The 70602-nt window shown below is 45.1% G+C and overlaps 6 protein-coding genes and 1 long non-coding RNA gene across 7 annotated transcripts in view; all 7 read right to left on the reverse strand.

Moving 5' to 3' along the window:
* Positions 1–11161: 11161 nt before the first annotated feature.
* Positions 11162–13854, reverse strand: LOC125541094 (GDSL esterase/lipase At1g28600-like). Its single transcript, XM_048704579.2, has 5 exons — positions 13523–13854; positions 13192–13398; positions 12961–13112; positions 11605–11878; positions 11162–11493 (listed from the first exon to the last, which is right to left on the reverse strand). Exons 1-5 carry the CDS (start codon positions 13779–13781, stop codon positions 11261–11263), a joined length of 1125 nt encoding a protein of 374 aa, XP_048560536.2. The 5' UTR covers positions 13782–13854; the 3' UTR covers positions 11162–11260.
* Positions 13855–16766: 2912 nt separating this feature from the next.
* LOC125541095 (uncharacterized) lies at positions 16767–19322 on the reverse strand. The gene is made up of 3 exons (XR_007297436.2): positions 19041–19322; positions 18582–18862; positions 16767–18475 (listed from the first exon to the last, which is right to left on the reverse strand). It is a non-coding gene; the product is annotated as an uncharacterized LOC125541095 (long non-coding RNA).
* Positions 19323–21166: 1844 nt separating this feature from the next.
* Positions 21167–23057, reverse strand: LOC147983998 (uncharacterized). Its single transcript, XM_087540945.1, has 2 exons — positions 22552–23057; positions 21167–21917 (listed from the first exon to the last, which is right to left on the reverse strand). Exons 1-2 carry the CDS (start codon positions 23055–23057, stop codon positions 21167–21169), a joined length of 1257 nt encoding a protein of 418 aa, XP_087397071.1.
* A 36-nt stretch (positions 23058–23093) lies between these two features.
* Positions 23094–23801, reverse strand: LOC147983999 (uncharacterized). Its single transcript, XM_087540946.1, has one exon. It carries the CDS (start codon positions 23799–23801, stop codon positions 23094–23096), a length of 708 nt encoding a protein of 235 aa, XP_087397072.1.
* Positions 23802–23908: 107 nt separating this feature from the next.
* Positions 23909–24562, reverse strand: LOC147984000 (uncharacterized). Its single transcript, XM_087540947.1, has one exon. The coding sequence runs from the start codon at positions 24560–24562 to the stop codon at positions 23909–23911; it is 654 nt and encodes a 217-aa protein (XP_087397073.1).
* A 3296-nt stretch (positions 24563–27858) lies between these two features.
* On the reverse strand, positions 27859–29887 carry LOC125541096 (GDSL esterase/lipase At1g28600). Its single transcript, XM_048704580.2, has 5 exons — positions 29588–29887; positions 29290–29496; positions 29061–29212; positions 28381–28654; positions 27859–28274 (listed from the first exon to the last, which is right to left on the reverse strand). Exons 1-5 carry the CDS (start codon positions 29841–29843, stop codon positions 28045–28047), a joined length of 1119 nt encoding a protein of 372 aa, XP_048560537.2. The 5' UTR covers positions 29844–29887; the 3' UTR covers positions 27859–28044.
* A 39458-nt stretch (positions 29888–69345) lies between these two features.
* The window catches only part of LOC125530337 (GDSL esterase/lipase At1g28600), a 2162-nt gene continuing 905 nt past the window's right edge, over positions 69346–70602 (reverse strand). Inside the window, exons 4-5 of the mRNA XM_087543264.1 lie at positions 69893–70166; positions 69346–69786 (exon numbers count right to left, since the gene is read on the reverse strand). Of these exons, the coding sequence (XP_087399390.1) occupies positions 69554–69786; positions 69893–70166 (507 nt within the window). The 3' untranslated portion in view covers positions 69346–69553. The remainder of the gene's footprint in view (positions 69787–69892; positions 70167–70602) is intronic.

Below are 70602 nucleotides of genomic sequence, written 5' to 3' on the forward strand. Positions count from 1 at the left end.
CAAGCAATTTGCGATGACTAGGTCATCTATATATGAGTATATTGACTTAGGAGTCAAGTGAGAACACTTGATCATGGGTCATACTCATCGTTTAAGCTCAAGTGGGGTTACCACTTTTACATAAAGCATTGTTGTGTTCACATCTTTAGAGTTGCTTTAGCTCAAGTCTTAGAGTAAAGCTCCCCCTAGATGTGATATCCCCCCTAAGAGGGATGAACTAACCTTGGGTTTTGTCGATGATGACTTCATGTAGATGTTGAAGATGTGGATGCTCAATGTTGATGTAGATCACTTGGAGCTATCCATTTGAGTGAATTGCACTTTCAATACCTACATGGGTTAGTCCCACAAGGAACAAACAAGGATATCCATAGACATAGAGTGATGCACACACAAGATGATGTCCATGAAAACTTTTAGATTACCTTGTCCCTTGTCTTACCAACAAGAGGGTTTGTGACTCCTTGAACTAGTGCAAGATGTGGAAGTTGATTGCACTTGTTCTTGCCAAAATGATAAGAGTGAAGTATGTTGGCGGAGTCACCCTCAAGAACTCTCTAGTTCTTCTTCTTTTGGATCCACACCATCTTGATGGGAATCCTTGGAGTTGTAGTCGTACTTGATGAAGTGGAACTTGAAGTAGTCTTGGGAATCCACTTGACTAAGGTCTTAGGAGCTTCTTCAAATGCATCAATTTCCTCTTGAAGCTTGTCCTTGCCTTTTTGCTTGTAGTCTTGTGGTGGAAGATCATCTTGAGCTTGTGTCCCCTTGAAGGAAGTATCATACTTCTCTTTTTGAGGAACAAACTTTGTCTTGGGGTATTGATCTTCTTCCCACTCAACTCCATTGGCATTGAACTTTCGTTCAAAACCAACACCTTGATTCTTCCGGTGCATTCCTTGCTTGCACACAATTTTCTCGAATTGCTTACTCCCGGCAAGGCTTTTGTACACTCCTTTCTCTATAATTCCCTTCAATAAGCTATTTTCTTGCTCAAGTGTAACTTGGTTAAGAGAATCATTAGTGGAATCAAGAGAACTACTAGAAGCAACAATATTGGATTTAGCATGATCATTGTTACTACTAGAGGAAGAATCTTTCTTGTTCTTGTTGCTAGACTTGACTTGAGGCATGTAAGTGGATAAGAGTAAACGCTTGGCAATGTAAGAAGAACTTTTCTTGCGGAGATCATCATTGATTGCTTTTAAAAACTCATGCTCTTGCTCAAGATTGAGCTTTTCAAAGCGTAACTTCTCATGAGCTCTTAAAAGTTCTCGATGATCTTCGAAGATAGTTTCATGAGCTAACTTAAGAGTGTTTAGTTCTTTAGTTAGAGCCTCAATCTTCTCCTTATCATTGTCATTCGTTTTATCTTGATTAGCATGATTAATTGACGTTTCATCATAGTATTCATCACTAGAGTTGTCAACAAGCAAATCATCATCACCTAACAAGTCATCTTCATCACTATTAAAATCAACATACTCGGGGTGTGTTACCTTAGGACCTTTGGCCATGAAGCATCTTCCAATTCCTTCATTTGGTGAGTCAAATATGTCGTAGGAGTTGGATGACACAAGTGCTAGACCGGCAACACCTTCATCTTGAGTATCTTCGGAGTCGGAGTGATAACTTCTCTCGGAGTGGCTGTCGGAGTCGGAGTCGGATACCCATTCACAAACATGAGCTTGATGTCTTCGTTTTGTGCAGCTCCTTGATGATTTTTCCTTCCTTTCCGAATCCTTACTTCTCCGTGAGTATCTTCGTTCATAACGATCATCTCTACTCCTTCTCTCTCTTGGTGGTGAATCTTTGCTTCTTCTTTTTGGAGAGTCTTCTCTTCTCTTGTAGGGAGCCGTACACTCATTGGAATAGTGTCCGGGTCTTCCACAATTGTAGCAGTTTCGCTCTCGACTAGAAGATCTTTTGTCATTGTAGGACCTTGACTTGAAGCTTCTATCTTTGCTTCTACTCTTGTAGAACTTGTTGAAGTTCTTCACCATTAAGCTTAATTCTTCATTGAAGTTTTGTTTCTCACTTGATGATGTAGAGACTTCACATGAGGCTTTGTAGGCACCACTTGATTTGTTGTGAAGTTCCTCTTTATCCTTAAGTGACATCTCATGAGCAACAATTCTTCCAATCACTTCCGTTGGCTTGAGATCTTTGTAATTGGGCATCATTTGGATCAATGTGCACATGGTATCATATTTTCCATCCAAGGCTCTTAGAATCTTCTTGATGATGAATCTATCGGTCATCTCTTCACTTCCTAAGCCGGCAATCTCATTTGTGATGAGAGCAAGCCTAGAGTACATTTCAGCGACACCTTCACCATCCTTCATTTTGAACTTGTCAAGTTGACTTTGAAGCACATCCAACTTGGATTCCTTGACGGAGTTGGTACCTTCGTGCATATCAATCAAAGTGTCCCAAATTTCCTTTGCATTCTCAAGACGGCTGATTTTGTTGAATTCTTCGGGGCACAATCCGTTGACGAGAATATCACAAGCTTGAGCATTGTATTGCAACATCTTCAATTCATCCGCGGTAGCTTCACGGTTTGGTTCTTTCCCATCAAAGAAGTCACCTTGCAAACCAACACACAGAATAGCCCAAACGGCGGGGTTATGTCCAAGAATATGCATTTTCATTTTATGCTTCCAACTAGCAAAATTAGTACCATCAAAGTAAGGACCTCTACGGTGATAATTTCCCTCGCTAGACGCCATACTCTCCTAGGTTGTGAAACCAAGGCTATGACCACCAAAAGATATGGAGATCAAAGCAAATGGAGACCAAGGCTCTGATACCACTTGTAGGATCGAAAGTATGTCTAGAGGGGGGGTGATTAGACTACTTGACCAAATAAAAACTTAACCTTTTCCCAATTTTAGTTCTTGGCAGATTTTAGCTATTTTAGGACAAGTCAAGCAATCATCACACAATTCAAGCAAGCATGCAAAGAGTATATTGGCAGTGGAAAGTAAAGCATGCAACTTGCAAGAATGTAAAGGGAAGGGTTTGGAGAATTCAAACGCAATCGGAGGCACGGATGTTTTTCCCGTGGTTTGGATAGGTGGTGCTATCCTACATCCACGTTGATGGAGACTTCAACCCACGAAGGGTAACGGTTGCGCGAGTCCACGGAGGGCTCCACCCACGAAGGGTCCACGAAGTAGCAACCTTGTCTATCCCACCATGGCCATCGCCCATGAAGGACTTGCCTCACTAGCGGTAGATCTTCACGAAGTAGGCGATCTCCTTGCCCTTACAAACTCCTTGGTTCAACTCCACAATCTTGTCGGAGGCTCCCAAGTGACACCTAGCCAATCTAGGAGACACCACTCTCCAAGAAGTAACAAATGGTGTGTTGATGATGAACTCCTTGCTCTTGTGCTTCAAATGATAGTCTCCCCAACACTCAACTCTCTCTCATAGGATTTGGATCTGGTGGAAAGAAGATTTGAGTGGAAAGCAACTTGGGGAAGGCTAGAGATCAAGATTCATATGGTAGGAATGGAATATCTTGGTCTCAACACATGAGTAGGTGGTTCTCTCTCAGAACATATGAGTTGGAATTGTGTATGTGTTCTGATGGCTCTCTCCCTGAATGAAAAGGAGGTGGAGGGGTATATATAGCCTCCACACAAAATCCAACCATTACACACAATCTACCAATCTCGGTGGGACCGAATCAACAAACTCGGTCGGACCGAAAAGGTAAACCTAGTGACCGTTAGAGATTTTCGATGGGACTGACATGCAACTCGGTCGGACCGATATGGTTAGGGTTTGGGCACAACGTAATCTCGGTGAGACCGATTACACAAACTCGGTGAGACCGAGTTTGGTAATAAGCTAACCAGAGAGTTGGTCAGGTAAACTCGGTAGGAACGATTTGCTCTTTCGGTGAGACCGAAAAGTTACAAAAGGGAAACACAGAGTTTACATTGCAATCTCGGTGGGACCGATTCGCTCTTTCGGTGAGACCGAAAAGTTACGAAAGGGAAATAGAGGGTTTGCAATCCCATCTCGGTGAGACCGAGATCCCTATGGGTAGGACCGAATTGCTAGGGTTTGGCAGTGGCTTATGACATATGAAACTCGGTGGCGCCGGATAGATAGAATCGGTATGACCGAGTTTGGCTTAGGGTTTAGGTCATTTGTGGATATGGGAAAGTGATTGAGGATTTTGGAGAATATCATTAAGCACATGAAGCAAGAGGTTTATTAAGCAACACCTCATCCCTCCTTGATAGTATTGGCTTTTCCTAAAGACTCAATGTGATCTTGGATCACTAAAATATAAAATGAAGAGTCTTGAGCTTTTGAGCTTGAGCCAATCCTTTGTCCTTAGCATCTTGAGGGTTCCACTTTCACATCCATGCCATGCCAATCATTGAGCTTTCCTGAAATAATCAACTTGGAATAGCACTAGCTCAATGAGCTATATGTTGTTATGAATTACCAAAACCACCTAGGGATAGTTGCACTTTCAAGCACACTGTAGGTGAGTATATCAAATAATTAAGTCACATGTATGCAAAATTAATACAACCAAATGCAACTGTTTATTACTATTAACGATGCCATTTCCATATCAAGTATTGTGGGTATACAAACATTGTCGATTCATACTAAAATAAAATGGATGAAGAATCAACCAACGACAATGTTTTTACCACGTGAGTTTCTACAAATATGCTTACCTAGTCATATGTTTTAGAGATCTCTACCATAGGCACTTCTACATTATAAAATTATTCAAATAAGGTAATTTTGTTACAAAATACATATAGATTAGCGCTATACAAGCGCAAATTTCAATTATATACTAGTCATATAACGAAGAACACTATAGCTAATTTTAGTAAATTTCTATGTGGTTAACTCTGTCAAATATTAAATAAATAATTATAAGGGTTTAACATTGTAGCATGCTAAAGTTCTCAGTAGCTACAAATTTTAGTATAAATTGTATTTATTATAATTCCCTTGGCTCGAATTTTTGTTTGGCTCATGCCTTCCCGCTTCAACGATAGCGCCCACCACTATCATAGCACACTCTTTGGCGGTGTCATGAGGGAGAAAAGATAGAGGGGTTTGGTGGATAAATGAACACGTCCGCCACTTGAAAAAACTCATAGTCGTTTTACACATCCCAGATCGCTCACGCTTGTGTTAGAGGCCACCACCATGAGATGCTATGTTGGAAATTATGATTATGCTATCATTAATATGACTCCAAATGTGTGCCACGACATAGATGAAAGTGATAGATCTACCATGCATAGACTAAGGATCAAATAAATGAGAACTAGCAGTGATAGATCTATACACGTACATGAACTAACGAACAAACAAATGAAAGCTAGCCACAACGTTGAAATGAACACCCCTAGCCCGGCTTCCGTGTCTTCCATGATTGAACTCGAATTAATGCAAAAGACGAGCAAATGTGTGCGATTTACATGAGAGGCCCCTCTATATATCCAGACCTTTGTCCATCGGCAATGTCAGACTAAACTCCCACGTATTTTTAGGCCACAACACTAAGCTAACTAGATGATACCCCGCACGTTGTTGCGGGAACACGTTGTTGCGGGAACATTTTACAACATATTTCAATGTGATTCATTGTATGAAACATGAATATTTAAAGTAATAATATAAAAGGCTAAAACTAAAAATGATATGAATTATTATGTTTGATTACTATATAGTTGTTAAATATATTTTAAATATATATACCATAATAGAATGAAAATTCCCATGTATGTTTGCATATTGAGATGGGTTTTTTTTCCGTGCATGTCATGATGAAGTGGCATGCTTGCATGTTGAGATACTATGGTAGTGGGGGTGGACCTTTTCTCATGCATGTTGTGGGATGATGTGGCATGCTTGCATGTTGAGAGAAATAGTTAGTGGGGACTAGCTATTTAGATATAGAAGATGAATGTTCATAGTGTTACAAATGCCTGCGGGTGGCCCTATCAACCACACATATCGACCGAGAAGCTAGCTCATGGATGGATGCCAGCACTGGGTTATGCGCGTCACCATTGCTTTCTCTATACTCATGGACAAATTTCTTCGCAGCGAGGGTTGACACTTTGCTCTTCACTTCGCAGATGATCTGGCCCACAAACGTCCAAGTCCTTCCATCAAGTTATTGACAACTGCTAAGCGGTCACACGCAATATGCACATGTGATAATAGCAGGTCTTCCGCCAAGGCCAAAACCTTGTGGTAGGCCAGAGATTTTAGCACCTCCGAATCTTCATTACCTTCCACTGTCATGGCCGATGCACTAAGGAAGTTTCTTGCGTGATCCCTCACGTAGCTACGAGTGTGCCTACTTTCTCGTTCTTTTCCACTGCAACATCTACATTGATCTTTTGCCATCCATGAGGAGGCAGTATCCAACTAAACCCCCATATGCCTTCCACCCCCATGACTTATCTCCAATTCTAAAGTTTAATTGGGCCTAGCCCATTTATTCCAACACATACATCATTGCATCCACATTGTGTCGCGGGCATCTATATCCTAGCAAACAAAGCTCGCCTCATATGCGAGGAGTATACTTGGCCATCCCTCGGGCCGAGTCGGGCTTCGGGCCGGGCCTAACCAAGCCCGACGCAGAAAACCTAGGCCTGGCCCCGGTCCGGCCCGGGTGTCGGGCCTAGAAATCAGGCCCAAGAACAACCCATCAGTGTAAAAGCTCATTGGGCCTTGGGCCGGGCCTCTTCTTTAAATCACAAATATGGTGGGCCCCGACTCGCCTGGCCTCCGGGCTCAAAAACTAGGCCCAAGCCCGGCCCGTGAGCACAATCGGGTCGTCCGGGCCGAGCTGCCCATGGCCAGGTATAGTGAGGAGACGTGTTGGGTACGGGCCAGAAGCACGCTTGGTTTTCTCCTAGCCTCGTCACATGTTTTCTTGTTTTTACCCTTTTTGGGTTCCTGTTTTCTATATATTCTTAAAATGTTATAAAAATATATACTTGGGAAAAATATTATTATTTGACTAATTTTACAAAGAAAATCATGCATTAGAAATTTTCATTGCATATTTAAGAAATATTTATCATGTATCAAAATGTTCATCTTGTACTTCAAAAAATATTTGCATTTAAATATGTTCACTGTGTGTTTTAAAAAAACTTCATCACGTATTTAAAATATGTTCATAATGTATTTTAAAAAACATGTTTACCAATTTATTGAAAAATTGTTCATGATGTAATTAGAAATTTGCATATATTTTTAAAAAATATCCATATAAGTTTAAAAAGTGTTCATATGAAATTAAAAATGTTTTCACATATTTCTTTAAAAATGTTTGTGTATTTTTAAAAAAGTGTTCCACATTATAGAAATTGTTTGTGTATTTTTTAAAAGAAAGAAACTGAATAAAACAATAAAAACAAGGAAATTAAAAAAGAAAAGAAATAAATAGGAAAATAAAATAAACAGGTGAAAATAAAAAGCCAAAAAACTGTTAGAAAAAGCAGCCACATTTCATTAGAACAATCCACACCAAAATGTGGCAAAACTAGACCGGCCTTTGCGCGCCGCTCAATCCGATCAATCCTCCTCGCTGCACGACACTCTCCAACTGCTCACAGTAGGCGAGCTATAGTCTTTGCGCGCCTTGGCGGGCATCAATGTGGTGGTGGAAAGCACAACTCCAACAGACACCTGCGTCGATGGCGGTATAGCGTGGCTCCTCCGGCAGAAAACCTATAAGAGGACAGTGATGAAGACGTGGGAGGCTTCTAGTAGAGACTGAGCCGACAAATCTTAAAGGGTCCTAGGGGCCTGGTTGAGTTTTTTTTTTTTTTTGAGAAACTGGGGCCTGGTTGAGATGTGACTGCGTGTACGTACGTATGCAAAGGCCCGGTGATCGTGAGTCGTGGTTAATTGGACCGCTATTGATGTTTGTTGGTGTTTGTAAATTGCACGGGTCGCTAACGAGATTGAGGTTTGCCTAAAAAAACTAAAGAGATTGAGGTCCAACTCTGGCCACGCAGCTCTCTCGTTCTTCTATATAAACAAACCCTCTTCCCGGCCGCTACCTTCCGATCAACCCAAGCCAAACCATCAATCAAAGCCGATCAAGCTAAGAAGAACCAAGAAATCGACCAGCAACGATGAAGAAGGAAAATTGCTTCGTTTTCTGCCTCATTATTTTCGTGCTCGGCGTCCTAGCTTGCGGGTCCGTCTTCTTGGCGCTCGACTAGTACAGGAAGCCGCGGTACTACGCGGCGATCGACTCCCTCTCCGGCCTCGACCCGGCGACGGATCTCGCCCTGCCCTCGCTGGACCCGCTGTTCCACATCACCCTCAGCGTCGCCTTGCGGGGCTTCCGGCACAGCGAGTGCATCCCGCCCGGCACGTACTTGGAGGCCTCGTACCGCGGCTCTCCGCTCGCCACCGGGACCGCCGTGCAGCTCTGCGACAGGCCGCAGAAGGCGCCGAGGGAGCAGTCCCTCGTCGCATGGGGCCGTGGCGTGCGCGTCCCGGGCTTCAGGCTGGATAACCTTGCGGCCGACGCACGGCGAGGCGTCGAGGCGTTTGAGGTCACGCTTCAGATGCCACCGACCCACGACCACGTGGGGAAGATCGTGACGTGCAAGGCTAGGCGGGTAGGGGACGCCGCCGCCTTGCGAGCTCCGTGCGACTCGTCCAACATGGGCCATTATTGGACGCCGTCGCCAAAGGATCTGCACGGCGGCGCCTGAGTTAATTTGTGCGAATGTCATGGCAGCGGTGGCATGCAGATGCAACTAGCTGTTTGCCGGACGTGCAGAGATGACGATGGCAACTTGCTGTTGCCGATAGAGTCATCCAGTTCTAGTATAGGTTTTTTTTTTCTCATCAATAATGTATTGCAGATTTTTTTGAAAGGAGATCAATCATGGTAGATTTATCTTATAGTACTATACATGCTAGATATTTAATGTTGGGTCTCACTACTCACATCTACTCCCTCTCCCAGAATATAATAAAGGTTTTGACACTATACTAGTGTTAAAAAGTTTCTTATATTTTGGGGCGGAGGAAGTAGATATTTAATGGGTAATTGCTTCAAGCCAATACATATAGGGAAACACTTGTATACAAACGTCTGAATGTGTAGTATTCTTTAGACCGATCCTCGGCCGTTGATTCATCTTTGATCTGACGGCCAAGAGAACCAATCAAAATCATGCGTCAATGATCTGACCGCAAAAAATGATTACATCGAATAGATCTCCAAAAACATCGAGAAGAATATTGTATTGAAGATTAAAAAAAGAGAAGAAGCCATCTAACCCCACAAATGCACGCCAGTTTAGATAAATGGATGTCTGCTTCAAGCTAGGTCTCGCAGCTGCAGAAGGTCAGACACTCGATGACAACGAGCTCCGCATGTGGTGGTGAGGGGACAGGGATTGCGCGCCATGGCAAGAGCAGAAAAAGAAGCAAGAGGGAGCAACTAATTGAGGAGTACAAGTTCGGGAGCCTCCCCAAGGTCACTTGGGGTGGGCTAAGAGCACGCCACTTGGCGCACTCTTAGCCGCCGCCACTTGTCATGCTCTAGATGCTTCCGTCGGATTTTTTTCTGTACGCGTTTTCTGCTTTTAGATGTCTTTTTTCCTGGTTTTTGGCTTTCTATTTTCCCTGAGTTTTTCTTACGATTTGGACGCAAAATATTATTAAAAAAATCATGAAAAACATGTTTTTTTCTTCCGCGAGAGGCACGGTTGTGCCTCTAAAAAAATACACGTTTTTCCTTTCGCGAGAGGCACATATTTGCTTCTCGTGGAGGAACGGATTTGCTTCCGCGAGAGGAATGGTCGTGCCTCTCGGAAAGGAAAAAAACACGTTTTTCTCCATCCGCGAGAGGCACGAGTTTGCTTCTCGTGGAGGCATGGATTTGCTTCCGCAATAGGCATGGTCGTGCCTCTCGAAAAAGGAAAACAAATGCGTTTTTTTCTACAAGAAACATGTGTTTGCTTCCGCGAGAGGCACGACCGTGCCTCTCGGAAAGGGAAACATGCTCCAGTTCAGTTTTTTCATGAAAAAAAGTTCCTCAAAACCTATCAACATGGGATCTAGTTTTGAAGATTTGGACGCGGTTTGAGAAATAAAAGATTTTTAATAATTCTTTTTTATCCATTTTGATAGGTTTTGACGAACTTTTATTCATTTTTGCGACAAGTAATTCCGGACGGAGGGACTATATGTTTGGTATTGTAGATATAGATAATTTTATCTATAAAATTCACCAAAATTTGTAAAGTTGGGCTTTCTCGAAACCAACGCGCGCTATATTATTTTATGAAGTGAGTACTGAATATATAATATGAGAAAATATTTTATTATGTATCTAATGATATTAATTCGGTATCATAGTTCTTGATAGTTTTTCTACAAACTTGATCAAACTTCGCACTGTTTAACTGTATACAAAATTATAAGCCATTCAGAGACGTAGGGAGTAGGTGAAACAACATTTGGCTTTATTGAAGCTACGATGTGTGTGTGAGAGAGAGGGAGTCATAAAAAATCAATGTCAATGTAATGAGGTGTTCATCCTTTAGTGTCTAACTGCAAATCAACTAATTCATAAAAGCATAAATTTGGATTGTAAAGAACCTAGGTAGTCAAAAAATTCAAACATTAGCTATTAATATACAAAGGTTATGTTGTTTTCTAAATCCAAAATGAGAAAATATACTTATGCTTGTCACAACTTATTTTCAACATCATTATATTCTATAATTTAATATGACATTCATATTGAAAATAATGTTGTTGAAGTTTCGTACTCCCTCCGTTCCAAAATATAGTGCTTCATCTATCACTGTGCTTTAACTTTGACCATAAATTTAACCAATGAGACCGACTGCGGCGGGAGCAAAAATTATACCAGTGAATTCGTATTCAAAAGAAATTTTCAATTATATAATTTTTTCTCCCGTCGCAGTCGACCTCGTTGGTTAAATTTATGGTCAAAGTTGGACCTCGGGAAGCGTGGGCGGACTATATTTTGGAATGGGAGTATTGGAGAGTGCGGCAAAAATAGGAAATAATTTGTACAACAATATGTATTAAATTTAACCACATGAATGCACGGGTTATCCCCCTAGTTTAGTTAAATGGATAATTGCTTCAAGCCAATACATATAGAGACAGAAATTTACGCATGCCCGTGGATCTGAATTTTTAACTCTAGTACATGTGTTTTAAGCCAGTAGGAAACAAATTATGGACGTGCAACATGCATTATCGGTGGATCCGCGTAGGGGCCATGGAGCCACCCATCAGCAATGGCCCTGTAGGCGGACTCCGTCAGGTGGAAGCCATCCCACTGAAGCGCCTGAGATGGATCTACGCACGCCTTCACACTCGGCAGGCCACACCCTGCGTTGAAGTCGTAGTTATAAGGAGGGCCTCCTGCACCACAACAGGTGAGGAGGGTTGTGCTGCTGTTCAGTCCTGCGAGATGCCACGGGGAGATTACAAGTTCACATCTTTTCTTGTGGCACTACATTAATCTTGAACTACAGAACACCTAGCTAAATTAATCAGAAAGGAGTATCAGCTCACCAAAATGCGCCGGCATATCTAGAAAAGCTAGGACAGGTCGGTAGTACTCAGCGGCGATGATCTTCGTATGTGGGTACTTGTGCCGGAGCAACTTGATCCGTTGGCGGAGGAGAGAGTTCTGGTAGCGCCCCAGCCTGTTCCCACTCTTCAGGCATCCATGCCGATCGTACTCCACCTTGTTTGGGCTAGCGAGCATTGTGAGAATTGGCGGTATGCAGCCAGTCGGGAAGACGTCTGCCAGAACGATGTATTTGGCACCTTGTTGGATCAGTCTCTGCAAGGGTTTGTCAGTTCCTTGGTTTAGCTTGAGCCATGCACTAACATATAAGAATAGAAGTGTTACCAAATTAAATATGCCTATCACCCATTCTTTGTATATTACAGTACCCATAGTAGCTTGCAGTAAGCTAGTGGTCCTTTTTTAGCACTGTAAGCCGGTAGTCCTCTTATTAATAGTTCACATTATTTTCAGTTTCAAATTTTCATGTTGCAATTTGATTTTGCAACCTTGTTGGGCTCTTATTAGTAAAAGAAATTGTATTCTCCAGATAAAGGAAATTTATCCTGGTATCAGTTTGGACACATTGTGGGCAGCGCATCTTAAAATGGGCAGTTGAAATATTACTACAATTTATCTAGAAAAGAATGTTACTATATAAGTACTGTTTTGATAATAAATATTTTTAGAATTGATTTTTTTAACCAATGATTTATGTTAGATAAAAAGAGATTACACTAGAGATGAGAGACAGATTTTTGCGTAGAAAATCCACGAACAGGGGAAGGTGGAATTTCACTATGATAGAGAAGTATTACAACTACAAGATGGCATGACACATGCGACTAAATGTGGTACATATAGAGGGCAATTAATAAGAGTCCTTGAGGATAAGAAAACAAGTTGTACTCATATGCGTGAATCCTTATACCTCTCGTACTATGTTAACACTAGAAGGTACCTTGTCCAATACGGTCATAATTTGGATCACAATTTAACAAATTACATTATTATAGCACCAAAAATACACATTTCACTAATCTCGCTTGACTTGTTTTAATAATTTCTCAACATTTATTAGTTCTAAAATTACTTATTGGAAAATCGTTATCTAATATACTGGACTCTTTTTGTCTCTAATTTATACAGGCCAGAACTCCATTGATTCTAGCCACATAATCAAGAACAAATTTTCCTAATGATGGATATGATCACTGCGTGACGCAACCAGCATATAAAAGATAAACAAGTCTTTCGTTGCAGAATTAAAGTCACAAGAAAACATGTTGAGCGAGTAGCAAATTGTGAGAATTAAAGGAAGAATGGACTTTTCATCCAGTGTGTTCACAGTGTAGTACCTCTACGCCTCTGGAGATGCCGTCAACAATTTGAGGAACATAAACTAAGGTTTGTTCAACAGTCCTGTTCGACATAAGGATATTCCTGTAGTCATTTGATCCAAACTCTCCCATGACAAATAGGGAGCTCGCGAAGCAATCCGTATCTTGTCCTGCACACGCCATCACATGGACATAATTACGGTGCTTTCTAAAAACCATGTGATTGGGGACCAATGTTTAGCCACCTACCCTTGCAGAGCGAAGGCTTGAGTTTCTGGAACCACTCGAGCTGATCGTGGAGGGAGCTGTTGATCGGTGGGTTCACGGTCATATTTTGCCCCTGCAGGTATGTCAGGTTCAGAGCCGGCGCTCCTGCCACAGCGAAGTTGACTCCGGCGGAGAAGTTGCTCCCCTTGGCGAGGTACGGCGGCACGAAAGGCAGGCCCAAAGCCTCGGCTGAAAAATGAAGCAACGATATATGTAAGCTCTCTCTCTCTCCCTCTCTCTCAGTCAGGATCAGCAAAGATTGTCTTTTAGACTGTAGTTGACCAAGATTGGCAGTGCATATATAGGTGTTTACCGATGAAGTCCAGCACAAGGCGGCCGTCGGTGGCACGTCCGGTGGGGTGGCCGAAGAAGGTCTGGCCGTAGGGGAGGTTCTCGAATGGTAGAGGACCGGGAAAGAAGGGCTCAGGCCACATGACCAAGTTACCCGTGTCGGCGTAGGAGTCGCCGAAGCTGATTATGGAGGTGAAGCGGCTTCGGCCGCCACCGGAGTAGGCACCGCGGAGGCAAGCCAGGACGAAGAGGAAGAGGAACGCTGCATGAGGTGTTCTCATACTTGGTTGCTTGCGCTGCTGTGCCAAAGCTTGCTTGATGCTTGTAAGTTGGGGCTTCCATGCATGCTTGGTCTCCAAATGCTATATAGTGTATAAGCAAGCATACCGTGATAAACAAGGCAAAGTGAAGGTTAATTAAAATGCACATATGTTATGATGATTTTCCAGTCAACCAAATGTATGTTTGATGGGCATTTCCTACGAATTTACAGGTATATCTTCTTACTAACGGACTCTTCAACTTGGCACCTATTATTTATTTAAGAAAATATGAGCTGTACATTGTGAGACTTGATCAGTGCTGACTATGCAGGCAAATTCTCTCTTTGACTAGAACAAATGTAACAGTTTAAATGATTCCATTGTAGTTTGACCCTTTTGGAAAAAGGTACTCGTTTTTTTTTCTTTGCATTACTACGTAACCAATGACATCTTGCCGAGCATTAGAATACAAAGTGAAGTATATCATGGAAATTACAACTAGGAAGTGGACTATTTTGCGGGTTGACTTTCTTAGTAGCAAGAGAAAAAAGCAGACTGACTTTGATGCAAAGGGGAATTGTCGTTGGGGGTGCACTTGTATGATAAAACGTGCTCGTTTGCTATACTTTTCCAACCAAAGAACCAAGCATAAAAATCGAAAATCAGGCGAAACTGAACCCCCACACGACCCACGACGCACGTCCCCCGCAAGACGACGCTCACCTACTGCTCACAGCAGGCAAGCTACAGCCTTTGCGCACCGTGGCGGGCATCAACGGCTGCGGCCGTGGTGTGGCAAGCACGGCTCCAACGGCCGTGTTCTTCGGTGGCGGCGGCGAAGCGTGGCTCCTCCGGCGATGAACCCACAAGGAGGCGGTGGTTGAGATGTGCGAGGCCCCTGCTAACGACGACGAGCCGGCAGCGTGCTATTTTATTCCATGTTGACATCTCACACACGATCGGGCATGTCTTAACCGTTTGTAGCTAGCTAGAAACATTGCACAAGTTTTGCTGATTGTGTTCGATTTTCCTGCACCTTGACCTATCGGCAACGAGATCGAGGTGCAACTCCAACACTTCCTGGAGCATACGTGGAGTTTAGGGGTAACCGCCTCGGAAACAAGTTATACGACCAACTTACCTTGCTTGAAACGGATTTTAGCCTTGCGCGGAGCTGGGCCTAACTTGTCGTTGCAGCTCTTTATATGAAATATAAGTGAGTGAATCAAGCATAAAAGAAAAAGAAAAAAAAGAAAGAAAATATTCACACGAATCTTAATGTAAAATCAATGACATATGCCTTAGATGTGCAATACTTATGACACATCTAGATGTGCTTTAGCAAAACTGTTATATGAAGTCAAGTCATATAAACCCCCAGCCCGGCCTCTTCCTCCAGCCAAGCGTGCCAATGGAAGGAAGGGGCATCGCCAAAGATGGCCAACAAGGCAAATTGCTGCGTGTTCACCGTGATCACAATCCTAGTCTGCCTCTTAGCCGCCGCTGTCGGGTTCGTCATGATCAACTGCATGATCAACAAGCCGTGGTACTCCGCTGTCATCGACTCCGTCGCCGGACTCGACCCAGCCACGGATCTCGCCCGCCCCTTGCTGGATCCACTCTTCAACCTCACACTCCGCGTCGCCTCCCCGAGCCACATGCTCACGCAATGCATCGAACCTGGCACGAATGTAGAGGTGACATACCACGATGTTCTGCTTGCGAGCGGACCTGCACATCGGCTTTGTGCTGGGCCACGGAAGGTGCCAAGGGGGCAGGCGGTCATCACCCGTGGGCACGGGATTCGTGTCCCAGGGTTTGTGCTTGATAGACTCGCGGAGGACATGAGGCGTGGGGTTGGCTCATTCGACATCACACTTACAATGCCACCGACCCACAAGAACAACCACGGGGCGCTAGTTTCTTGCAGGGCTAGGCGGATCGGAGACACTGCGGCCCTACAAACTCCGTGCGACGCATCCAATACGGACATTATGTGGGCGTAAGAAGTATTAACCCTACTAGTTTATGTTCGGTTAGTGTACCTAAATAAAAATTCTTAGATGGGTTGTGTCCATGACTTGTTGTAAAACTAGATGCATCGAAGAAGACGGTAAAACCTCAGGAACTTTGATGTATTTTCCAGGGTTTTAAACTGTTTTTCAGGGTTCTTTGTAATGTTGGCTTAGTTAATAAATCTGAGTTTTTTTTCTACTTTTTGTATATGGCTTATATTTTTGTTTGAGGGTTTTGTCTACTACTTATATAACCGGAATAATTTGAGGGACATATCGTCATGAAAATCACTGAAATATTGTTATCGCCCTAGTTGAGACGTGATTGTTTTGGAGCAAAGTTGAGATGTGAATGAGTGCATGTATGTAAGGGCCCAATGGTTGTGACTCGTGATTTGGTTGAAGGCCATGTCTTACAGATTGCATGGACAGCTAACGAGATTGAGGCCCGACCCTTTCCTTCCGTGCCGGGCATGCCGATGCTCATGGATGGATGCCTAAACTAGGTTATGTACGTCACCATTGCTTTCTCTATATTCATGGATGAATTCCTCCGTGACAAGGCTCGACACTTTGCTCTTCACTTCACGGACGATCTGGCCATAACGTCCAAGTGCTTCTTCCATCAAGTTGTTTTCTCCGAGCCTCGTCACATGTTTTTCTTGTGTTTTAAACCCTTTTGGGTTCTTTTTTCTATATATTCTGAAAATGTTATAAAAATATATACTTGGAAAAATCATTATTATTTTGTTAATTTGACAAAAAATAATCATGCATTAGAAATGTTCATTGCATAGTTAAGAAATATTTATCATGTATTAAAAATGGTCATCTTGTACCTAAAATATCGACATCCACAATACTAAATAGAAAGAAGTTGGAAATTCATTTCATGATGAATCTAATAATTTCTAGTCAAACTTAAAAAGGTTTGACTTTTCAAAAAACAAATACACAATATTTTGAAACAGATAGAGTAAAATGATTGCGAAAACCCAACAACACCAACGGCGCAGCAAAATGTGCGCATTCCTTCTAGTATGTATTAAATTCAACGACACAAATGCACGGGTTGTCCCGCTAGTTTAGTTAAATGGATAATTGCTTCAAGCCAATACATAGAGAGACATAAATTTATGCATGCCCGTGAATCTGAATTTTCAACTCTAGTACACATGTGTCCTAGGCCAGTAGGAAAGAAATTATGGGCGTGCAACATGCATTATCGGTGGATCCGCGTAAGGGCCATGGAGCCACCACTAATAGAAAAAGGAGCTTTGGTCCAGCCAGAAAAGAGCATTAATCCCGGTTGCATTACGAACCGGGACTAATGTGAGCATTAGTCCCGGTTCAAGCGGCGAGGGCACCATACAGGCATTACTCTCGGTTCAAATGAGACCTTTAGTCCCGGTTTGTGGCACGAACCGGTACTAAAGGGTGCGATGCCCATTAGTACCGGTTCGTGGCACGAACCGGTAATAATGGAGTTGAGACCTTTAGTACCGGTTTGTGCTACGAACCGGTACTAATGGTGCAATTTTCAAATCCTACCCCCCCCCCCCGGTGCATCGCCTTTTCGGTTTTGTAAAAAGCAAAAGAAAATGATAGAAACTTTAAAATTTAAAATCCTTCAAGAGGTAGTTATGTTACTACATCTACTAGTTAGAAAAATTTAAAAACTTAAATTTGGACATGTTTTTCAAAAAATGTAGGGAAAATGTAAAACGGCTATAACTTTTGCATACGATGTCGGAAAAAAACGTATAATATATCAAAATGTTCAGAACGAAAATCCGCATCCGATGGAGACCGCCTACGGCCTGTTTGCAAATTTTTAGAATCCTCAAATTCTAAAAGGAAAAAAAGTTATGCTCAAATTTCAGTTTTTTTGAATTTTTGTTAAATCTGGTCAAACTATGGTCAAACTACTTATTCAAGAAGTATTAGTGTTACTAAATAATTATTCAAGAATATTAGTGTTACTAAATAATTATTTCAGTTTTTTTAAATTTTGGTAAACTATGGTCAAACTGTGGTCAAACTACTTATTCAAGAAATATTAGTGTTACTAAATAATTATTGATTTTTAGAACAATAGTTTCAAACTCAAACAGTGAAATGTGTGACTTCGTGCTCAAGCTAAATTCCTGAGGGTTAATAGGATTGCCATCTTACTATTGTGAGGAAAAAAACAAGTACAGACTTGGAAATGAGGGAGAATAGAACCCAGAAGTTAAGCGTGCTCAGGCTGGAGTAGTGAGAGGATGGGTGACCGTTCGGGAAGTTAGATGATTTGGAATGATGAGGGGTGATTAGAGATTAAAGGTTAAATTGAGCAGTGATGAGGGGTGATTAGAGATAAGAGATTAAAATAATTTAGAAATTTGAAATTCAAAAAAAAAATTCAAAAAAATCATAAAATATCCTTTAGAACCGGGACTAAAGGGGAAGGCTTTAGTACCGATCCTTTAGTCCCGGTTCCAGAACCGAAACTAAATGCCCTTTTTCTACTAGTGCACCCATCAGCACCGGCCCTGTAGGCAGACTCCGTGAGGTGGAAACCATCCCATTGAAGGGCCTGAGATGGATCTGCACACGCCATCACACCTGGCCACCCGCACTCCGAGTTGAAGTCGTAGTTATAAGGAGGTCCTCCGGCACCACAACAGGTGAGGAGGGTTGTGTTGCTGTTCAGTCCTGCGAGATACCATGGGGAGAATGAAAGGTTACATCTTTGCTCTTGTGATGCTACTTTAATTTTGAACTGCGAAAGAACTAAATTAATCAGGAAGGGCCAACTCACCAAAATGCCCCTGCATATCTAGACATGCAAGGACGGGTCGGTAGTACTCAGCGGCAATGATCTTCGCATGGGGGTACTTGTGCCGGAGCAGTTTGATCCGCTGGCGGAGGAGAGAGTTGTGGTAGCGCCCCAGCCTGTTCGCACTCTTCAGGCATCCGTTCCGATAGTAATCCACCTTGTTTGGGCTAGCAAGCTTTGTGAGTACTGTGGGTACGCAGCCAAGTGGGAAGATGCCCCCCTTTGTGAGCACGGCGGCACGAAAGGCAGACCCAGAGCTTCGGCTGCAAAATGAAGCAGCGATTAATTATATGTAGTCTATCTCCCTCTCTTTCTCCTTTTAGGCAGCAAGATTAACAGTAGTTGAACAAGTTTTTTTGTTGTTGCAAACAGTAGTTTTTTTCTTTGCAGGGTACTTTGCAAACAGTAGTTGAACAAGTTTGGTAGTGCATTTCTGGTTACCGATGAAGTCCAGCACAAGGCGGCCGTCGGTGGCACGTCCGGTGGGGTGGCCGAAGAAGGTCTCGCTGTAGGGGAGGTTCTTGAGTACTAGACCCGGAAGGACGGGATCAGCCCACATGACCAAATTACCGGTGTCGGCGAAGGAGTCACCGAAGCTGATTATGGATGTGAAACGGCTCCGGCTGCCACTGGAGTAGGCACCGCGGAAGTACGCTAGGATGAAGAGCAAGAGGAGCGCTGCGTGAGGTGGACTCATACTTGGTTGCTTGCGCTGCTTCCTACTCCTACTTGTCAGTTGGGGCTTCCATGCTTTGGTCTCCAAATGCTATATATAAGCAAGCATACCGTGCTTGACAAGGCAAGGATAAGGTTAATTATAATGCACATATAATATGATGATTTTCCAGTCAACCAAATGTGTGTTTAGTGGGCATTTTCTACGAATGTACAGGTATATCTTCTTACTAACTGACTCATCAAGTTGGCACTTACTATTTAAGAAAATATGAGTTGTAGATTGTGAGATTTGAGTAGTGACTATGCACCCAAATTCTCTTTACGACTAGAACAAATGTAACAGTTTAAATGATTTCATTGTAGTTTTGGCCCCTTTTCGAGTAGCTTTTTGCATTACTACGTAACCAGTGACATCTTATCAACAGTTAGAACTACAAAGTGAAGTATCATGGAAATTTACAACTAGGAAGTGGACCATTTCGGGGAGTGACTTTCTCAGCAAAAAAAAGCAGGGCGACTTTGACGCAAAGAGGAATTGTGTGGCGTACACTTGTACGATAAAACGTGATCATTTTCTATGCTTTTCTTTAGAATAAATTTTGCTTTGTGAGGAACAACTTATATTCCGGCCCACACTAAAACTATGCAGGCCTTCTCTCTCCCTCCCTCCCTCCCTCTCTCTCTCTCTCTCTCTGACAACAAATTTAACAATTTAAATAATTCCACTGTAGTTTTGGTCTTCCTTGAAAATGGGTAGCATTTTTTGCTTTATTACGTAGCTAATTAATGACACCTTGATGAAAATTAAAACCTAGAAAGTGGAATACCATTGAAAATTACAACTAGGGAGTAGACTAGTTCATAAGTCTGACTTGCTCAGCAAGAAATAGAAGCAGGGTTGAGTTGTGCGAAAAGAGGAAATTGTCGTTATTGTGTACACCTTGAATGCAAAATATGATGAAATGTGTTAATTTGCCACAATTTGTCATTCATGTGACTATTATATACCACCCCACACCAACTTGATAGTAATATCGTTAACACGACTGAATATGCACCCGCATTTGGTTGAACGTCCTATTACCAGATTAGCCATTCACAGATATTGCGTTAAAATAAGCTCTCCACCAATTACTATTCATTTTTACGCCATGACAGTTTTGGGGTTTAAACTACTTACAAAATTTTAAATTTGATTTTTTTATTAAATAAATCCATGGTTGAGAGAGAATGAAAGAGTGCCGAGTAGGATCTGGATATGAAATGTAGGTGAAAAAGATGCACAAACTGGACAAGAAATATTTACCTACTATAGGGTCTACGCGTTGGTAACAATCCCGTTCGATCTCACTGTTGATCAAATAGGCCATATGAGAATGAATCCAAATGCATAATGCTACCGCGTCCATCACATTTTTTTCTTACGAAGGGGGAAAATATGTGCTTATGAAAAAAATTAATAGGCCAGCCGGTTTACTTAATTTGTTCAATCAGTTAGTGTGTTCTTCTTTTTATTTTATTTTCTGGAGTAATACATGTTGTTTTCCTGCTTATTTTGGAAAATAACAGATGAAATCAGTCACGGGCGCGGCGTGCGCCACGCTTCTTCGCCGCTAGTACTAAAACAAGAGGCCAAGAGGCTACAACATTCAGACACATTAGGCTAAATAATCTCATGCACTAATTATCTAGTGGATCCTAGTTCTAACGTACGACCAGACGTGAAAACAATCCTTACATGTTTGCCATCAGGTTTGTTGTAGTATTAGAATAAGAATGCACAGCTCACAGAAGTTTTTTGACCCGAAAGGGCAGGAGCTCTGCCATTGCATTATAGAGGAGAGAAACAAATGTACATGGGAGTGATCAGCCCCAAGGATTACATGGGATTATTCCCGAAAGGCCTCCTCCAAGAGGCCGACATCATCTTTAACCATTTGCAACAAAACTGGAGGTTGTGTACTAGTGGCCTGGAAGACACGGCGATTTCGTTCCTTCCATAAGTTCCAGGCCATATACATCGCAAACCTAACCTGGGTTCTCTTGATTTTCTTGGGCCCAACTGAATTCAGCTTGCGCCACCACATATTGATGGAGGTTGCAGTAAGAGCAATATCAGCCATGCGCTGGTGAATACTTCTAGCAGAGAACCAGAGTTCCTTGGCATACGGACAACGGAGAAGGAGGTGTAGCGCAGTTTCCGGCGCTTGGTCGCAGAGGGGGCAGATAGGATTATGAGGCCACTCTCGGCGTGCAAGCCTGTCTGTTGTCCAATTTCTGTTTTGAAGCAGGAGCCAAATGTAGAATTTAACTTTCCCTTCGGTCTTTGCCTTCCAAACCACTTCTAGCTGCTGTTGTGGGATTCGGCCAATGAATTGAGCTTCATAAGCAGATTTAGCGGTGTAGTTTCCATTGTTGGAGCGCTTCCAGACTATTGAGTCATGGGAGGTTGAAAGTTGTATTGTCTGCATCAATTCCCAAAGCTTTATGGACTGTAAGATTTGGGTCTCTGTTGACATTCTTTGGATTCCGCGCATCCATCTTTCCCCAGCAAGAGCCTCAGCCACCTTCAAATTTTTTCTCCAGGCCAATGAGAAGAGCTCTGGTGCAATATCTTTAGGGGCATTACCCAGCAGCCATCTATCATGCCAAAAAAGTGCAGCTTGTCCATTACCAATGGTAATCTCTGTGCAAGCCGCAAAGAGTTTTCTATCTATTTGGTCACATGGTACTGGAGTTCCTTTCCATGGACGTTGCAGTGAGTCCCACTCATACCAAAGCCACCGAAGACGTAGCGATCTGCTAAAGAGGGCAATGTCTTTGATCCCTAGGCCTCCAAATTTTTTTTGGCGAACAACATTGTTTCCAGTTGACCATACATTTTCCTCCATGTGCCTCCTCTTCTCCAGCCCAGAGAAAATTTCTTCTACTCTTGTCCAGTTTTTTAACTGCCCACTTGTCCGCAGCAAAGCAAGTCAGGTAATAGGTTGCGATGGCCGTCAAAACAGAGTTTACCAAATCCAACCTCCCTGCTCTATTCATGAGTTTGCCCTTCCATGGTTTAATTCTTGCACTGGCTTTGTCCAGAATCGGCTGAATTTCAGCCCTTCTTGGCTTCCTAGTGTTTAGGGGCAAACCCAGGTATCGACAGGGTAGGTTTCCTTCAGCACCTCCAAACTCCATTAGAATCTCTGCGTGCTCAGGGTCTGTGCATCTTATTTTGTATGCAACACACTTGCCAAGATTGATCATTAAACCTGAGATCTCCCCAAACCTTATCAGGATCTTCTGCGCGGCTTCAACTTCTCTTCTAATGGGGTTTATGAACAGGGCAGCGTCGTCGGCATATAGGCTGGTCCTAATCCCCACTGATTTTTGCCTTATGGGTGATAAAATTCCAATATCTGTGGCTTTCGAGAACATACGCTGCAGCGGCTCCATAGCAAGTATGAACAACATGGGGGAGAGTGGATCGCCTTGCCTCAACCCCTGGTGATGGTAGAATGGATCTCCGGGGCTGCCGTTGAGCATGACACGAGAGGAGGAGGAGGACAGCATGATCGCCATCAGATCCATCCAGCGTTGGCTAAACCCAAATCCTCTCATGACATCAAACAAATATCCCCAATGCACCGAGTCGAACGCTTTGGCAATATCCAATTTTAGGAAGACTAGTGGAAGCCTTTTGGAGTGAGCTTCCTTTATTGCATTCTGCACATATAGGAAGTTGTCCTGGATACTACGGCCCTTGATGAAGGCACTCTGGCTGGCAGAAATCATTTTGGGAGCTCCGGGGCGAGACGATTTGCCAGAATTTTACAAGTGATCTTCCCAATGCTGTGCATCAGACTGATTGGCCTGAACTCGGACGCGAGTGCAGCGCCGTCCTTCTTCGGCAAGCACGATGTGTGCCGTGTTCAGAAGGTGCCAATTATCTCCTCGAAGGCTATGGAGCTGGTTTATGGCCATCAACAGATCATCTTTAGTTATGCTCCAACATTTTTTGAAGAAGCCACCAATAAAACCATCAGGACCTGGAGCTTTTTCGGCGTGCATCTCAAAAACTGCAGTTTTAAGCTCATCCATAGTGAAGCTGCCCTCAAGGTGCTGGAGGTTGAGTGTGGGCATTTCCAAAAAGTTCCAGTTTATTGCATGGCTGCGATGTTGTGCCTTCCCCATTAGCGACTTGAAGTGATCAAGCAGAATTTTGGCCTTCTCAGTGTGCTCGTGGACCATGCCGGAAGGCCCCTGAAGGGTAGGTATGTGATTCTTCCTCCTCCTCCTCCCATTTGCCCATAGATGAAAGAGCTTAGTATTGGCGTTTCCAACACGGATCCTTGTTAACCGTGAGCGCTGGCGCCACCGCATTCTTTCCACAGCAGCAAACCCCAGAAGCTTTAGCTTGAGCATCTTTCTAAGAGTGTTTTCTTCATCAGTTAACTGCCTCTCCTCTTGTGCCAGGTCTAAAAGGAAAATCAGCTCAGTGGCCACATTGTAGAGAGCCCTTGCTCTCTTGGTCTCCATTCTATCCCACTTCTTCAGAGCCCTTGCAGTTCTTGACAGTCTTGTATGAAGGACCCTAATTGCGTCAGATGAAACAACTGGCTTCGCCCAAGCCTTATTAACAGTATTCACAAAATTGTCTTTTTCAGCCAATAGGATTCAAATCGGAACCCTTTGAAGTGGCGCTGATGCATTGGCTTTAGTAGCAGGGGGCAATGATCAGAGATTGAAGAGGATGCAGGGGTGAGCTGGTAATTTGGGAATTTAAGGTCCCAATCTTTGGAGACCAAGATCCTGTCGATCTTAGTCAGGGTGACAATGTCACGCTCATTGGACCAAGTGAATTTTCTGCCCAGGAGAGGGTAATCAATTAGCTCCAGCTCATCAACAACACTCTTGAACCTTCCCATCATCTGCAGGTTTATGTTCCCATTATTTTCGTCCTCCGCTTTCTTGATCAGGTTAAAATCTCCAAGGACCATCCAGCATGGTAGAGCAAACTTCTTGAGTCCCTTGAGTTCATCAATGAAAAGGACCTTGGCTGCATCATCTTGGGGTCCGTACACAGCTGAGATGGTCCATCTGTCATTGTTGCTCCTGTCCATAATCTGCCCAGTAATGGAGTTAGGCCCATCAGCAAGGGGGTCATGAGTGATTGCAATGTCAGCCGAGCAGGCAATCAGGATTCCCCCTCTAGAGCCATTAGCTGGTTTGTAAATAAAGTTGTCACAGAAACGGACCCCCAGTGTTTCGACAATGAAAGCTGCTGAGATGGTCTGCATTTTTACTTCCTGAAGACAGATGATGTTGCATTGGTGCTCAGCGAGGAACATGAGGATAGCTCTTCGCTTAGCAGGGTTGTGGAGACCGCGCACATTCCAATTTAGTATGTTGTACTCCATAAAGAAAACTGAGGGCAACAGTCGACAATTGAGAGGAATTCCCCAGTACAGGGGCACAAACTAAAAAACACAGCCATGTCCAACTCTAGAACAGATTGGACCCAGTCCCGGCCAGCAGGTAAACTGGTAACAGCTACAAGCAGCAAGTAGAACAACTGAATAGAGCTGAAGAAGCAGACTAACATTGGAAACTAGTATAGAACAGCAGTACAACATCAAGGAACGACTGTCAGGCCGACTCAATCCCCGGCAGGCTAGGCACCCTCGGAGCGCCGCCCTGAGGCGGACCGGAGGCGGAAATCAGGGAGGAGACAGCCGTAATGAAGCCCGAGGGGAGGGGTTTCTTGCAGATGTTCTTGAGCTTGTCCATCACATCCTCTTCGGTGTCAGTGGCCGCAGCGATCCCCTCCTTCTTCTTCAGGACGTGCAACGCTTTATCCATGGAGGAAAGCTGCCTGGTTGGCTTAGCAGCTAGCCTTCCACTGGATCTTGTGCTCCCTGTTGCTGGGGGGCGGTCGGAGACATGTGGCTTGTGCAGCAGTGGAACGGGGGATGGGAGGAGCGGAGCCGGGATTGGGGCAGAGCAGTTGTTGAGGAAGGTCTCGATCTGGATGTTGCTACTGCTGTCTTGGTCACCAACCGAGCTGGAAGGCAGGCTAGAGAGAGGCCCAAGCGGGGTGGCGTCCTGGGCCTGGTGTCTTGGAGAGGGGCCCCTCAAGGGCGTGGCCAGATCTAGCATTGGGCCGGTTAACAGCCCCATCCTGGGGCCGTCGTCGCTCGGGCCGAGCAAGAGAGTAGGCGGGTCGCCCTCTCGCTCGGCCATACCGAGGGTGGCCCCAACGCTGAGAGCGTGCCCGTGGGGGGCCACATCCACAACGTCCTTGCCATGCAGCGGCGCATGCAAGGGAGGCGACAGGGGGTCCGCATCCTGCATGCACAGCTTGTCCTCAGACCGCATCTCGCCCATAATCTGCACGCCTTGCCCACCTTCAGCCTGCAGCTCGCCAGGAGACATGAGGAAGGAAGCTGGCCGCTGGTGCACTTCCGAAAGCACTAGGTCGAGTGCTAAGGTTTCCTCTGTCGGGTTGTCAGCAAGGACCTTGGTCAGCGGTGCTTTTATTGGTGGATTGGGGCCAACCAAAGCCAGCTGATCCTCAGCATCTTTATCACAGATTCGAATCTCCACCGGCTTCGCAGCAGTAGCGGGTTCAGAGCCACTACTTGTGCCTCCGTTAGCTTCAAAGACGGTAGCTTGACGGCGTCGGAAAATCTGTGGATCTCCGTTGCGGCCATGCATGGCAGAGCTGCTGCTTCCTCCATCGACGCCACCCCTCTTCCTATGGCCACCGTCTCATCCGATGTGTCTCCGGTGGTTTGGATCAGCGGCGGCGCCACCAGAGGGATCATCGAAGCCTCCACCACCACCAAAGCTGAGGCGTGAGTGGATGGGGCCTCGGCGAGGAGGGAAGGTGCCATCTTCATAGTACAGGTTCCAGCGGTAGTGCCACTTGATGCAGCGATCTTGCGTCGACGAAGACTCCGAGGGTAGCCCGCTGATGTTGCTGTTGTAGCTGCGAAGATTCTCGTCACTTGAGGCCGGCTGCACGGTGTAGTCGTAGACGCGGTCGAGGTGAATCAGCACCGGGTACGCGAGCATCTTGACAGGATCAGAGCTGGAGGTGGCTTGCCGGCCGGGGGAGCCGTCGAGGAATTGCCGGTGGAACTCCGGCGAAGATTGGTTGGCTGGTTCCTCGACCGTCAGGGTTCCTCTTGTGGCGATCTTGGTGGCATCCTGGACCCGCCTTGATTGCGTTAAGATTGTGTTGTGGATATCATCAACTAATCAACAAAAGCCATCGTATTCATGTCATACGGAAATATAAGGCAAATTATCAAAAGAAATATATGTAATTTGTATCAACCGAATAAATGAAAAATATATTTTTAAAAACTAAGTCACTTGATCTGGAAATATAAGGCACATATGGTTAAGCATGTAGTCAGGGTTTTAAAGTTTTGACTAGAAATGTATCAAAAAAATACAGGGATTTTCCTCCGATACTATTATATTTGCATTGCAATTATATACATAAATATAATATTGTATAGGTGTATTACAAGCAAAATTATTGCTAGTTAGAACCGACAACTGAATAATAATTTTACTTAATCAAATGGTATAAGTATGACAATTTGATAATCACCTTTTCTTTCTATTATTTTTTTGAGGGAACATTCTCTTTCTAGTCAATACAAAGGAGATTCCCTGGCGATCTACTAGTTTAAATTCAAATGGGCCTGAAGTCCTGAACCCAGATGATGACTGACTATATATCTACTCCTCAATCATGTGACTTGGTCTCATTTATTATTATAACTATGTTGTGATAGAAGGGCAAGTGAGATTCTCCGTCCATCTTGAAATTAAAGAAGGCCTGTTATTTTTTAAAGTCAGCCGGTGGATAGTTTGACCATGTTTGTAGGAAAAACCTTCAACAACTAAAATACTCTCTCCGTCCCAATACATAGTGTGTATTAGATTTTATTTTTCTTAAAATCAAACCTTGTAAACTTTGGTCAAGGTTAGATAAATATTTATTAACATCTAGAATACCAAATTACTACCGTTAGATTCATCATGAAATATACTTAAATTGTATATGTTTGGTATTTTATATATAGAAAATCTTGTCTTTAAACTTGGTCAAGGTTTGTAAAGTTTGGCTTTCATGAAAAGCAATGCGAACTATTAACTTGGTATCATATTTATTGATAGAAAATCTTGTCTTTAAATTACGGGACAAAGGGAGTACTAAATATATATTATATATGTTTCTCATTATATTAACCTGGTATCATATCTATTGATAGTTTTTCTATAAACTTGTTCAAACTTGGCACCATTTGACTTTAAACAAAATTTATAGGTTTTGTTTTCAAAAACGGAGAGAGAGAGAGAGAGAGAGAGAGAGAGAGAGAGAGAGAGAGAGAGAGAGGGAGAGATTTTCTTAATATATAAAGTTTATGTTGTTTTAAGTGAAAATAATATACTTATATTTGTCACTACTTTTTTCAACATTATTCTATTCTATATAATTTTATATGAGCATATTCGCATGGAAAATAATGTTGTTGAAATTTTGTATCAGTGAGTGCGGGAAAAATAGAAAACGACATGTAGAAAAATATGTATTAAGTTTAACCACACAAACACACAGATTTCCCTGCTAGTTTAGTTAAATGGATGATTGCTTCAAGCCAGATACATACATAGACAGAAATTTACCCATGCCCGCGGATCTGAATTTTTAACTCTAGTACACATGCCGTTTTAGGCGAATAAGAGACACACTATGGGTGTACTAGCGTGCAATGTGCAATATCGGTGGATCCGCGTATGGGCCATGGAGCCATCCATCAGCAATGGCTCTGTAGGCGGATTCCGTGAGGTGGAAACCATCCCACTGAAGCGCCTGAGATGTATCTGCACACGCCTTCACATCCGGCAGGCCGCATCCTGCGTTGAAGTCGTAGTTATAAGGAGGGCCTCCTGCACCACAACAGGTGAGGAGGGTTGTGCTGCTATTCAGTCCTGCAATATGCCATGAGGAGATTAAAAGGTTACATATTTGTTCTTATGGTGCTACTTTAGTTTTGAACTGTAGAAGACTAAAATTTATCATAAATGACTAGCTCACCAAAATCTCCCGGCATATCTAAAAATGCAAGGAAGGGTTTGTAGTATTCGGCGGCAATGATCTTAGTATGTGGGTACTTGTACCGGAGCATCTTGATCTGTTGACGAAGGAGAGAGTTGTGGTAGCGGCCCAACCTGTTAACACTCTTCAGGCATCCGTGCCGATCATACTCCACCTTGTTTGGGCTAGCGAGCTTTGTGAGCGCTGCTGGTAGGCAGCCAATCGGGAAGATGTCTGCCACAACGATGTACTTGGCGCCATGTTGAACTAGTCTCTACAGAGGATTGTCAAAGTCTCGGTTTATATATATTGACGAATGCAGTGCTTGGATCCAAATGATTCAGAATACACATCGTAGCAAATATTCCCTCCGTTTCAAAATAGTACTTGAAGTTTTAGATCCGTGCTAAATTAAACATCTTTAAGTCCGACCAAGTCCATACAAAAATACACCAATATCTACAACATCATGTTAGTTTTTCATTAGATTCATCACTAGATATACTTTAATATTGTAAGAAGAAGTCAATAGTCCATCGATCTTAGCCACATAATCAAGAACAAAATTTCAAAATGATTTGGATATGTTAACGGTCGGCGTGATGCAATCATGCAACCAGTATATATATGTCTATAAGATAAAGTTGGAGAATACAAAAAGTCAAAAGGGAACATAGTACCTCTAGGCCTCTGGAAATGCTGTCGACAATTTGAGGAACATAAGGTCTGGCTTGTTCAACTGTTCTGTTGGACAGAAGGAAGCTTATGTAGTCATTTCCTCCAAACTCTCCCATGACAAACAGGGAGCTCCCAAAGCAGTCAGTACCTTGTCCTGCACACGGCATCCATGTATGCATGAGGAGGTAAATTACTTAGGCGTAATCACTTTCCTTTGTGAAGATCACCTACCATTGCAGAGCGAAGGCTTGAGTTTCTGGAACCACACGAGCTGGTCGTGGAGGGAGCTGTTAATAGGAGGATTCACTGTCAAGTTCAGTCCCTGCAGGTACGTCAAGTTCAGAGCCGGCGCTCCTACCACGGCGAAGTTCACTCCGGCGGAGAAGTTGCTTCCCCTGGCGAGGTACGGCGGCATAGAAGGCAGACCCAAAGCCTCGGCTGAACAATGAAGTTTATTGGTCAGAATCAGCAAAAGATTGACTTGTAGACAGGAGTAGTTGACAAAGTCTGGCAGTGCATTTGTAGTTACCGATGAAGTCCAGCACCAGGCGGCCGTCGGTGGCACGCCCGGTGGGGTGGCCGAAGAAGGTCTCGCCGTAGGGGAGGTTCTTGAGTAGTAGACCCGGAAGGACGGGATCAGCCCACATGATCAAGTTACCCGTGTCGGCGTAGGAGTCCCCAAAGCTGATTATGGAGGTGAAGCGGCTCCAGCCGCCGCCGGAGTAAGCACCGCGGAGGCACGCCACAATGAAGAGCAAGAGGAGCGCTCCATGAGGTGTTCTCATACTTGGTTGCTTGCTGCTTGTCAGTTGGGGCTTCCATGCTTGGTCTCCAGACGCTATATAAAGCAGGCATACCGAGCTAAGCAACGCAAAGGGAAGGTTATTAATTAAAAAGGCATATATTATGATGATTTTCCAGTCAACCAAATGTTTGTTTAGTGGGCGTTTCTTTGACGAATTTAAATGTACATCTTCTTACTAACTAACTCATCAACTTGGCACTCTTATTTACTTAAGAAAATTAGCCTTGCAGACTGTGATACATGACTATTGACTAAGCAGGAAAATTCTCTCTTTGACTAACACAAATGTCACCCCTTTTGGAAAAAAAGTAGCTTTTCGCATTATTACGTAACTAGTGACATCTTATCAAAAAATTAGAAGTATACTAAAGTGAGGTGTCATGGAAATTTACACAAGTGGACTATTTCAAAAGTCAACTTGCTCAGCAAGAGAAAAAAAAGGCTACCTTTTTTTTGGAATAAAGACACCCAAAGGGCATGTTAAATTTGAGTAATATCAAGGGAAATAAGAGCCAGTACATGGGTAGACAACTCAACGCAGAACGGCCAAATAAGAAATAAAATTATATTGAGAATCATACTAGGCTTTTTGTTTGTCCGATTGTATGCGGCTCGTCAGAGATAAAAAAAATTACACTGAACTAATAGTAAAGGAAAGTGACACTTGCAAACATCCATGACATGCCAGGCTTTGGCTGACTTTGATGAGAAGTGGAACTGTCATTGGCGTCTGCCTGTATGTCTTATAATAGATGCGGGATACAATAAAACGTGCTAATTTGCTATAGGTGGGCCCACACCAACTTGATAGTGATTAACATGACTGATTCAACAACCTCTTTTGTTTTTTGTTTGGTCTTTGAACTTGAGTTGTTTCAAACATCTACTTATTGTTTATATCTAGTGGGGCTGGTTATGTTACTACCACTCACTATATCCGCCAGCTCTCTCTCTCTCTCTCTCTCTCTCTCTCTCTCTCTGAGAACAAATTTAACAATCTAACTAATTTCATTGTAGTTTTAGTCTTTCTTGGAAACTGGTACTTAGCTTGTTTGCATTATTACGAAACTAATGACACCTTACTGAATTTCAAAATATAAAGTGGATTATCATTGAAAATTACAACTAGGAGTGGACTAGTTCATAAGTCTTAACTTGCTCAGCAAAAAATAGAACCAGGGTTCGCTTCTATGAGAAGGGGAAACTGTTGTTATTGTGTACATCTCAAATGTAAAATACGATAAAATGTGTTAACTTGCCACAATTTAAAGTTCATGTGACAGTTATATTCCAACCCCGCACCAACTATTTTTTTTAGTTGCCACACCAACTTGATAGTTATATTATTAACACGACTGATGCATGCATCCTATTTTGTTTAGTCCTTGAAAGTGAGTTGTTTTTCCCAATTGCTTATTGTAAATGTCAAGTTGCCTTGTTGGTAACGATTGTTTCTTATTTATGCCATGTTTGATTGGATATTTTGGCGGCCACTATGTGTATTGTTTTAATTTGTAAACCATTAGTTTTTTCTTAGTGTGGGTTCGAACGTAAAGGTAGAATTTCTTTATGCTCCACTGGTTGGTCTATGTGTGTGTTCATTTGTATGTGATTCCTCTTTTGTTGTTATCTACTATCAACAAAGAAAAATAAGCTAATGTCGCACTCTTGTCGGAATGTCCCATGAAATTCCACCCGCTAAGTTTATAGATCGAGGATGCTCTCGATCTTCTATCCCCTGGTGTACGGGATAAGAAAACTAGGGCGAATATGGAAGACTATAGGAATGAGTCCAGGTTCGAATCGGTCATGGAGAGTTCATTTTACTAATCCTAGAGTGAGAGTCCGAACAAGATTGTGTCCGACATATAGACTCGAAGGTTGGGTCCATATATAAAAGGCAAGGTCTTGAGTTTTAATCGTTTCGCGAGCAAGAAAAGTTTCACCATCTGTTTGACACGCTCTACATCACCGTCGAGAACCACATATCGATTAAGGAACTTTCTTGTCCAGGGTTTATGTCTGTAGAAATCAAACACTCTGGTAATCTATTATCAAGATAAAAAAGACACTGATAAAGGAAGTAAGTAGGGTAGTTACACACCTTGGGAAATGAACCTAGGCAATTTTGTGTCTCGGCACAATCCTTGTGTCGCTTCCACCCGCACGTCCTGGAGTACAAATAAGCCACATATATTATTCATGAATTTCATGCATCGACGATTGGTGCCCAATGTTGTGCGATATGTTGATCTCGTATCAACAATCTCATGGAATGGTTCTATGATAATACTCAAGAAGGATACATTGATTTCTAACAAAGCAAACTTGGTAGTCAAGCATTCAAAGGTGAAAAACATCGTAGTAACCAGTGAACCTATGAACAATGGTCAAATTTCCCAAGTACTCCCTCCATCCCATAATGTAAGACGTTTTTTGACACTACGCTAGTGTCAAAAATGTCCTATATTATGGGACGGATGGAGTAACAAATAATTTCGTTGCAATTCTTTTAGTTATTATTTATTCTAAAATACAAAGAAAAAAACTTTATCTATCGTTATATACTCGCATCTTGTGGCAACTAAGAAGAGTAGTGTGATTGACACCCAAACTAGAATTGTTGGGGACACACGACAATTTATTGATTTGTTTTTGTGGTGCCGAGTAGGACATTCCTTGCCATACCTCTCACACATAGATAACCTTCACTTAAGGAAAAATTGTCACTTGCTATAAACTTTTGCGATTGGGTGCTCAACATCCTCCTCTCCGATACAGATAAAAGTAAATAGGCTTTCTTTTATCAGTAGACTTTCCCATGAAGGTAAACATGACGAATTGCTTCAAGCATTATTTATGTGTTGGGATGACAATTTTTGTGCAATTAATATCTATAGGGAGATTAATGGCAAGTGAACTTTTAATAAGGCGGCGGAGGATACCCGATCTTACATGCACAAATTTCATCAAGATGAGGGACCTTAGCCAATGTAGGTTGTAATAATTTTAGCTATTCGAGAGAATTTTCTGTGATCATAGCGATGTTATTTGTGATGGTGTGGAGCATAGGATGCATAGAATTTTGACTTTTGAGGACAGAAAGGATGTCAATATCATTGGTATATTGGGTCTGAGGCACTGCGGTGACAAAACTACCTTTTACCTTTATATCACCTTGACGCAGGAGCCACGAAGACCCATTCAATTTACGGGACATCTAAGGGGAGGCTCCAGTTATCATCGTATGCCAAAAAACTATTTATCGAGATGGCAGTGGTTGTGAGTGATATATTTCTAATACATTAGAGCATATATTGATATGGCTCCATTCTCATGTATAAATATGTATAATGTAGAATAAATCTCATTTACTATCACATTTTATTATAGGGGATACTATTCACCCCAGAAACACTTGCCTTATTAATGTCCTCCTAAAAGCAATATTGTGCACTTTGTTTAGCTATTTACTATTTTATTGTTATTTACATGTTGGTTACATCATCGGTCGCGTCATTACTCCACCATGTTGTTTGGGTTCAAGATACATTTCCACGCACAATCGACAAACCTCTACAAGAAGCAAACGACCAATTCATTAGCTCCTCCTTGATTTGATACTCTTACTCATATACTAAATACAACTAATCATGTGCACTTGTAGGACATCAGGCAGCCTACATGTATGCCGCTATGCGGTTATGCAAGATGCTCCATCACATGTGCATTATCCACGTGGTCCCCTCCATCTTCACTTGGTTGTTGGAGCCGAATGGGTGGAAAAGAAGGGCACTAGCAACACTAGGGTGGAAGGGATCAAGAGTTTCTCCCTTGATGGTTCAAAGCTTTATTACTATTGAACAGAGTCAGGGATAAACAAAATTATGGTTTCGACATAAGCCACACACGGCATCCGTAATCTAAAGTGTAACATCTTTTGCAAGATTTTGTGCCTCAAAATTGTGGCCTCTACTCTCGTGATGAATCTGAGCTCCTGAAACTCTTTTTTGCTTCATATTTATATCATCAATGATCACGCTTGTCTATGATCAGGGATCAGGAGTAGCTGGGAGGGATAGATGAGGAGTGAAAGATTGGGAGAAAAGAGAGGCCCTACCAGGAGGAGAGGGAGGGTGGGGGTGTTAGTTAGATTTCCTGAAAAGCTAGGTTTTTTTATACAAAGGGAGATAGAGGCAAGGGTTCCTCACAGAGTTTGGTGGGCCAAACTATCGATGAACCTTACTACCTGAATGCCACTACTCACTAGTGATATAGAAAGTACTGATGGGACACATTTTCGGCCTGTGAGTGGTACTCAAGCATGAGTGGAACAATATCACCACTCGATGGTCCCAAATTCTAGTGTGTCATTGGTTCCTTTTTTTAGTTAAACTAGCAAAGTTGCCCTTCTCAACCTTAGTGTGTTGTAAGTGTTAACTAATTTTTAAATCGCATGTAAGTAGTTTTTAGTCCTATTTACCCCATTCATTGCACAATACACACCATTTAAAACGTAGATACATTTATAATAGTGTATTTCTAGTATATAAATATTGAAGGAAATATGCCCTAAAGGTAATAATAAAGTTGTTATTTATATTTCCTTATATCATGATAAATGTTTATTATTCATGCTAGAATTGTATTAACCAGAAACTTAGTACATGTGTGAATACATAGACACACAAAGTGTCACTAGTATGCCTCTACTTGACTAGCTCGTTAATCAGAGATGGTTAAGTTTCCTAGCCATGGACATGTGTTGTCATTTGATGAACGAGATCACATAATTAGAGAATGATGTGATGGACTAGACCCATCCTTTAGCATAGCACTATGATCGTTTAGTTTATTGCTATTGCTTTCTTCATGACTTATACATGTTCCTGTGACTATGAGATTATGCAACTCCCGAATACCGGAGGAACACCTTGTGTGCTATCAAACGTCACAACGTAACTGGGTGATTATAAAGATGCTCTACAGGTGTCTCCGCTGATGTTTGTTGAGTTGGAATAGATCGAGATTAGGATTTGTCACTCCGTGTATCGGAGAGGTATCTCTGGGCCCTCTCGGTAATGCACATCACTATAAGCCTTGCAAGCAATATGACTAATGAATTAGTTGAGGGATGATGCATTACGAAATGAGTAAAGAGACTTGCCGGTAACGAGATTGAACTAGGTATGATGATACCGATGAACGAATGTCAGGCAAGTAACATACCGATGACAAAGGAAACAACGTATGCTGTTATGCGGCTTGACTGATAAAGATCTTCATAGAATATGTAGAAACCAATATGAGCATCCAGGTTCTGCTATTGGTTATTGACCGGAGATGAGTCTCGGTCATGTCTACATAGTTCTTGAACCCGTAGGGTCCGCACGCTTAACGCTCGATGACGATCGGTATTATGAGTTTATGTGTTTTGATGTACCGAAGGTAGTTCGGAGTCCTGGATATGATCACCTACATGACAAGGAGTCTCGAAATGGTCGAGACACAAATATTGATATATTAGATGGCTATATTCGGACACCGGAAGTGTTCCGGGTGGTTTCGGATAAAACCGGAGTGCCGGAGGGTTATTAGAACCCCTCGGGGAACTAATGGGCCTAGATGGGCCATAGTGGAGAGAGAGAGGGGCGGCCAGGGCAGGCCGCGCGCCCCCTCCCCCTTGCATTGAGTCCGAATTGGACTAGGGGGGCGCCCCCCTTTTCCTTCCCCTCTCCCATTCCTTCCTTCCCCCTCCTAGTAGGACTAGGAAAGGATGAATCCTACTCCTACTACGAGGACGATTCCTCCCCTCCTTGGGTGCCCCAAGGGCCGGCCGGCCTCCCCCTTGCTCCTTTATATACGGGGGCAGGGGCACCCTAGAACACACAAGTTGATCTCTTAGCCGTGTGTGGTGCCCCCCTCCACAGATTTCCACCTCGGTCATATCGTTGTAGTGCTTAGGCGAAGCCCTACGTCGGTAACTTCATCATCACCATCATCACGCCATCGTGCTAATGAAGCTCTTCCCCGACACTGAGCTGGATCTAGAGTTCATGGGACGTCACCGAGCTGAACGTGTGTGGATCGCGGAGGGGCCGTACCTTCGGTGCTAGGATCGGTCGAATCATGAAGACGTACGACTACATCAACCGTGTTGTCATAACGCTTCCGCTTACGGTCTACGAGGGTACTTTTTTTTAGAACTGATGATAGTGAGATTCTCTCACTACCTTTTATATTAATAAGATAAAGTTAGGGGGGGTTAGAGTGTCCAGCACTATACAAATTACATGAGGGGTGAGGGGTTGTGGTGGGTGAGATAAGTAATCTAACAAAACAGAAGAAGAAATCAAAGCAAGTTGACTATAGAAAGAATGTAGGGGCCCTGCTCCTGCTTTGGTCGATGAACCAGCATGGCAAAGTCCTGCTTGAATCTGTTCCTCCAAGAATCAAAGGAAGATTGAATCCCTATGAAGTGTTTATCATTCCTCTCCTTCCAGATCCCCCAGGCAGCAACTGCAAAAACTTCTAAAAACATCGGCCTTGCCCATCTGTCCTTGCCCTCGTGCATCATTCTGACCCAGTCAGTGTCATTTGGCCATTGTATCCCCAATGCATCCCAACATCTCTGACTGAAAGGGCAAGTGAAGAAGAGGTGAACAATGTCTTCCTCAGGCGGGTTCTGGCAGAGTAGGCAGGTATAGTCATCATTTTGGACTCTGAAATGCCTTCTCCGAAGCATATTTCTGGTGTTCAACCTGTCAGCCAACAGCAGCCACAAGAATACCTTCCATTGCATTATACATTTGGTTTTCCATATCCAGCCAAAAATCTCATCAACTTGTATCTGGCTAAAACAGTGTGCATAGTATTTTGAGGATCGAAATTCACCACCTCCCCAAACACAAGACCACACATCCTTGTCATCAATCATTGAGGTCTCCAGGGTTTCTGACTGTAGTCCAGCAACCTCATTCCTAGCCTCCAAAGATAGAGGCAGGTGGAACACATCTCCCAATCTCTCAGAGGACAGGAGTGGCCTCACAGATATGTCTGGTTCCTTAGCAAAGGAAAAAGCTCTCGGATATCCGTCTTGAAAAATCTCAGTATTCCAATTATCTTTCCAAAACAGGATCGTGTCCCTGGCCAAAACCTCCGATTTGGTGACCCCTCTGTATATATCAGATAGTTGCATGAGATCTCTCCACCAAAAGGATCCACATGGGTCAGAAGCATGCGGTACTTTGCCCACATAGTAGGTATCCCAAACCAACTGTATCCAAGGAACATCATATTTGTTGTAGAACTTATGAAGCTGTTCCAACAATAGCCCTTGGTTTTGCGTTTTAAGATCAATGATCCCCAGCCCTCCCTTGTTTTTGGGTTTGCACACCATATCCCAAGCTGCCAGCGAGCTGCCCTTAACCCCATCGTCTGACTTTCTCACCCAAAGACATGATCTGCGCAGTTTATCAAGGTGCTCAATTATCTTTGGGTTTATCTTGATGGAGCACATGGCATAGATAGCCAAGGAGGTGACCACAGAATTGAGCAACGTTAACTTGGAGCCATAGTCCAAAAGCAAGGCTGTAGCAGGTACCTTCCTCTGAACCGAGGTGACCAGCGGCATCAGGTCAGTCACACTCGGGCGCGTGGTGCCCATGGGCAGGCCCAAGTACGTAAACGGCATGTTGCCAATAGAGCAGCCAAAAATGGCTGCAATTTCCTCCGCTAGCACCGGATCAGAATTGATGGGAACCAAAGTCGACTTGTCAAAGTTGATCTTTAGGCCCACCGACTTCGCGTAGTCGACCAGTATAGATTTTAATACTTGCGCTTGCGAGATACAAGCAGGGAACACAGCGATCGTGTGGTCTGCATACTGAATTACCGGATAGTTACTGTCAGAAGTGGGCAGGGCTAACTGCAGCAAACCAGACTAACTGGCATCATTGATCGCTGACTGTAATAGGTCCACTACGAGAACAAAGATCAACGGCGACAATGCATCTCCCTGCCGGACCCCACAAAGTCAATCAAACTGTTTCCCTGGGGTTCCATTAAGCAACACCGAGGAGCTTCCGGAGGAAAAGATACATTTGATCCACCCCAACCACTTCTCATTGATGGGTTGTGTCCATGACTTGTTGTAAAACTAGATGCATAGAAGAAGATGGTAAAACCTCAGGAACTTTTATGTATTTTCTATTGGAAATATGAGCAAATTACTACGAGATTTAATCTGAATAAACAGAAGATAAATCATGACAGCAATAGCAGAGATTAAACTAATCATGCGTACTAGCATAGTAGATGAACAAATCACATCTAGGGCACACACTAGAAAGATGAATTCTACCACGATCTCGAACAGGAAGGATAGAATCACATACGGTGCAGCGGGAGCAGCACCGCCGGCGTTGTCATTGTCACCTATGTCGTCGAGGATGAGGTTGCCGAGGTCGGGGAAGAAGTCGTCGTTCGCGAAGTCGTCGCTGCCAGCAGTCGCGCGAGTGCGCTCCCTAAAAACCTGATCGCCCCTCTCCCGTACAGGATCACGAGAGGCGAGGTTCCGGAGGCCTGCTGTCCCTTCTCCCGGTGCATGCCGAAAGGAAGGATGGAGAAGACTTGCTTGGCGGCGCAATGATCTCGAACGGTGGTGCGAAACCATACGAAGCGGCGGCGGCTAGGGTAGACCTCTGCCAGACTATATAGTGCGGGCCGGGTAAGTCGTGGGAGTAAACCCCACGTCCGAGTCGTCATGATCCAAAAAAATCGGAAACGGTTCAATAATTAACGTGCCTGTTAATTATTAATTAATGACTCATTAATTTTCCCGAGCAGCAAAAATATAGACAACGTGCATAGCTCTGTCCTCGGCTCGGCTCAATCCCGCAACCCGCGGCGCGTCATGACGAGGCGAGTGAGGAGGAGGAGCACGCGTGTAGGTTTCCTCTTCTCATGCTCATACAAGTGGTAGAAGAGCTCACCTTATAAAGAGGTGCAACTCTCCCTCAACTACCGTGGTGGGACTAAACTTTAGTCTCACTCACTCCACTCACATGTGTGCATGAATGGGCCAAGAGAATTTCAGAATTTTAATTGGGCTTTGGGCCAAAGGCCTACTAGCAAAATTCCAACATTTTTCAGGTTTTTCAGGGTTCTTTGCAATGTTGGCTTAGTTAATAAATCTGAGTTTTTTTCTACTTTTTGTACATGGATTCTATTTTTGTTTGAGGGTTTTGTGTACTACTTATGTAACCGGAATAATTTGAGCGACATATCATCATGAAAATCACTGAAATTTCGGTATGCCCCTACTTGAGATTTGAGTTTTTTTAGGCAAAGTTGAGATGTGAATGAGTGCATGTATGCAAGGGCCCAGTGGTTGTGACTCGTGATTTGGTTGAAGGCCATGTTTTACAGATTGCATGGACAGCTAACCAGATTGAGGCCCGACCCTTTCCTTGCGTGCCGGGCATGCCGATGCTCATGGATGGATGCCTAAACTAGGTTATGTGCGTCACCATTGCTTTCTCTATATTCATGGATAAATTCCTCCGTGACAAGGCTCGACACTTTGCTCTTCACTTCGCGGATGATCTGGCCACAACGTCCAAGTGCTTCTTCCATCAAGTTGTTGACAACTGTGAAGCGGTCACATGTGATAATAGCAGGTCTTCGGCCAAGGCCAAAACCTTGTGGCAAGCCAGAGCTTTTAGCACCTCTGAATCTTTCATCACTTCTACTGACGGTGTCCTGGACTAGGGGGTACTCAACACGTCATCTCCCGATCTGATAGATTGGGCCGAGGACCCCCGTGGCCGTATACTCATGGGCCAGTTCGGACAGCTGCCGCATACAAGGAAGATTCCACAAGACTTGGTGATCAAGACAAGGACTTCTCCCCACCGGCGTATTCGGCTAGGACTCTTGTTAACCTAGGCCTCTGGTGCATTATATAAACCAGGGCCAGGCTAGTCGATAGAGGATATACAACACACACATGTCATGACCGGTTTTCCGGGTTTTAAATTCCAGAAAATGGCCGTTGTACTCACCAGCCCCAGGATAACTGTTAGCTGATGAGGCACCAACTTGATACAGAAATTCCAAGCAAAAATACAACATATGTAGTACAAGACCATTCTGGCCTGTGAGTACAACAAAAGGTTTCTGGTGGTTGATGGCGGAAGCGGTTTGTGGATCGTTAGCATATAGGGGACTCCATTTCCCACAGGAACAGCTGACCAGGTTAACTCCTATCTTCGCGAGGCTGCTATCACCATTACGTGGGTTCCGGGGCTGTCACCGCAACGCTCCTCTCCAAGCAGAAGTCTGGCCAAGACAATAGCCAGGGACAAGCCAGTGAGTACTTTGAATGTACTCGCAAACATTATGAACACAGGTATAACATAACAATGATGTGCTGAAAATATTTTATGCTCATGACGTCAGTCACAAAAGATAAATAAAACTCTGATGCGTGCATGCATGTTATTTATGAATATGCAGTAACATAGTAGTATTAAAATTTATGAAATAAATAACAAGCAATGCCACAGTCGGGCGTCTTAGCGACACCACATAAAGGGCTTTAAAAGAAATGCCACAGTCGGGCGTCTTAGCGACACCACATAAAGGGCTTTAAAAGAAATGCCACAGTCGGGCATCTTAGCGACACCACATAAAGGGCTTTAAAAGAAATGCCACAGTCGGGCGTCTTAGCAACACCACATAAAGGGCTTTAAAAGAAATGCCACAGTCGGGCGTCTTAGCGACACCACATAAAGGGCTTTAAAAGAAATGCCACAGTCGGGCGTCTTAGCGACACCACATAAAGGGCTTATAAAATAAATAAATAATAAGAAATGCCACAGTCGGGCGTCTCAGCGACACCACATAAAGGGCTTTAAAAGAAATGCCACAGTCGGGCGTCTTAGCAACACCACATAAAGGGCTTATAAAATAAATAAATAAATAACAAGAAATGCCACAGTCGGGCGTCTCAGCGACACCACATAAAGGGCTTTAAAAGAAATGCCACAGTCGGGCGTCTTAGCGACACCACATAAAGGGCTTATAAAATAAATAAATAACAAGAAATGCCACAGTCGGGCGTCTCAGCAACACCACATAAAGGGCTTATAAAACAAATAATCACAATGAACATCCAGGAGGTAGAACCGTCCCAGGGATACTTGATGATATAATGGGTTAGTCCATAATAATAATAATCATAATCTTCACAAGTCACAGTCCAAGTTCTGGTTTAACAATCTCTCCTCCGAAGACCGACACTAAGACCAACCCTTGACCCATCCTAGACTGTAATCCTTACCATGGACACGGCTATTCGAATAGGTTTAATCTCTGCAGAGGGTGTACTCTTTACCCACGAGTAACGGATTCCTTTAGTCCATCGGGACTAATTCCGTCTACGGCCTTTTAGTTGAAAACACGCCTAACTTGCACACACCAGCTTAACTCATCGGTGTCTGGAATCACCCACGACACTTGTTAAGCAAAACTCTAAGTGGGGAGGTTACAACCTCGCGTAGCATGGGATCAAATTTATATCGCGCGCTCTAAGGGGTGGCCTCCCCTCTCGGTCCCAACCGGAAACACCCATGCCCCCGGACCAGGTGGCCTGCCTACCGGCTACAACCGGTATCTTCCACCATGGCCTCTCTGTACGGTGTGTGCTTGAAAGGGCTTGATGACTTACTGAACCGTACCCTACCTGCGGCAGGGACAAGTGGTAGTACAAAACAAGTATGGGGGTTACTGGAACAAAACTCGATCTACGGTCGACTCAGGAGGTTTATAAATTCCCTGCATGACATGTATAACAAATATATTTCAACCAACAAAATCACGACTCAATATACCTTACCATGCCATACCGGACATAACCGTCCCGACGGAGACCGGCGATAAGCTCACGCCTACCCAAGGCAGAGGCTTTCCCGGATTTCTTTCCGGCATGCATGCAAGGCACATGAGGATGATTACCATCACAAGTATATTCATTTCCAACAGCAAGGAAATCACTAATATGCATTCATGCAAATGATCATATCACATGAAATAACAAGTTCTCCGATATAAGGTGGTGTTATAAACGTGTCAACTAACACACCAAAAATATTATTCCGGGGTTCAGAATGCTTGTCTTCATGGTGTGGAAGGGAAGGGTGCACTCCAAATCTTTTGAAAGCTTTCTTCTCTTCCAAAATCCTATTTTCAAAAATATGTAAATAACACATATTTCAAAAACAGTACAAAAAAAGTTGTTTGGAAAATTTTCAAATAAATCTTAAAATAAACTAGACAAAATTTGAGAGATGTAGGAAAAAGAATCAACTCATTTGGAGTTATAATTAAAAAGTTATAGATAGTCAAAGTTCTGGTCAAATCTGTTATTTAAATAAAACAGAAAAGAAAACGCTTCGAACGGGATTTCGCTTTCGCACAGAGAAGACGTACTTGAGCCTTTACACCTCCACTTATCCAGCGTGGCTGGCGCGTGAGTCACCGACAGTGGGCCCGGGGGACCCACTGGTCAGGTTTGACTAGTTGACTTCCCTCCTCTTCCTTTGCCCCGAGAGGAGGCGGAACTCCGGCGATGCTCACGAGCGAACGGCGGCACCGTTCGGGAAACGGAGGTCACCTGCGGGCTTAGGGGATCGAGGCGGCCACTCCGGTAGTCGTTATGGTCTCGGGGGTGGACGGAGCTGCCGGCGGCGAGCTTCGCGGCGGACGGAGGCCGTCGGGCAAAGTGATTTTTCTCCCGCGGTGAGCCCTGATCAAAATCGAGCAGGGGAACTGGTTCGCGGGAGTAAGAGGAAGCTCTTGGTGAAGAGAACGGAGAGGGGGAGGCCCTGGTGGTGCCAGAATGGTCGGGGCAGTGGCGGCGGCTGCGGTTGCCGGAGATGGGGAAGGAGACCTCCCCGGGTCGATTGGCTGCCAATGGAGGTCCTAGGGAGATGGCTTGGGACTGCCTGCGTGCGGAGACGAGCTCGGGGCTCCTTAAATAGGCGATCGGGGTCGGTTCCGACGGTGGCCGCGGATAAGGTCGCCGGCGACCGCCATTCTGTAGCTAGGGCGTCGTGGCGGCGACGAGCGCTAGTGGACACGCTTGTGGATGAGCTCACGCTGTTCCAGGGGCCAGGTAGCGAGCGGGAGGGGCTCGGCAGCGCCGACATGAGCAGGGGCTGTCGGGCGGCCGTGGCGGCTAGCTCCTGGCCTGCCGGGGACGTGGCGAGGGCTCTTGGCGTGTTGTGGTGAGAAGGGAACGAGTGGCGTGGCTCTGCAGAGCGGGCCAAAACCAGGGGGGCCAGCGTGTCGGCTCGGGCGCGGTTCGTGCAATACGCGCGCTCTGGGCGCGTCCAGTGCACGCACGGAAGGTGTTCGATACAATGCCGTGGCATGCTACAGGTCACAGGTGAGGTTGGCAAGCAACAGGACTAGGCTAGGTTTAGTAAGGGTAACAAGGGACAAGGTGGTTTGGTCAGGTGGTCAAGTTCATAACACAAACTTACAATCGTGCCAAATCTGTTCATGCCCACAGGGTGTTTGACAAAATGCCAGAGGCATCTAGGTAGTACTTGGAGTGGCCAAAACTTCCAGAGTGGGGTCTCTTTGGATGCACAAGAGGGTGGTGAGGTTAGTTGGTGGAAAGCACAAACTTGCTAGTGCAAGTTTTGCAGAATTTCAAATCTAGACAGGATGTGAATGGCATTATTTCATGAACCAAAAATATGCCAATGGGTGCATGCTCCTGGACTTAGGGGTTTGGTAGGGCTGTCTACAAGTAGGAGAAGGCACAAGGTTACTTGAGCAAAAAAATAGGGTTGCAGTAGAAATCACAAGGCTGGACCAGAATGGAAAAGAGGTTGATTCACTCAAAATTTTCAAAGAACAGCACTAGGTTTTTGCATAATGTTGAATCATATGCTACTACCTACATCCCATAATTTTGGTGGAGGCTAGAAAGAAATATTTAGATGGGTTGTAGTGCAAAATTGCACTTTGGACCAGAGAAGAAAAATTGAGTGTAGAGCTCAAAATATTTCATGAATAAAAGATATTTTTGTATAAAAGTGATTTAAAAACATCACATGACATCTCCAAATTTTGGTTGGAATGTTAAGTGAATTTATCAAATGGTTATAATTCAAATATGGCCATATAACCTTGAAAAACCATTTTTCAAGAAAATAAAGATCAAGCAAATTAATTATGTAATTAGTTATACTGATAAAAGAAAAGTTTTTCTTGAGAGGTTAAACAAGTCCAATAACATATTTGAAAGGTTTTAATTTTAGGGAACAACTCAATGATAATAAGAAAGGAAATGTTTAAAAAAATAAAAAGGGAGTCCAAAAAATCAAAGTTTTAATTCCTGGCAAAAAATTTAATTTAATAAAACAAGGCCAAAAATTTGGGGTGTCACAACACTACCCCCCTTAAGAAAAATCTTGTCCTTGAGATTTGTTAAAAGCTGTTTTAAGAAAAACTATAAGCAGTAAAAATGTGGCTACAGTGAGAGGGCAATAAGTGGTGAAAACCACAGTGTGAATACTGGTGCTGCGTGGAAAAATCTACGGTTTGGGACAAAACGTGAGATTTCTACGCTGGATATAAATTTAGAATAACTTCTAAATTTAAATATACGCTGGTCGTACTCGAGAGCACAGTGCTCTCTCTGGCCGACAGGTGGACCCGGGGCCCACTGTCAGCCTCTTCTTCTCCCTCTGGTTCTCTCTTCTTCCTTTCTCCCGCGCGCTTTCCCACGCTTTCTCCACCGGCGACGCCTAGCGCGTAGGGCATCTAGGCCGTGCTGCGGTAGTGCGCGGCGTGCTAGCTGCCGGGGCAGCGTGCACTCACCTCGCGGGCCAGCGTGCTGTCGGCACTGCTCGCGGATTCGTCTCCAAACACCGGCGATCGGCGACGAGCGGCGTTGGTGGACTTCGCCCACCGTACACCGAGCTCGAGCTATAAAATGGCCGGGGTGCCCCTCTCTTCTTCCTCACACCTGGCCTCACTTCTCCTCCTCCTTCTTCCTCCATTACTGCTTACAAAAGCTCGGGTTAGGCTCTAATGGCGGAGGCGATGCCGGACTGGTTTGCGATCCTGATATGCGGAGGGCTGGCAACACTGCTGGGGCTATCCGTGCTCCTGTGCGCGATGATCCTCGACGATCGTCGCGACGCTGCTGCTCGGGTGTTGGCTCTCCGCGGTGGTGGTGATCACGAGGAGTAGATGGGGTGTGCCGGGTGCTAACTGTTGTTAGGGGGTGATTAGCTGGATGTAACACCGCCGCAAAGTTTTGCAAACAGTGTATGTGTTCGAATGATTATGGTTGTGAGTCTGCTGCCGTGGTGCTGTGTGAAATTAATTAATCCACGCCGTGAGAAGGTGCAGATGTAGCAACCCAGGGAAAAGAAATCTCACTCCAAGATTTTGCGAGGGAAAAACAGTTAATTTAAAGGAGCATAAACCACAACAAAAACTACACACATTAGTAGAAGCCAAATAATTGACTCGTCGTACAAACTCAGGGTATCACGCATAAGTCACACACATAAATAAATGTTGCAATAATGAACACCGCAGCGACGTCTAAAATGGGAATGGTAACTGGACGGGGTCCCTAGAAAACGTCTCCGGTACTGGGATACACTCTTCTTCTATCGGGGGAAGTGGATTGACCAGTCGATGCGCATGTCTCTCCTGGTCGGGCCTTAGTGCTCTTCCGATGGCGATCTGAGGATTTAAATCTGCGAGGCTCTGGAGATAATCCATCACACGTTGGGTTAAACGCTCTTGAGCGATGACGTACTGGACAAGGTTGGCCAGGACTGGGTCTCTCTCAATTCGTCCACCGGGAAAAGATGTCACTCCTCCGGGTGCTGCACGGCTCGGGAAGTAATAATACCCTCGTTCGCTGGCATAGGGTACCGCGAATCGAAGGCGAGCAAGCGCTTCGTATGCAACAGCTTCTATGGCCATATGTGGGGTTGGCATAGATTTCCCCACGAAGGAGACCTCCGTTGGATCTTGGTTTGAGTTTACGGGAGGGATGTGTACTGCTGCCCAATATCTCGAGGTGGAAGGGGTGATTCTTGATTTGAACAACTCATACTGGGGTGGCTGGGTAGCGCCCATGGTACTGCAGGTAAAATCCCGCAATATCTTGACAAAACTACCCGGGGTTGCATCTGGGGTTCTCAGATAAATGCTAGGGCTCGGCATGGCTAGGAAATGGTTGTGAGGGTGGTGCACAAGGTGAGAGGTGCTTGGCAAGGTCACGCGGTGGCCTTTTTATAGCACCGGAGCTGGGTCATTTTTACCGAGGTGAATGGTAAAGAAAATTTTCAGCTCTGTTCCAAGGGTCGGGGTCAAGCCACAGATTCACACATTTCACTATAGTGATGTGTTACTGTGGGGTTGACGGGGTGATTTTTGGTAACTGTGTCCGGGATAGAAATCTTATACTGCATACTGGCGTATCCAGGCAAGGCTACTATTAAAACAGAGGCACGACAACAGGCGGCATTTAATTACAAGGCCACACGATTACAAAGCGAGGGTACACTGGGACTCGATACGACTCGGGTGACTTAGTCTACCTCGTTTACATCCAAGCGGGCGTGCCTTTTGGATGTTGAGGCTTCTCCACGGGTCTCGTCGTCGGAATTAGCTGGAGTGGGTTGAGGGGCTGCAGGCTCGGGGTAGCGATGAGGACCATCTCGGGGATTGTTGGCCACAACCCCGTTGGAGTGTGCTCCCAATATGCGACGAAGCACTTCTGGGGTTATCGCAGCACCTTGGCCGATGGCTGGGGCAGGCCTCAGGGACTCGATCGGGTGTCCAAACAGCACGACTGGGTTGTCGGCGTTGGGCTCGTTCTCTTCTCTCGCCGGGGCTCGACGAACCAGCTCTCCACGAGCTGCGATTAGATCAATAGTGATTTGATCGCACAATTCCTCTAGTGCACTTACATAGCACACTAGGTGCAACAATGCAGGATCTGTCTCGTGATCTCCGTTGGCAACTTGGGATGGTCTGCCATACCCTTCACGTCTGGGGTAGTAGTGGAACGAGCGACAGTTAACTCTGGGCGACAAGTGCCGGAGATGAACTATAGCCTCTCGAGCAGCTAGTTGGATGGCTTGTAGCTCAAAGGAAGTCGTTCTTCCGGTGAACCTGTAGGGGCGTTCGGGTGCTAGACCCCTACCGTAGATGTGCACAGTGGCCCAGAGTTGACGGCTCTCACCGCTCATGGGTCCTTGGTACGCAACATATTCTAGGGGCTCTTCTAACGCATAGGCACGACGGGTGAGGTTTGCGAGTATGGTCACAAAGCCTCCAAGGTTGGTTGCCGTGGTCTCATTGTGCACTACAGGGCCAGGCATTGTAGCTTGGTTTGGGGTAGAGGCTGTGCTGGGCTGTGTTGGGGCTAGCGTGCCCCTTTTTATAGGAAAAGGGGATGGAGTCTTCCTTCGCACGTTTGCGAGAAAGGACTATTTAGGGGCCGGTCACTGGCGCATGAGCGACAGGTTTAGGTTGATAGGTTGGGCACCGACTGCCAAAAGGTGTCGGGTCACTGTGGGGCTATCTTGTATGAGAAGCTTGGTTCGGTTATGGCTTGATGGGTTGGTCTGCCTATGTTTATTGACCTGGCTAAGATAGCATTTGCCAATGGTCAGCCTGGCTCTGATACCAAGTCTGTCACGACCGGTTTTCCGGGTTTTAAATTCCAGAAAATGGCCGTTGTACTCACCAGCCCCAGGATAACTGTTAGCTGATGAGGCACCAACTTGATACAGAAATTCCAAGCAAAAATACAACATATGTAGTACAAGACCATTCTGGCCTGTGAGTACAACAAAAGGTTTCTGGTGGTTGATGGCGGAAGCGGTTTGTGGATCGTCAGCATATAGGGGACTCCATTTCCCACAGGAACAGCTGACCAGGTTAACTCCTATCTTCGCGAGGCTGCTATCACCATTACGTGGGTTCCGGGGCTGTCACCGCAACGCTCCTCTCCAAGCAGAAGTCTGGCCAAGACAATAGCCAGGGACAAGCCAGTGAGTACTTTGAATGTACTCGCAAACATTATGAACACAGGTATAACATAACAATGATGTGCTGAAAATATTTTATGCTCATGACGTCAGTCACAAAAGATAAATAAAACTCTGATGCGTGCATGCATGTTATTTATGAATATGCAGTAACATAGTAGTATTAAAATTTATGAAATAAATAACAAGCAATGCCACAGTCGGGCGTCTTAGCGACACCACATAAAGGGCTTTAAAAGAAATGCCACAGTCGGGCGTCTTAGCGACACCACATAAAGGGCTTTAAAAGAAATGCCACAGTCGGGCATCTTAGCGACACCACATAAAGGGCTTTAAAAGAAATGCCACAGTCGGGCGTCTTAGCAACACCACATAAAGGGCTTTAAAAGAAATGCCACAGTCGGGCGTCTTAGCGACACCACATAAAGGGCTTTAAAAGAAATGCCACAGTCGGGCGTCTTAGCGACACCACATAAAGGGCTTATAAAATAAATAAATAATAAGAAATGCCACAGTCGGGCGTCTCAGCGACACCACATAAAGGGCTTTAAAAGAAATGCCACAGTCGGGCGTCTTAGCAACACCACATAAAGGGCTTATAAAATAAATAAATAAATAACAAGAAATGCCACAGTCGGGCGTCTCAGCGACACCACATAAAGGGCTTATAAAACAAATAATCACAATGAACATCCAGGAGGTAGAACCGTCCCAGGGATACTTGATGATATAATGGGTTAGTCCATAATAATAATAATCATAATCTTCACAAGTCACAAGTCACAGTCCAAGTTCTGGTTTAACAATCTCTCCTCCGAAGACCGACACTAAGACCAACCCTTGACCCATCCCAGACTGTAATCCTTACCATGGACACGGCTATTCGAATAGGTTTAATCTCTGCAGAGGGTGTACTCTTTACCCACGAGTAACGGATTCCTTTAGTCCATCGGGACTAATTCCGTCTACGGCCTTTTAGTTGAAAACACGCCTAACTTGCACACACCAGCTTAACTCATCGGTGTCTGGAATCACCCACGACACTTGTTAAGCAAAACTCTAAGTGGGGAGGTTACAACCTCGCGTAGCATGGGATCAAATTTATATCGCGCGCTCTAAGGGGTGGCCTCCCCTCTCGGTCCCAACCGGAAACGCCCATGCCCCCGGACCAGGTGGCCTGCCTACCGGCTACAACCGGTATCTTCCACCATGGCCTCTCTGTACGGTGTGTGCTTGAAAGGGGTTGACGACTTACTGAACCGTACCCTACCCGCGGCAGGGACAAGTGGTAGTACAAAACAAGTATGGGGGTTACTGGAACAAAACTCGATCTACGGTCGACTCAGGAGGTTTTTAAATTCCCTGCATGACATGTATAACAAATATATTTCAACCAACAAAATCACGACTCAATATACCTTACCATGCCATACCGGACATAACCGTCCCGACGGAGACCGGCGATAAGCTCACGCCTACCCAAGGCAGAGGCTTTCCCGGATTTCTTTCCGGCATGCATGCAAGGCACATGAGGATGATTACCATCACAAGTATATTCATTTCCAACAGCAAGGAAATCACTAATATGCATTCATGCAAATGATCATATCACATGAAATAACAAGTTCTCCGATATAAGGTGGTGTTATAAACGTGTCAACTAACACACCAAAAATATTATTCCGGGGTTCAGAATGCTTGCCTTCATGGTGTGGAAGGGCAGGGTGCACTCCAAATCTTTTGAAAGCTTTCTTCTCTTCCAAAATCCTATTTTCAAAAATATGTAAATAACACATATTTCAAAAACAGTACAAAAAAAGTTGTTTGGAAAATTTTCAAATAAATCTTAAAATAAACTAGACAAAATTTGAGAGATGTAGGAAAAAGAATCAACTCATTTGGAGTTATAATTAAAAAGTTATAGATAGTCAAAGTTCTGGTCAAATCTGTTATTTAAATAAAACAGAAAAGAAAACGCTTCGAACGGGATTTCGCTTTCGCACAGAGAAGACGTACTTGAGCCTTTACGCCTCCACTTATCCAGCGTGGCTGGCGCGTGAGTCACCGACAGTGGGCCCGGGGGACCCACTGGTCAGGTTTGACTAGTTGACTTCCCTCCTCTTCCTTTGCCCCGAGAGGAGGCGGAACTCCGGCGATGCTCGCCGGCGAACGGCGGCACCGTTCGGGAAACGGAGGTCACCTGCGGGCTCAGGGGATCGAGGCGGCCACTCCGGTAGTCGTTATGGTCTCGGGGGTGGACGGAGCTGCCGGCGGCGAGCTTCGCGGCGGACGGAGGCCGTCGGGCAAGGTGATTTTTCTCCCGCGGTGAGCCCTGATCAAAATCGAGCAGGGGAACTGGTTCGCGGGAGTAAGAGGAAGCTCTTGGTGAAGAGAACGGAGAGGGGGAGGCCCTGGTGGTGCCAGAATGGTCGGGGCAGTGGCGGTGGCTGCGGTTGCCGGAGATGGGGAAGGAGACCTCCCCGGGTCGATTGGCTGCCAATGGAGGTCCTAGGGAGATGGCTTGGGACTGCCTGCGTGCGGAGACGAGCTCGGGGCTCCTTAAATAGGCGATCGGGGTCGGTTCCGACGGTGGCCGCGGATAAGGTCGCCGGCGACCGCCATTCTGTAGCTAGGGCGTCGTGGCGGCGACGAGCGCTAGTGGACACGCTTGTGGATGAGCTCGCGCTGTTCTAGGGGCCAGGTGGCGAGCGGGAGGGGCTCGGCAGCGCCGACATGAGCAGGGGCTGTCGGGCGGCCGTGGCGGCTAGCTCCTGGCCTGCCGGGGACGTGGCGAGGGCTCTTGGCGTGTTGTGGTGAGAACGAAACGAGTGGCGTGGCTCTGCAGAGCGGGCCAAAACCAGGGGGCCAGCGTGTCGGCTCGGGCGCGGTTCGTGCAATACGCGCGCTCTGGGCGCGTCCAGTGCACGCACGGAAGGTGTTCGATACAATGCCGTGGCATGCTACAGGTCACAGGTGAGGTTGGCAAGCAACAGGACTAGGCTAGGTTTAGTAAGGGTAACAAGGGACAAGGTGGTTTGGTCAGGTGGTCAAGTTCATAACACAAACTTACAATCGTGCCAAATCTGTTCATGCCCACAGGGTGTTTGACAAAATGCCAGAGGCATCTAGGCAGTACTTGGAGTGGCCAAAACTTCCAGAGTGGGGTCTCTTTGGATGCACAAGAGGGTGGTGAGGTTAGTTGGTGGAAAGCACAAACTTGCTAGTGCAAGTTTTGCAGAATTTCAAATCTGGACAGGATGTGAATGGCATTATTTCATGAACCAAAAATATGCCAATGGGTGCATGCTCCTGGACTTAGGGGTTTGGTAGGGCTGTCTACAAGTAGGAGAAGGCACAAGGTTACTGGAGCAAAAATAAATAGGGTTGCAGTAGAAATCACAAGGCTGGACCAGAATGGAAAAGAGGTTGATTCACTCAAAATTTTCAAAGAACAACACTAGGTTTTTGCATAATGTTGAATCATATGCTACTACCAACATCCCATAATTTTGGTGGAGGCTATAAAGAAATATTTAGATGGGTTGTAGTGCAAAATTGCACTCTGGACCAGAGAAGAAAAATTGAGTGTAGAGCTCAAAATATTTCATGAATAAAAGATATTTTTGCATAAAAGTGATTTAAAAACATCACATGACATCTCCAAATTTTGGTTGGAATGTTAAGTGAATTTATCAAATGGTTATAGTTCAAATATGGCCATATAACCTTGAAAAACCATTTTTCAAGAAAATAAAGATGAAGCAAATTAATTATGTAATTAGTTATACTGAAAAAAGAAAAGTTTTTCTTGAGAGGTTAAACAAGTCCAATAACATGTTTGAAAGGTTTTCATTTTAGGGAACAACTCAATGATAATAAGAAAGGAAATGTTTAAAAAAATAAAAAGGGAGTCCAAAAAATCAAAGTTTTAATTCCTGGCAAAAATTTTAATTTAATAAAACAAGGCCAAAAATTTGGGGTGTCAGAACACATCAACAATCATACCATAGGCTAGCTTTTAGGGTTTAGCCTCTCTGATCTCGTGGTAGATCAACTCTTGTACTACCTATATCATCAATATTAATCAAGCAGGACGTAGGGTTTTACCTCCATCGAGAGGGCCCGAACCTGGGTAAAACTTCGTGTCCCCTGCCTCCTGTTACCATCCGGCCTAGACGCACAGTTCAGGACCCCCTACCCGAGATCTGCCGGTTTTGACACCGACATTGGTGCTTTCATTGAGAGTTCCGCTGTGTGATCGACAAAAGGATCGATGGCTCGCCTGCAGATCAACTGCGACTTCGGCATCTTCGTCACCAGCTCGACTGGTCACCTTGATTCGACCAAGAATTGCGCCCCGTGTTCGGATCACCATGTTCGGACGAGGGCATTTATCAAACATCAACTCCGATCTCTAGCAAGATCACGGAGGAATCATCTATGGAGCTCGGGGGCTCAACGTCAACATTGCCCTCAAGCGACCGTGCTGTTTTTTTGGACATCGAACTCGTATCTGCCGCCACCACCTCCTCGAGTATCGCTTTGACGATCGCTTTGGTGGAATTGTGCGGAATTGAGTCTATAACAACCCTGGAAAATTTCGTCGAGTTCCGATGGAGGAATCTCTGGCAATCCACGATATACCGGAGCCCTGTCAAATCTGGACGGGAATTTGGATGAGTTTAGGGCGTGATGTCCAGCTTCTAGCTCGGACGTCCTTTGGAAGATCCAACCGTTGATAGGCTGCGGAGTTCCTATGTCTACCACCTCTCGAAATTTCAGCTCGATCCGACCATCCAAACTCCGGGAACCTTCCGATTAGTGCATCACTTTTAGGATCTATTTTCTGCGCGAAAACGAATCCGACCCGAGTTCATCTTTTTATGAACGGGATTTCGGACATCCCTTTTGAAGGAAGTTTTGTATGGGGTATTGTGTTTTGTTCTCGAACACATCCCACTAACTTTAAGATCTTTTGAACATGATCTTCAACATCATGCTGGTGTCAAACCAGTTCGGCAATATTACTCCACGGCTGCCGACCTGCGCTAGACACGTCGTCACTTTAGCCGAGCTCAACTTCTTCGGATCATCATCTCGGCAAGCCGAACAAGAGTCCGGCATCGCGAAGAATAAATCATCATCAACATCGCCGCCCCACGGATTACACGGAGCGGGCATACCGGCATCGCCGCACGGTCGCTTCATCAAGCCGGCATCGACCACGTCACGACCTGCATCGACAGGGCCGCACTATTGCTTCTTCAAGCTGGTGTCCATCACGCCGACCTACTTCGACTCATCAGCTGACGTCGAGGCTTCGACATCTCGGCTGGACCGGGGGCTTCGCCATCTCTTCATCAACCTACTCCGGACACTTCGGCGTCACTAGCCGACCAGCTCCGTCACGTTAGCTGGGTCGAAGGCTTTGCCTCGCGAGTCAACCTTTACCAGCATTGCCATGCCGTCGTTTTATCGCCCATCAGGCAATGGGTGTGCGGAGCGAGTCCCAATTTTGGGAATCACCTTCCTTCGGATTGCTACCACAAATAAACCAGGTGCTATTAATCCCAGTATTTTTTGCTTGTTTGGGTTCATTTTTTCCAAGGAATTATTACTCTGGTTTGTCCATGATATGTACACAGGTCTATCAAATGGTGACCGCATTAAAGAGGTCGCGTGGTGGTTCAATCAGTTTCCGTACATAGTCCGGCGAACGCCGCATCCGAGCTCGGACCGACCTGTGAATTCAGGCTTTGCCACGCCTTTACTACATCACGCCGACACCCTGCATCGACATTGACTTCGGCGCCAGGCCATATTTCTTCTATTCCTCACTTTGCATAAATTATTTATTATGCAACATTTTTTTAATTATCATTATTACTATTATCTCCGGTTTGCATTATTTTTTGTGCACAGGAAAATGATCCGGAGACTTCGGCGTCACTCTGCCGGTCTGCATTGACCGTGCTATGTCACCACTTCGGCGTGTCGAGCTCTCCGCTCCGCCACCTCGGGACCAGCTTGGGGGATGGAACCTTGCCCCGCATCAAGCTCGGACCGCGTCATCAATACCGAACAGATTAACCAGCTAAGTCGCTTTCATGCTCGAAGCTTTAATTTCTAACTTGTCTTCGATTCGACCAAGCATTATACTTTTTTGGAAAAAATTTGCTTGTAAAAAATTTTCCTTGTCCAAACGTTGTTTGTGACGCATAAATTCAAATACCCAATTCATTTGGGGGCTTCCTTCATGAAGCTTTTCCACTTGCATATGATTATACTTATACGGCTTCGTTCCTTATTCGTGTATTACGCCACAATATGCACCATATTGACTTAAGCGATTTGCAAGCTGGGTTGCCTCGCTCCTGTGTTTACCCCTACGTTCTCGATTTTTCGGCTAGGGAGTAAAGGGAGCACCTCTGCGATTGTCATGATCGGGTCGCCCGAGCTGGACCTCAGACTGGGTGAAGCTGAAAGCTAGCGCTCTTATAGTTTTCAATGATGGTCGGCACACAACGGAACTCATGAGTACAAAAAATCTATTGCACAAGTCTCATAATAACAATGAGCACCGAAGAAAGGTATTGGTGGGGGTACTATTTTCTTCGAAGATGCTTCTTACACTTCACGGTAATATAGCATAAGTTCCCTGAGCGCGCTTTGTCTGTTACAGCCTTATGACCTGATTGCCTGGTTATTGAAAACAGCGTCGATACTCTCGACAGATGGAGTACATAACACTTTTCGGTCCTTGACCGAAGAGGGAGAAGCCGACGGTCGGTTAAGACGCGTTTAAAGTTCGGTTGAACATAGATATGATATAAGTACTTGGGTACATGCAATCATTCTTCTACCCAAGTCACTTGGGGCTCTTAAGTTTATTTGAGCCATTTTATAATAAGTGTTCTTCTTCTTAGTCGTTGCAAAGTTTTATTATTATTATTTATCACTCCTTTTTTTGATGCGAGTGTGCGGTCACTAGCCGGGGAGCCTAATTTCTCTCTCAAAGCCGCTAGAGTTTAGTTTGCTAAACTGGCCCAATGAGAAGTACTCCGCCCTCGGGATAGGAGGTTGAAGCCGTAGGCTGACCCGCTCGAAGTCTTGAGATATGATGTATCATGTTAAAGCACGACAGAAGCACTTCCTTTTTTTAAGACCAATTTTCGGATTGGCACCGAACACTTGATGTTGTTCGGACGTCATGCTTTTACTGACGTTTCTTGGTTTTCCAAGCTTTTTGGCACTTTTAAACTATTTGTGCTTTTCCAGCATTACTCTCGCAGTGCAACGCCGGACACCTTTAGGGATTCGGCAAAAAGATTCTCAGATATTGCTATATATATATGCATCGGTTTCGAATTGTGTCTTCGGTCAATAGTTGAGTTGCCCGGCTCCTGCACTTGCTTCCTACGTTCCGTTTTGTTCGGCTAGGCGTGCAAAGGGAGAACCACTGCGATTGTGCTTCCAGCTCACATGGTTAAGCACCTCAGTGGAGAAAGCCGAAAACTGACTGTCACAATAAGCGTAAACTGGTCAGCGATCCGACGACTATGTTAAAAGACGGGCCATTCATAACATTGGCCGAAGTGTTTACGGCTTGACCTTGACTGTCGCCGAACACTACCGGGGGCTATTAACTGGCCTCCCAAACTAAATCCTCGATATTTTGCTCTTACATTAGAGCTGAGGTTTAATGATCATGCTTAGCATGACAACCCAAAGAAAGGAACTGATAGCGGGACTATTTTCTTTGGAAGACATTTCTTCTATTAAACAGTAATATAACATATCTCTCTGCGTACCTTTGTTTATAAAACCGTATGGCCAGATTGCCTTGTTTGTTGTAAATCTTTGCCCTCATAAAGGCTTTATAAAGTAGGACAAACACTCCTCGGCTACTGGCCGAGGAGGTGGAAGCCGATGGTCGGTCAACAAAGTTTTGTACAATGCGGATCCGAGCATTAATGACATAAAGTACTTGGATACATAAAGTCATTACACATAATTTGTGATTTTACTATGGATATTGATCCTTAATTCGGTCACCCGTGCCCGCATTAAGGCTCGGGGGCTACTGGGTTTCGGGCTTATTATTTACAAATATTAAAGGAGCACATCGATCCCCTGATCTGGTGTTGCCACCCGACCAGTGTCTTGGGGCTACTGCATTACTTGTCCAATGCAGAAAATTTTATGTGCAATATAGTTTCCGAGGAGATTTTGATCCTCAGGTTGGTCAGCCGCACCCAACCTGAGTCTCGAGGACTGAGCACGCCGCTTTTAGTGTCCCGAAGTATTCTGTCGAGCTAGGACTTGATCCTCAGGCCGATTTTGCAAATCAACCTGAGTCTCAGCGGCTACTGGGATTAGCGGTCTTACGTCATCCTTCATGTGCATCTCGGGTTTTAGACCGATACACACCTTGAGGGCTACTGGCTATATATCTCGGCAGAGAATAAATTGCACCAATAAAAAATATTGACAAAAAATCGGCCCATAGTCAGGGTGGTGCACCACCTCGGAAGCAGTCCGGCATAAAGCTCGGGCGCTAGTGGCTGGCTCCATAGAGGGCATTTCCGGCATTAAGCTCGGCTAAACTCCTTCACCTTTTTTGAATCAAGGTGATATGACACCTCGGATATAGTCCGGCGTTGGAGCTTGGACACAGTCCGGCGTTGGAGCTCGGATACATTCCGGTGTTGGAGCTCGGAAAGCAGTCCGGCGTTGGTGCTCGGCTGCAAAAGATACCTCTAATGCAGTCCAGCGTTGGAGCTCGGACGCAAGAGGACGCTGCCGCCCGGGAACAACTTCAAACCCGAGGTGTGGCATAAAAATAACAAGGCATTGGTAAAGGCCGAAAACTTAAAGGGGCTCCTCGGATACCCGACGTGTAAACTCGTCGAATGCATTTCGGCGATCCTCAAGATCGAAGATAAAGAAGATTTGTTGAACCAGTTTTCAAGACCGACGACTGAAGATGAAAAACAGTTCGGAAGAATCGAGGAGCGTCCCTAACTTGAAGACCGGTTCAGGGGGCTACTGACGGTGTCCTGGACTAGGGGGTACTTAACACGTCATCTCCCGATTTGATAGATTGGGCCGAGGACCCCCGTGGCTGTATACTCATGGGCCAGTTCGGACAGCTGCCGCATACAAGAAAGATTCCACAAGACTTGGCGATCAAGACAAGGACTTCTCCCCACCGGCGTATTCGGCTAGGACTCTTGTTAACCTAGGCCTCTGGTGCATTATATAAACCAGGGCCAGGCTAGTCGATAGAGGATATACAACACACACATCAACAATCATATCATAGGCTAGCTTCTAGGATTTAGCCTCTCTGATCTCGTGGTAGATCAACTCTTGTACTACCCATATCATCAATATTAATCAAGCAGGACGTAGGGTTTTATCTCCATCGAGAGGGCCCGAACCTGGGTAAAACTTCCTGTCCCCTGCCTCCTGTTACCATCCGGCCTAGACGCACAGTTCGGGACCCCCTATCCGAGATCCGCCGGTTTTGACACCGACATCTACCATCATAGCCGACGCACTAAGGAAGTTTCTTGCCTCATCCCTCGCGGTAGCTGTGAGTGTGCCTACTTTCTGGTTATTCCCCCCTACAACATATACATTGATCTTTATCATCCCTGCTGGGGCGGTATCTAACTAAACCCCCATATGCCTTCCACCCACATGACTTATCTTCAATTCTAACATTTAATTGGGTCTAGCCCATTATTCCAACACGTACATCATTGTCATCCATGTTCTCGTGCGAGCATCTATATCCTAGCAAACAAAGCTCGCCACATATGCAAGGAGACGTGTTGGGTATGGTCCATGAAGCACGCTTGGTTTTCTCCGAGCCTCGTCATATGTTTTTCTTGTTTTTAAAACCCTTTTGGGTTCTTTTTTCTATATATTCTGAAAATGTTATAAAAACATATACTTGGAAAAATCATTATTATTTTGTTAATTTAACAAAAAATAATCATGCATTAGAAATGTTCATTGCATATTTAAGAAATATTTATCATGTATTAAAAATGTTCATCTTGTACCTAAAAAAATATTTGTATTTAAATAGGTTCACTGTGTGTTTTAAAAAAGCTTCATCATGTACTTAAAAGATGTTCATAATGTATTTAGAAAACATGTTTATCAATTTATTGAAAAAGTTGTTTATCATGTAATTAGAACTTCATGTAAACAAACCCTCTTCCCGGCCGCCACTCTTCCGATCAAGCCAAGCCAAACCATCAAAGCCGATCAAGCTAAGAAGAACGAAGCATCTACCAGCAACGATGAAGAAGGAAAATTGCTTCCTTTTCTGCCTCATTATTTTCGTCCTCTGCGTCCTAGCTTGCGGGTCCGTCTTCTTGGCGCTCGACGAGTACAGGTAGCCGTGGTACTACGTGGCGATCGACTCCCTCTCCTGCCTCGACCTGGCGACGGATTCCGCCAAGCCCTCCCTGGAGCCGCTGTTCAACATCACCATCGCCGTCGCCTCCCAAGGTTTCCGCCACAACGAGTGCATCCCGCCCGGCACGTACGTGGAGGTCTCGTACCGCGGCTCTGCGCCAGGCCGTGGAAGGCGCCGAGGGAGCACATATGTTATGATGATTTCCCAGTCAACCAAATGTATGTTTGATGGGCATTTCCTATGAATTTACAGGTATATCTTCTTACTAACTGACTCTTCAACTTGGCACCTATTTATTTAAGAAAATACGAGTTGTAGATTGTGAGACTTGAGTGCTGACTATGCAGGCAAATTCTCTCTTTGACTAGAACAAATGTAACAGTTTAAATGATTCCATTGTAGTTTGACCCTTTTGGAAAAAGGTACTCGTTTTTTTTTTGCATTACTACGTAACCAATGCCATCTTGTCGAGAATTAGAATACAAAGTGAAGTATCATGGAAATTACACCTAGGAAGTGGACTATTTTGGGGGTTGACTTTCTTAGCAAGAAAAAAAAGCAGACTGACTTTGATGCAAAGGGGAATTGTCGTTGGGAGTACCACGGCTCATTTGCTTTTTCGAACCAAAGAACCAAGCAGAAAAATCGAAAATCAGGCGAAACTGAACCCCCACGACCCACACGAACCCCACAAAATGACGCTCACCTACTGCAGTATACTGCTCACAGTAGGCAAGCTATAGCCTTTGCACACCGTGGCGGGCATCAACAGCTGCGGCCGTGGTGTGGCAAGCACGGCTCCAACGGCCGTGTGCTTCGTCTCAAAGCTAAGTATTTCTCCTCCTCGAGCCCCATGTTCGCCTCTTCCTCAGGTGGTTCTCAGTTTTGGCGTCAGCTTGTTAAAGTTCGCCCGATATTTCGGTCCCTCGTTAAGTTTGTAGTTAGAAATGATAAGTCCACTCGCTTTCGAAGGAAGATGACTCGGTTGTCTGGCCTCATTCTTCTTCACGGTGTTTCTCAGTTAAATCCGCGTACGCCAAACTTATCTCGGGTGCCCATAGAGTGAAATTCAAGGGTATTTGGTCGGCACGTATTCCTCCTAAGATAAAATTTTTCTTGTGGCAAGCTTTCCATCATAAACTCCCTGCGGTTGATCAAATTAGGAAGAGGAACGGGCCGGGTTCCGATAGATGCGCTTTATGTGGGGCTCTTCAAAACACCGAGCACATATTTTTTTTTCATTGCTCAATGGCTAAATTCCTTTGGAGTTGTATTAGACTTTGGCTTCATGTTAATTGAAATCCATCCTCCTTCGAGGACCTGTGGCGCTATGCCAGTACTCTATCAGGCCGGTCTAAGAGGATATTCCGGGTTGGTTGGGCAGCGATCTGTTGGTCGCTGTAGACTACTAGAAACAAGTTCACTATCGAGCATATTTTTTCGGCTAACCCTGTGAATTGCTTATTTAAAGCCAATGTTTTTTTGCAGTAGTGAAGATCATTAACTAAGGAAGTGGACTTAGAGGCTTTCGACGACATGTTATCTAAGATGAGATCTACGGCTTCTTCCCTGCTGCGCGATCTAGGAGGATGGCTTAAACTCCCGTTCTTTTGGACTCTTGGCTGGCCTGCATGTCATGTTTGGTTGGTTGCCATGTACTCGTACTTCTTAAACTTTGTTTGCTTTTGTGGTGTTTGGTTGGCTGTGTTGTGACTCTGCCTGATAGCTTTATTTATAAAGTCGGGCGTATGCCTTTTCTCTGGAAAAAACGGCCTTGTGCTTTGGTGGCGGCGGCGAAGCGTGGCTCCTCCGGCGACGAACCCACAAGGAGGCAGTGGTGGAGATGTGCGAGGCCCCTGCTAACGACGACGAGCCGGCAGCGTGCTATTTTATTCCATGTTGACATCTCACATACGATCGGGCATGTCTAACCGTTTGTAGCTAGCGAGAAAGATTGCACAAGTTTTGCTGATTGTGTGCGATTTTCATGCACCTTGACATTGTCCAGTAGCCTCGAACTATCGGCAACGATTCTACTAGAACCAATGTTATTGGTGTCGGACTGGTACTCAGGTGTTCGCAAAATTAGGATACACTACGGGATCGAGGTCCAAATCCGACACTTCCTGGGGCCATACGTGGAGTGTGGGACGCTTGCAGTTTAAAGGAAACCGCCTCGGAAAGAAGTTACCAACTTACCTTGCTTGAAACGGATTTTAGCCCTGCGCGGAGCTGGGCTTGTCGTTACAGCTCTTTATATGAACTCACATAAACCCCCAGCCGGCCTCTTCCTCGGACCAAATCAGCCAAGCGTACCAATCGAAGGAAGGGGCATCGCCAAAGATGGCCAACGAGGCAAATTGCAGCGTGTTCATCGTGACGACAATCGTAGTCTGCCTCTTAGCCAGCGTCGTCGGGTTCGTCATGATCGACTGCGCGATCAACAAGCCGTGGTACTCCGCTGTCATCGACTCCGTCACTGGCCTTGACCTAGCCACAGATCTCGCCCGGCCCTCACTGGATCCGCTCTTCAACCTCACACTCTGCGTCGCCTCCCCGAGCCACATGCTCACGCAGTGCATCGAACCTGGCACGAATGTAGAGGTGACATACCACGGTGTTCTCCTCGCGACCGGGCCTGCGCATCGGCTTTGTGCTGGGCCACGGAAGGTGCCAAGGGGGCAGGCGGTCATCACCCGGGGGCACGGGGTTCGTGTCCCAGGGTTTGTGCTTGACAGACTCGCAGAGGACATGAGGCGTGGGGTTGGGTCATTCGACGTCACGCTCACAATGCCACCGACCCACAAGAGCAACCATGGGGCGCTAGTTTCTTGCAGGGCTAGGCGGATCGGAGACATTGCAGCCCTACAAACTCCGTGCGACACATCCAATACGGACATTATGTGGGCGTAAGAAGTATTAACCCTACTAGTTTATGTTCGGTTAGTGTACCTAAATAAAAATTCTTAGATGGGTTGTGTCCATGACCTGTTGTAAAACTAGATGCATCGAAGAAGACGGTAAAACCTCAGGAACTTTGATGTATTTTCCAGGGTTTTAAACTGTTTTTAGGGTTCTTTGTAATATTGACTTAGTTAATAAATCTGAGTTTTTTTTCTACTTTCTGTATATGGCTTATATTTTCGTTTGAGGGTTTTGTCTACTACTTATATAACCGGAATAATTTGAGCGACATATCGTCATGAAAATTGTTGAAATATGAGATGGGCCTAGAGCCCATATGACAATTTCAGATTTGATCTCTAAGAGCCCATGTAGGTGGCATGACAAGGTGGTGGGAAGTTTAGTCCCACCCCGAAAGTGGAAGGAGAGTTGGAGTGGTTTATAAGGAATTCTCTTCCTCATGCCATTGGAGCTTGAGAAGAGATGAGGCCCTCGCGCACTCCTCCTCCTCCGCCCGCCTCGCCAAGCCACGCCTTGCCTCGCCACGCCACGCCACGCCACGACACGCCGCGGGTTGCGGGATTGAGCCGAGCTCACTCCTATGCGCTTCTTTTTGCCGGTCAGGAACGGAGAGTTTTTGACAGTGGGGCCACGATCTGAGACGTCGGATTGTGGGCTACCGACTTGGATGTGGCCCACGTCTTTCCACGCGCAGCCGCACATATATATGTGGGGCGCTGCCAACCCTAGCCGCCACGAAACCAGAAGGCATCTCCGCCTCCACGCCCACGTCGTTCCTCTGCTGCTGCTGCCGCCGGCGACTCCGTCCCGTTCACCGCGTACACGGTTGACGGGAGAGCAGGCCTCCGAAACCCGCTTCTCCGGATTCTGTACGGGAGAGGGGCGATTAGATTTTTGGGTAGCGATTACGCGATTGCTCGCTTCTGTTCATCTATGTCCGCATCACCTTCGTCATCACCATGTCGACCGACGCCGACCGTGCCGCCGCTGAGAAGGCCGAGGCCGACAAGAAGGCCGCCGAGGATGCCGCGGCTGCTGCCGCCGCCACCACCGCTGCGTAGCCGATTGGAGGGTATACATTGTTTATCCTTCTCGTGTTTCTTTCTGTTGTAGCAGTACTAGCGATATGCGTAGTACATGCTCTGTTAGATCGTAACCAGTGTGTTATCAATGCTGTCAATGTCATGCTCATGATTTATTCATGAATTAATTTAATCAAAAAACTGCCTATTTGCTTATCAATCCAAAAACCTAATGTGTGTAGGAGTTTTTCGAATTCTGGTTTTGCTGCTGCATTGAAACCGTCCCCGTTTACGGGGACGTACTTTAAGCGTTGGCAGATTAAAACCACCTTATGGCTCACGGCCATGAACGTGTTCTGGGTCGCCGGTGTGACTCCCACAGGAACGATCGCTCCTGAACAGGAGAAGGCGTTCAAAGAGGCCACTGTCGTGTTCCTCGGGGCAGTTCTGAGCGTGATTGGAGATAAGCTGGTTGACGCATATTTGCATGTGCGGTCTGCCAAGGACTTGTGGGAGGCGCTCGAATCTAAGTTCGGGGCTGCCGATGCAGGGAGCGAGATGTATATTATAGAGCAGTTCCACGACTACAAGATGGTTGAAAATCGTCCTGTATTGGAGCAGGCTCATGAGATAATATGCATTGTTAAGGAGCTTGAGCTTCTTAAGTGCGAGTTACCGGGCAAGTTTGTCGCGGGCTGCATAATCGCTAAGCTTCCCAATTCCTAGAGGAACTTTGCCACCACTCTGAAACATCAGAGGCGTGAATTCTCTGTGGAGGATGTCATTGGCCATCTGAGTGTTGAGCAGAATTCAAGGGCAAAGGACTCGCACGAAAAAGGGATCGAAGGAACTTCTGTGGCCAACATGGTGCATCAGAAGAACTCCAATTCCCACAAGCCCAAGGGAAAGAACGGTGTCCAACAGAGTGCCGACTTTAAGAAGAAGGGTAAGAAGACCTTCAAGAAGAACAAGAAGGATGAGGGCTGCTTTACTTGTGGTTCGATTGAACATTGGGCCAACAAGTGTCCAAACAAGTATAAGAAGTAAGGGCAGGACTCCAAGTCTGTCAATATGATTGTCAGCAACAATGAGAGTGGTGCATCTGGGTACGGTAATTTATTTGCTGTATTTTCAGTTTGGCCGTCCACCGATTGGTGGGTCGACACAGGTGCAGGTGTTCATGTGTGTGCTGACATTTCATTATTTTCTTCTTACCAGGCCACATGTCACGGGTCCGTACTGATGGGGAATGGCGCGAGTGCTTCTGTTCTTGGTGTTGGCACGGTCGATCTGAAGTTTACTTCGGGAAGGATCGTGCAGCTGAAGAACGTGCAGCATGTCCCCGCCATCAAGAAGAACCTCGTTAGTGGCTCCCTTCTATGTAGAGAAGGGTTTAAGTTGGTATTCGGGTCTAATAAATTAGTTGTTACGAAATATGGACTATTTGTTGGAAAGGGTTATGAATGCGGAGGCATGTTCCGCCTTTCTGTTGCAGATCTATGTAATAAAGTCGTGAACAATATTCATTTGAGTGTTAATGAATCTGAAGTATGGCATTCACGTCTTTGTCACATTAGTTTCGTTGTTATGACGCGGCTAGCAAAATCGAATTTAATCCCGAGTTTCACTTTAGCCAAAGGTTCTAAGTGGCATTCGTGTGTGCAATCTAAGCAACCTCGCAAGCCTCACAAGGCAGCAGAGGAGAGACACTTGGCGCCACTGGAACTCATACATTCTGATCTTTGTGAGATGAATGGTGTGTTGACTAAAGGTGGAAAAAAATATTTCATGATTTTGATAGATGATTCCACTAGATATTGCTATGTGTATCTGTTAAATACTAAAGATGAGACTCTACACTACTTCAAAATCTATAAGGCAGAAGTTGAGAATCAACTTGAAAAGAAAATTAAACGAGTCCGGTCAGATCGTGGTGGAGAGTACTTCTCGAAAGAGTTTGATGCCTTTTGTGCGGAACACGGCATTATTCACGAGAGGACGCCTCCCTACTCACCCCAGTCAAACGGGGTTGCCGAGCGGAAAAATCGTACTCTAACTGATTTGGTTAACGCCATGTTAGATACGTCGGGTTTATCCAAGGCATGGTGGGGGGAGGCTATAATGACATCCTGTCATGTCCTGAATAAAGTTCTGACAAAGGATAACGAGATCACTCCTTACGAGAAGTGGACCAAGAGAAGGACAACACTCTCGTACTTACGTACCTGGGGCTGCTTGGCGAAAGTTAATATGCCGATCCCCAAAAAGCGTAAGTTTGGACCAAAGACTGTGGACTGTGTTAATTTGGGCTATGCTATGAATAGTGTTGGCTATAGATTTCTAATAGTGAAATCTGAGGTACCTGACATGAAAGTCGGTACAAATATGGAGTCTAAAGATGCTACATTCTTTGAGGACATTTTTCCCATGAGAGATGTACAAAGCACTTCTAGACAGGAATATGAGGAGACTCCTGAACCTTCCATTCCGATGGAATATTATAATCAAACACATGATGAAAATCCTGAGGAGGATAATGAGGAATCCCTTGGTAGGGGCAAGAGACAAAGGACTGTAAAGACCTTTGGTGATGATTTCTTCATATACCTCGTGGAGGATAATCCCACTTCTATTTCAGAAGCGTATGCATCTCCAGAAGCTGACTACTGGAAGGATGCGGTCCGTAGCGAGATGGATTCCATCATGGCTAACGGGACTTGGGAGCTTACTGAACGTCCTTATGGTTGCAAACCATTGGGATGCAAGTGGGTGTTCAAGAAGAAGCTTAGGCCCGATGGTACGATAGAAAAGTACAAGGCTAGGCTTGTGGCCAAGGGCTACGCCCAGAAAGAAGAAGAAGATTTCTTCGACACTTATTCACCTGTGGCCAGACTGACCACCATTCGAGTATTACTCTCGTTGGCGGCCTCGCATGGTCTTCTCATTCATTAGATGGATGTTAAGACGGCTTTCCTGAACGGAGAGCTAAAGGAGGAAATCTATATGCAACAGCCTGATGGCTTTGTGATGGATGGTCAGGAAGGAAAGGTGTGTAAGTTGGTGAAATCTTTGTATGGCCTGAGACAAGCGCCTAAGCAATGGCATGACAAGTTTAATGAAACATTGACATCTGTTGGCTTTGTTGTTAATGAGGCTGACAAATGTGTATACTATCGCTATGGTGGGGGCGAAGGAGTTATAATGTGTTTGTATGTTGATGACATACTGATATTTGGGACTAATCTCAAGTTAATCGAGGAGGTTAAGTCTTTCCTATCTCAGAACTTTGAGATGAAGGACCTTGGAGTGGCTGATGTTATCTTGAACATCAAGCTATTGAGAGATGATGAGGGTGGGATTACACTTTTGCAATCCCATTATGTTGAGAAGGTGTTGAGTCGTTTTGGATATTCGGAATGCAAACCATCTCAAACACCATATGATTCTAGTGTGCTGATTCGAAAGTCTAAAGGCACAGCTATAGATCAATTGAGATACTCTCAGATTGTTGGTTCACTACAGTATCTAGCAAGCGCAACGAGGCCTGACATCGCATTTGCTATTAGCAAATTGAGCCGATTTGTTTCCAAACCGGGTGATGTACATTGGCGTGCTCTTGAGAGAGTTATGCGCTATCTGAAAGGTACTATGAACTATGGACTTCACTATACCGGATACCCGTAGGTACTTGAAGGGTATAGTGATGCGAATTGGATCTCTGATGCTGATGAGATGAAGGCCACAACTGGGTATATATTTACTCTGGGAGGTGGTGCTGTTTCCTGGAAGTCTTGCAAGCAAACGATCTTAACAAAGATCGACAATGGAAGCAGAATTAACAGCATTAGACACATTGGGTGGCGAAGCAGAATGGCTTCGAGATCTGTTGATGGACTTGCCAGTGGTTGAGAAGCCGGTTCCGGCCATCCTTATGAACTGTGACAATCAAACAGTTATTGTCAAGGTGAAGAGTTCAAAGGACAACATGAAGTCCAACAAACACATAAGAATGAGATTGAAAGCTGTCAGAAAATTGAGGAACTCCGGAGTGATAGCGTTGGATTATATTCAAACGGCTAAGAATCTGGCAGATCCCTTTACTAAAGGGCTATCACGTGTTGTGATAGATAACGCATCAAGGGAGATGGGTATGAGACCCACATGAGTTGCCATGGTAGTAACCCAACCTATGTGATCGGAGATCCCGTGAAGTAGGACCTGAGAAAACAAGCCAGTGGTGAACTGAGGAGAGTAACTTTACTAACCCACTCCGTTGGAGATGCAATACTCTCGGAAACTGTATGGAAGGATGACTACTGTCTTAATGTGTTCCAAGGCTTATATGCATAAGCAAGATGCTATCCTACAGAGCGATCTTTGGAGGAACACACCTATATGAGCCTGACTGCTGGTCACAGTCTATGAGATTGGGGTGATCTCTAGCAAGCTCATGAACAAGCCAGGAATGTGACTAATATGCTCCACCCGAGGGGTCGGCCTTCGGCAGCCTCGTATCAGTGAGACTTGTGGTGAAAATTCTTGACGCCAAACTGACAATTCAAGGCATAGTCCATTGTTCAGTTGTGAAGGAGTATAACTACTTGGTCTAGGTGGACCTCAACCTTAATCGGTCTCCACTGAGATGCTGGTATATCAAAACAGCGTTTGGAACAAAGGGCAAACTGGGCCCCTGAGATTTGGTGGGGGATTGTTGAAATATGAGATGGGCCTAGAGCCCATATGACAATTTCAGATTTGATCTCTAAGGGCCCATGTAGGTGGCATGACAAGGTGGTGGGAAGTTTAGTCCCACCCCGGAAGTGGAAGGAGAGTTGGAGTGGTTTATAAGGGATTCTCTTCCTCATGCCATTGGAGCTTGAGAAGAGATGAGGCCCTCGCGCACTCCTCCTCCTCCGCTCGCCTCGCCAAGCCACGCCTCGTCACGACGCGCCGCGGGTTGCGGGATTGAGCCGAGCCGAGCTCACTCCTATGCGCCAAGGTTGTCAGAATCGTGATTTTGAATCGGATCGGAGCTTCGATGGTAGGATCGCAAATCGTAGAATCTTCACTATCAGGATCGTAGAAATGTAGATTCTAAGAACTAAAGTCGTAGAATCATAGGGGTTAGTTTGGATCGTAGAATCGTCTAACAGAATCGCGATTCTGACAACCTTGCTATGCGCTTCTTTTTGCCGGTAAGGAATGGAGAGTTTTTGACAGGTGGGGCCACGATCTGAGACGTCGGATCGTGGGCTACCGACTTGGATGTGGGTTCAGCCCACGTCTCTCCACGCGCAGCCGCACATATATATGTGGGGCGCTGCCAACCCTAGCCGCCACGAAACCAGAACGCATCTCCGCCTCCACGCCCACGTCGTTCCTCTGTTGCTGCTGCCGCCGGCGACTCCGTCCCGTTCACCGCGTACACGGTTGACGGGAGAGCAGGCCTCCTAAACCCCGCTTCTCCGGATCCTGTACGGGAGAGGGGCGATTAGGTTTTTGGTAGTGATTACGCGACTGCTCGCTTCTGTTCATCTATGTCCGCATCACTTTCGTCATCACCATGTCGACCGACGCCGACCGTGCCGCCGCTGAGAAGGCCGAGGCCGACAAGAAGGCCGCCGAGGATGCCGCGGCTGCTGCCGCCGCCACCACCGCTGCGTGGCCAATTGGAGGGTATACATCGTTTATCCTTCTCGTGTTTCTTTCTATTGTAGCAGTACTAGCGATATGCGTAGATATTTCTACTGTATGCGTAGTACATGCTCTGTTAGATTGTAACCAGTGTGTTATCAATGCTGTCAATGTCATGCTCATGATTTATTCATGGATTAATTTAATCGAAAAACTGCCTATTTGCTTATCAAAAATCACTGAAATTTTGGTATCGCCCTAGTTGAGACGTGATTGTTTTGGAGCAAAGTTGAGATGTGAATGAGTGCATGTATGCAAGGGCCCAGTGGTTATGACTTGTGATTTGGTTGAAGGCCATGTCTTACAGATTGCATGGACAGCTAACGAGATTGAGGCCCGACCCTTTCCTTCCGTGCCGGGCATGCCGATGCTCATGGATGGATGTCTATACTAGGTTATGTACGTCACCATTGCTTTCTCTATATTCATGGATGAATTCCTCCGTGACAAGGCTCGACACTTTGCTCTTCACTTCACGGACGATCTGGCCATAACGTCCAAGTGCTTCTTCCATCAAGTTGTTGACAACTGCTAAGCGGTCACATGTGATAATAGCAGGTCTTCGGCCAAGGCAAAAACCTTGTGGCAAGCCAGAGCTTTTAGCACCTCCGAATCTTTCATCACTTGTACTATCATAGCCGACGCACTAAGGAAGTTTCTTGCCTCATCCCTGGCGGTAGCTGTGAGTGTGCCTACTTTCTGGTTATTCCCCCCCTACAACATATACATTGATCTTTGCCATCCCTGCCGGGGTGGTATCCAACTAAACCCCCATATGCCTTCCACCCACATGACTTATCTTCAATTCTAACCTTTAATTGGGTCTAGCCCATTTATTCCAACACGTATACGTACATCATTGTCATCCACGTTCTGGTGCAAGCATCTATATCCTACCAAACAAAGCTCGCCACATATGCGAGGAGACGTGTTGGGTACGGTCCATGAAGCACGATTGGTTTTCTCCGAGCCTCGTCACATGTTTTTCTTCTGTTTTAAACCCTTTTGGGTTCTTTTTTCTATATATTCTGAAAATGTTATAAAAATATATACTTGGAAAACTCATTATCTTTTTAATTTGACAAAAAATAATTATGCATTAGAAATGTTCATTGCATATTTAAGAAATATTTATCATGTATTAAAAATGGTCATCTTGTACCTAAAATATCGACATCCACAATACTAAATAGAAAGAAGTTGGAAATTCAATTCATGATGAATCTAATGATTTCCGGTCAAACTTAAAAAGTTTTGACTTTTTAAAAAACAAATACACAATATTTTGAAGCAGATAGAGTAAAATGATTACGAAAACCCAACAGCGCAGCAAAGCGCGCTCATCCCTTCTAATATGTATTAAAATCAACCACACAAATGCACGGGTTGTCCCGCTAGTTTAGTTAAATGGATAATTGCTTCAAGCCAATACATAGAGAGACGTAAATTTATGCATGCCCGTGAATCTGAATTTTCAACTCTAGTACACATGTGTTTTAGGCCAGTAGGAAAGAAATTATGGGCGTGCAACATGCATTATCGGTGGATCCGCGTAAGGGCCATGGAGCCACCCATCAGCAACGGCCCTGTAGGCAGACTCCGTGAGGTGGAAACCATCCCATTGAAGGGCCTGAGATGGATCTGCACACGCCATCACACCTGGCCACCCGCACTCCGAGTTGAAGTCGTAGTTATAAGGAGGTCCTCCGGCACCACAACAGGTGAGGAGGGTTGTGTTGCTGTTCAGTCCTGCGAGATGCCATGGGGAAATTGAAAGGTTACATCTTTGCTCTTGTGATGCTACTTTAATTTTGAACTGCGGAAGACCTAAATTAATCAGGAAGGACCAACTCACCAAAATGCCCCGGCATATCTAGAAATGCAAGGACGGGTCGGTAGTACTCAGCGGCAATGATCTTCGCATGGGGGTACTTGTGCCGGAGCAGTTTGATCCGCTGGCGGAGGAGAGAGTTGTGGTAGCGCCCCAGCCTGTTCGCACTCTTCAGGCATCCGTTCCGATAGTAATCCACCTTGTTTGGGCTAGCAAGCTTTGTGAGCACTGTGGGTACGCAGCCAAGTGGGAAGATGTCTGGCACAACGATGTACTTGGCACCGTGCCGGATCAGTACCTGCAGAGGATTGCCCACTCATCAGTTTATCGTGAGTCATATACAAGTGTTAGCAAAAAGAATAGACCTATCATCCATTCTTTGTACTCCTTCCATTCCATAATGTAGTGCATACATATAGATTTTTTAGAAAGTCAAATCTCATAAACTTTGACCAACTTTGTGGAGAAAAACATTGACACCTAGAATGCTGAAAAAATGTCTAATTTTTGCAGGCCAGAACCCCATTGATCCTAGCCACATAATCAAGAACATAAATTTCCAACTGGTTTGGATATGGTCATGGCGACGCAACCAGCATATAGTACAAAAGTTAAGGCGATAAGATAGACAAGTATTGTGTTGAGGAATATAAAGTCAAAAGAAAACATGTTGAGGGAGAAGTAAATTGTGGGAATTAAAGGAAGAATGGACTTTCCATCTATTATGTGCACAA

This window comes from Triticum urartu, chromosome 2A (genome assembly GCF_056163025.1).
Source record: "Triticum urartu cultivar PI428250 chromosome 2A, HENAU_Tu73, whole genome shotgun sequence".
NCBI lineage: Eukaryota > Viridiplantae > Streptophyta > Magnoliopsida > Poales > Poaceae > Triticum > Triticum urartu.

Excerpts from the sequence above, each read along its gene's own strand:
- LOC125541094 (XM_048704579.2), bottom strand. The coding sequence starts at position 13,781 with ATGAGAACACCTCATGCAGCGTTCCTCTTCCTCTTCGTCCTGGCTTGC. Across the intron at positions 13,113-13,191 it reads CAAGCCTTCGCTCTGCAAGG|GACAAGATACGGATTGCTTC; the intron begins GTAGGTGGCTAA and ends TGGCGTGTGCAG. Across the intron at positions 11,494-11,604 it reads AGATATGCCGGCGCATTTTG|GACTGAACAGCAGCACAACC; the intron begins GTGAGCTGATAC and ends GGCATCTCGCAG.
- LOC147983998 (XM_087540945.1), bottom strand. The coding sequence starts at position 23,057 with ATGATTTCTGCCAGCCAGAGTGCCTTCATCAAGGGCCGTAGTATCCAG. Across the intron at positions 21,918-22,551 it reads GCGCAGAAGATCCTGATAAG|ATGGCTGCTGGGTAATGCCC; the intron begins GTTTGGGGAGAT and ends TTGGCATGATAG.
- LOC147983999 (XM_087540946.1), bottom strand. The coding sequence starts at position 23,801 with ATGGAGACCAAGAGAGCAAGGGCTCTCTACAATGTGGCCACTGAGCTG.
- LOC147984000 (XM_087540947.1), bottom strand. The coding sequence starts at position 24,562 with ATGCAGACCATCTCAGCAGCTTTCATTGTCGAAACACTGGGGGTCCGT.
- LOC125541096 (XM_048704580.2), bottom strand. The coding sequence starts at position 29,843 with ATGAGAACACCTCATGGAGCGCTCCTCTTGCTCTTCATTGTGGCGTGC. Across the intron at positions 29,497-29,587 it reads CCTGGTGCTGGACTTCATCG|CCGAGGCTTTGGGTCTGCCT; the intron begins GTAACTACAAAT and ends TTCATTGTTCAG. Across the intron at positions 29,213-29,289 it reads CAAGCCTTCGCTCTGCAATG|GACAAGGTACTGACTGCTTT; the intron begins GTAGGTGATCTT and ends TGCCGTGTGCAG.